This window comes from Lithobates pipiens, unplaced genomic scaffold (genome assembly GCF_037356315.1).
Source record: "Lithobates pipiens isolate NorthernLeopardFrog02 unplaced genomic scaffold, aLitPip1_a1.2 Scaffold_27, whole genome shotgun sequence".
Lineage (NCBI taxonomy): Eukaryota > Metazoa > Chordata > Amphibia > Anura > Ranidae > Lithobates > Lithobates pipiens.
This window is the reverse complement of record NW_027507788.1, coordinates 89,168,681-89,240,769: the sequence shown is the minus strand read 5'-3', so window position 1 is coordinate 89,240,769 and position 72,089 is coordinate 89,168,681. Positions and strand designations below refer to the sequence as shown.

The window sequence follows — 72,089 nt, the reverse complement described above, 5'->3', positions numbered from 1 at the left end:
GTCTCAAATAGAGAAGAGCTATGTAGGTGGATATAGCGGTATGTACTGGGTACAGAGCACACAGACAGCACGCACAAGCTCCTAACACTACTGACTGCAAGCTCTATTATAAAAGATAGATCACTAGCTATATAGGTGAGGTGAATATAGCGGTGTATACTGCGGTCAGGGCACGCAGACAACAACCACTACACAACAGCAAGATCGAAAATCGTCTGAAAACGATCGGTGTGTACTGTGTTGAAGGTACACAGAACACCCACTAACTCCTGCAGATGCCTTTATTATAGAACACCAGAGATAAAGGGGTATATACAGATGTATACTGTACTGTGCTGGAGGCACACACAACTTCCAATAACTCCTGCAGATGACAAGTGGGCTCAAATAGAGAACAGCTATGTAGGTGGATATAGCGGTATGTACTGGGTACAGAGCACGCAGACAGCACGCACAAGCTCCTAACACTACTGACTGCAAGCTCTATTATAAAAGATAGATCACTAGCTATATAGGTGAGGTGAATATAGCGGTGTATACTGCCGTCAGGGCACGCAGACAACAACCACTACAAAACAGCAAGATCGAAAATCGGCCGAAAACGATCGGTGTGTACTGTGTTGAAGGTACACAGAACACCCACTGCTTCAGACGCCAACACACTACACAAGGCCGCCGCGCTGGCGGCCTTATATAGTGTGGGGCGTGCACTACATAGACTGAGCTATGATTGGCCACAGGCATCCTGCCTGTGGCCAATCATGTCTCTCCTCGCTGCTGGCGCTGCGATTGGCCAAGCATGCGGGGTCACAGTGCATGCTTGGCCAATCATGAGCCAACAATGCACTGCGCCATCGCATTTTGGCGCGAACGGACCAAAATGTTCGGACTTCGCCGAACGGACGAACAGCCGATGTTCGAGTCGAACGTATGTTCGACTCAAACACGAAGCTCATCCCTACAAGAGATGGTTAGAGACTGAGGACAGGACACAAGAGATGGGTAGAGACTGAGGATGGGACACAAGAGATGGTTAGAGACTGAGAATATGACACAGTAGATGTCAGAGGCTGCAGATATGATATAGGAGGTGTCAGAGGCTGCGGGTATGGTACAGGAGATGGTTAGAGACTGAGGACATCATACTAAAGATGGTCAGAGGCTGCAGACATAGTACAAGACATGGCCAAAGACTGCTGACAGAAATCAATGCAGCTTCATCAGTGTCTTATCAAATGCAGTCTCACTGTGCCCATCAATGCAGCCTCGCCGTGCCCATCAATGCAGCCTCGCCGTGCCCATCAATGCAGCTTTGCTGTGCCCATCATTGCAGCCTCTCTGTGCCCATCATTGCAGCCTCTCTGTGCCCATCATTGCAGCCTCTCTGTGCCCATCAATGCAGCCTCGCTGTGCCAAACCAATCCAGCCTCGCGGTGCCCACCAATGTAGTTTCTCTGTGCCCGTGAATGCAGCCTCACTGTGCCTACCAATTGCAGCCTCTCTTTGCCCACCAATTTTAGCCTCTCTGTGCCCATCAATTGCAGCCTCACTGTGCCTGCCCACCAATGCAGCCTCACCGTGCCCACCAATGCATCCTCACCTTGCCGATCAATGCAGCCTTACTGTGCCCATCATTGTAGCCTCACTGTGCCCATGAAAGCAGTCTCACTGTGCCCACCCATGCAGCCTCATTGTGCCCACCCATGCAGCCTTCCTGTGCCCACCAGTGCAGCTTTGCTGTGCCCACCAATGCAACTTCACTTCATTGCAGCCTCACTGTGCCCACCAATGCAGCCTCTGTCCCCACCAATGCAGCCTCGATGTTCCTACCAATGCAGCTTCTCTGTGCCCACCAATGCAGCCTCACTTTGACCACCAATTGCAGCCTCTGTGTTCACCAATTGCAGACTCTCTGCCCACACCAATTGCAGCCTCTCTGCCCACCAATTGCAGCCTCACTTTGACCACCAATTGCAGTCTCTGTGTCCACCAATTGCAGCCTATCTGCTCACTATTTTCTGGATAACACAGCACTCTCCTCCCTCTGTGTTCCGGGGTCGTATATCACGGAGCTGAGTCTGTGTGCAAGATCCCACCCCCTAGACTGTCTCGTGTGATAGTAGATTGAATCAGTGTTCCACCTATCACCCGAGCCAGTCTAGGGGGCGGGACCTTGCACACAGACTTAGCTCTATGATATACGAGCGCTAGAGCACACCTGTGTCCTCGATCCCAAGTCGGCTTGCCTGTGTCTATTGACACAGACAGTCAAATCCTGTGGTGAGGAAGCAGTGGAACCGAGCTGACAGCAGCGGGAATCAATGGCTCCTGCTGCTCTCAGCCAAGCCTGTAAGAGCTAGGAGAAGAGAGCTACTGCACACAGGCACTGCGCTGGATTGAGTGAGGGCTTTAGTAAGTATAAGGGGGGGTGAGGGAGTGATACTTTAACCTAAACATTTTTTACCTTAGTGCAAGTAATATGCTACAGAAATAATCAGTGAAAGGGCAGAAGTAGCCCACTTACACCCCTTTCACACCAGGGCGTTTTGCAGGCGCTATAGCGTTAGAAATAGCGCCTGCAATCTGCCCTAAAGAAGCTCGGGGCTTTCACACTACAGCGGTGCGCTGGCAGGACATCAGAAAAAAGTCCTGCCAGCATCTTCTTTGGAGCGGTGAAGGAGCGGTGTGTTTACCGCTCCTCCACCGCTGCTCCCCATTGAAATCAATGGGGCAGCGCTGCAATACCGCAGGGAAAACGCTGCTATTGCGGTGTATTGCCGGCAGTTTTAACCCTTTCGTGGCTGCTAGCGGGGGGTAGATGCGCCCCGCTATCGGCCGAAATGCGGTAAAACGCCGCTAAAAATAGTTTTACCGCCGACGCAATGGGCGGTGTGGTGTGAAAGGGGTCTTAATGCTTTCATAATTTGGAACAGTAGGTATGAGCTTCTAAAAAGATGGCAGGGATGTTTTCTTACATTTAACTACTTGCAAGGCTAAAAGCGGCTTAAAAGGACTCCACTGCAAAAATGAAAGTTTAAATTACAGACATATCTGTACATTAGGTAAATACTTACCTGCTATGTCAACTCCTAATTACTGAGGCCTGTAGTGAAGTGAGGGTTGTCAGGAGGGCCCACTAAGCCCAGCCGGGGTCACATGAAAATAATCAAAAGTTTCTACAGAGACCTTGGGGGAGGATTCCTCATGGGTGTTCTTATAGTCCCGTTTGTTGGTTCTAAAGCCCCATACACACTATCAGATTTTCTGCTGATTTTTGTCTTCAGATTTACCAAAACCATGTAGTACAAGGGCCTGCCTGATTGCATACACATTGAAACTCCTAAGGTTTGACCTCATATTATATGGTTTTGGTAAATCTGAAGGAAAAAATCAGCAGAAAATCTGATAGTGTGTATGGGGCTTAACTTTCAAAACGGCTAGCACCTATAATTGACACCAGCATTATGGTCCTGTCTCCAACCCTGTGTAAACTTCATTCACGGTAGCCTGTGCTGCTACGACCATGTGTATGTTATCACTAACCATTGTATTTCTCTAAAATATAGCGTATATTTTTGGTGGAAATTTAGTTCTACTTCAAAAGCGTGGTGTAAAAATACACTTACATGTAATAATAATAAATTGTTCAATACATCGCTACTTCAAAGATGAGCACTAGCAAAGATCAGAAATACCTGCTAGGACCTATGGCCTTCATATACCAAGATGTAATGTTCACAGCACACAGCAGTGGTATTTTAGTTTGGCTTCTAAGTATGGGTGCATCAAAGGTCACTGAAGGCTCTGAAAAGGCTTGACAAGCTACTAAACAGGCCATTCAGCCCAGGAGTCAATCATACAAAACTTATGTTCACTGATATGCCGAGAACTGCCAGACAGTCATATCGCTCAGTGATCAGCTCTGACTGCCTAGAGGCGATTCAGTTCGCATTGTGCGCTATATAAGTATTTCATTCATTCATTCATTCACTGTCTTCAAACAAGAAGAAACCCATTCAATACCTTCTTATTCAACACCTATGGAAGACTTATGCTGGATTAAAGGGATTGTAAAGTGATTATTTTTTTTAAAATAACAAGCATGTCATACCTCCATTGTGCAGCTGGTTTTGCACAGAGTGGCCCCAAACCTGCTCTTCTGGGGTCCCTCGGCAGCTGTCTTGGCTTCCTCCTGCAGATGCTTCTCATGTTCATGCGAGCTCCCTCGCATGGTGAGAAGCACCTGCGGGCGCGCTCCCGTGATACAGCCGGCGGCTATAGCCGCTAACTGTATCACACGGGCCCCGCCCCCCGGCGCTCCGCGTCAGTGGATGTGATTGACAGCAGCGCGAGCCAATGGCTGCGCTGCTTTCCATCCATCCACTCCAGCCAATCAGCGGCCAGGCTGAACGGTGGAAAGGACGGCGGGGGTGAGCGCGGGATTTTCGAGGGGTGAGGTAAGTAAAACGGGGGGCTGGGGGCGCAGGCACTGTCAGATGTTTTTTCACCTTAATGCATAGAATGCAAAAACTTTATTCCAAACTGATTATGCAACTGATTATAAAGGTGTGAGCTGGAGTTTGGCTTCAATTTGTTAGTGTGTGTAAATATGCTAATACATTTAACACTACCCTCCCTCGGAGACAGACAATGCTGCTTTCTGCTATGCCTCCTGTTCTCATTCCTCCAGAGTGGTGCCTTGCCAATACAGGAGGCTTCTTACTGGCCAGATCACCAGGTGAAAACAGGGGGAAAAAAGTCAAAGAACTAATGCAGCCACCACATCTAATGATTGGTTAGCTGCAATATATTCCATTTTTGGGATTGGGTTCAATACCGTTTTAACACACATGGTAGATCCACAGAATGATCACCAAACCAAAATGTAAGAGTCCTAATTACTCTAAAGCTGAATTCCAGGTATGGTATATATTTTTTCAAATGTATATTGATCCAGATTGGATTGTTGCTCTTCCTCAGGGACAACTAGATGGGCCTTCATGTTTAAAATGGAAGAATGTAATGAGAAACATGTATAAAATATAACAAACTTGTATACATCAAGCCTACAATCTGCCTGTAGCTGGAATACCACTTACAGAGAAAGTAGATAGATGATACATATTATACAGTGAGGGCAAAAAGTATTTGATCCCCTGCTGATTTTGTACGTTTGCCCACTGACAAAGAAATGATCAGTCTATAATTTTAATGACAGGCTTATTCTAACAGTGAGAGACAAAATAACAACTAAAATATCCAGAAAAATGCATTTCAAAAAAGTTATAAATTGATTTGCATGTTAATGAGTGAAATAAGTATGGGAGGAGCGATGTGCTGACGTCACCGCACGTCACGGCGTGCTTTGTATCTTTTGCCGGCCGGCTTAAACAAAATGTATTGATATATTTTTTAGCTTACCTGTGTTAGTAGACTTTTAAAAAAAAAAACATTTGTTTTTACGCATGGTGAACCTTTTCTATTTTTTTCATATGGGCTCAATACTTGCTATATTTGCTATATTTGTGGTCACACGTTGAAGTCCCGACTTCCATAGAGCCTATAGTTGTGCCTGGCTAGAGTGGTTATCGGAGGCATTGGGAGGACCTAAAGGCCCGGTCCGGATACAGGCCACAAGCTATTACAGCTCGTTCAGTTACCATTGGAGGTGCGAGGAGGACCCAAAGGCCCTGGCCTGGTATAGGCCACAAGCTTCCATAGCTTGTCCAGCTGGTAAGCCTCCAGTTCATATGGTGGTGGATTCAAAGTGCTTCATAATACGGAAGATTGTTCACAGGGTGTCTCTATAGTCAAGTTCTCTGTTTGAAAAGAACCCTTTATGCAAAGACTTTATTTAACGATGCTGCAAGGATTTTTATGTTAATTTTTCCTCACAGGTTTATCGCTATTGAATATTTGTTCACCATTTAATAACTTGTGATATTGGACTATTTTTCACTCAATATTTTTAAATATACGTGTGTTCACTGGACCATATACACTTATATTGTTTTCTTTGCAGGTCAATTTCAAGCATTACTACTATATGTGTTTATTTGACTGGCACATGTTTATTCACTCTATTGTGTATATTTCCCATTTTTGTAGCGCAGCTCTTTTTTCTCTTTAAATAAGTATTTGACCCCTTCGCAAAACATGACTTAGTACTTGGTGGCAAAACCCTTGTTGGCAATCACAGAGTTCAGAACTTTGCTGTAGTTGGCCACCAGGTTTGCACACATCTCAGGAGGGATTTTGTCCCACTCCTTTTTTCAGATCCTCTCCAAGTCATTAAGGTTTTGAGGCTGACCTTTGGCAAATCGAACCTTCAGCTCCCTCCACATATTTTCTATGGGATTAAGTTCTGGAGACAGGCTAGGCCACTCCAGGACCTTCATGTGCTTCTTTTTGAGCCAGTCCTTTGTTGCCTTGGCCGTGTGTTTTGGATCATTGTCATACTGGAACACCCATTTTAAATGTAGTAGGGAAGAAGGTTTTCACCCAAGATTTGGCCCTGTCCATCATCTATTTGATGTGGTGAAGCTGTTCTGTCCCCTTAGCAGAAAAACACGCAAAAAGCATAATGTTTGACAGCGGGGATGGTGGGACTCTGTTCTTGGGGTCATAGGCAGCATTCCTCCTCCTCCTCCAAATACAGCGAGTTGAGTTGATACCAAATAGCTCTATTTTGGTCTTATGACCACAACACTTTCACCCAGTTCTTCTCTGAATCATTCAGATGTTCATTAGTAAACTTCAGGACGGGCCTGTACATGTGCTCTCTTGAGCAGGGGGACCTTGCAAGTGCTTTTTTAGGATTTAGGATTTTAGTCCTTCACGGCGTAGTGTGTTACCAATTGTTTTCTTGGTGACTATGGTCCCAGCTGCCTTCAGATCATTGACAAGATTCTTCCATGTAGTTCTGGGCTGATTCCTCATCGTTCTCATGATCATTGAAACTCCACAAGGTGAGATCTTGCATGGAGCCCAGGCCGAGGGAGATTGACAGTTATTTTGTGTTTCTTCCATTTGCAAATAATTGCACCAACTGTTGTCTCCCTCTCACCAAGCTGTCTGGCGATGGTCTTGTAGACCATTCCAGCCTTGTGTAGGTCTACAATCTTGTCCCTGACATCCTAGGACAGCTCTTTGATCTTGGCCATGGTGGAAAGATTGGAATCTGATTGAATAATTACTTCTGTGGACAGATGTCTTTTAAACAGGTAACAAGCTGAGATTAGGAACATTCCTTTTAAGAGAGTGCTCCTAATCTCAGTTTGTTACTTGTATAGAATACGCCTGGAAGACAGAAATTTTGCTGATTGATAGAGGATCAAATACGTATTTCACTCATTAAAATGCATAACTTTTTTGAAATGCGTTTTTCTGGATTTTTTTTGTTGTTATTCTGTCTCTCACTGTTAAAATAAACCTACCATTAAAATGATAGACTGATCATTTCTTTGTCAGTGGGCAAACATACAAAATCAGCAGGGGATCAAATACTTTTTTTCCCTCGCTGTATGTTGAAAAATACATATGTTTAGTTACAAGGCAGTACATCCTATTAAGGTGTTTGGACACTGGGTGTGAATTATAATTACAATTATAGTATCCCAACCCCTTTTTTTGTTATATGTTGAAAAATAGCCTGCAAGTACCACTCTGTGCATCTCCATGGCAGCAGAAGGGGAATGCACATCAGGACCCACAGAGATCCCAAAGGTGCTGTAAAAATGGTAACGCAAATAAAAAAGAAAGGGGGAGGGAGATGCCAAAAAAGAAGAAATCCAGAAGAAAATAAAAAAATCACATTGTGCACTTAGGCATTATAATTGTAATGTCTGTGGGCAAGTGGTTTGCTATGTATGACAGTAACATGTAGATCCGAGGGGGACATGCAAGGAAAACAAAAAACAGTATTTTAGCTTGCACATGATTGGATGATAAAATTAACAGCGCTTCCCCTCATTTCAGATCTACCCCTCAGATTCACAGCGACTGCACTTCAAAGTGCATTTTGCACTTGTAGTGCAAAGTGGATTTGCCTTCCATAAATAACCCCCATAGTTACATAGTAGGTTAGACTGAAAAAAAGACACAAGTCCATCAAATGTGTGTGATTATATGTCGGTATTACATTGTATATCCCTGTATGTTGCAGTCGTTCAGGTGCTTATGTAATTTTCTATGTTTTTTTAACCACTTGAGATCCGCGCTATAGCCAAATGACGGCTACAGCGCGGATCTCCTTTTCCGGGACTACGTCTATTGACGTAGTCCCGTGTACGAGCGGCCTGCGCGCCCCCTGAGGGGCGCGCGCTCTGTGATCGGCGAGTCCATGAGACTTGCCTGATCACCGATCCGTGCAAGGGGTTGATCCCGACCCCTTATCACGTGATCAGCTGTCAGCCAATGACAGCTGATCAGGTGACATAACGGAGCCGGTAATCGGCTAGTATTCCTCCTCGCGCTGACAGCGCGAGGAGAAAAAAAAAAGCCGATCACCGGCGGCCGTGATCGGGACATCAGTCCCGATCACGGCCAGCAATGCAAGCGCCCACCTGCCCCCTGCCAGTGCCCACCTGCCCCCTGCAGTGCCACCCTAATAAAAAGTAAGTGCCCCCCATCAGTGCCACCCAGCAGTGCCCATAGTGCCACCCACAGTGCCCACAGTGCCACCCAGCAGTGCCACCCACAGTGCCCACAATCTGCCTCAAAGGTGCTGCACCCCAGTGCCGCCCATCAGTGCCCATCAGTGCCGCCCATCAGTGCCCAGCAGTGCCACCTATCAGAGCCACCTATCAGTGCCCATCAGTCCCATCTATCAGTGGTACCTATCAGTGCCCATCCGTGCCACCCATCCGTGCCATCTTATCTGTGCCCATCTTTGCCCATCAGTGCCGACTTATCTGTGCCCATCGGTGCCGCCTTATCTGTGCCTATTAGTGCCGCCTTAACTATGCCTATCAGTGCCCACCAGTGCAGCCTATCAGTGCCCACCAATGCAGCCTATCAGTGCCCACCAATGCAGCCCATCAGTGCCCACCAATGCAGCCTATCAGTGCCGCCTAATCAGCGCACTTCAATGAAGGAGAAAAATGACCCGTTTGCAAAATTTTATAACAAACTATTAAAACATGATTTATTTATTTATTTATTTTTGCATCTTTTTTTGTTTGTTAAGCAAAAAATAAAACTCCGAGCTGTAACTAAATACCACCAAAAGAAAGCTCTATTTGTGGGAAAAAAATGATAAAAATTTCATTTGGGTACAGTGTTGTATGCCCGCGCAATTGTCATTCAAAGTGCATCAGCGCTGAAAGCTGAAAATTGGTCTGGGACTGAGGGGGGTTTAAGTGCCCAGTAAGCAAGTGGTTAAACTACTGATGCTCCTCGCTGAGACCACTGCCTGTGGAAGGAAATTACACATCCTTGCCGCGCTTACAGTAAAGAACCCTCTACGTAGTTTAAGGTTAAACCTCTTTTCTTCTAATTTTAATGAGTGGCCATATGTCTTGTTAAACTCCCTTCTGCGAAAATGTTTTATCCCTATTGTGGGGTCACCAGTATGGTATTTATAAATTTAAATTATATCCCCTCTCAAGCGTCTCTTCTCCAGAAAGAATAAGTTCAGTGCTCGCAACCTTTCCTCATAACTACAGACCCTTTATTAGCTGTGTTGCCCTTCTTTGTACTCGCTCCATCTCCAGTACATCCTTCCTGAGGACTGGTGCCCAGAACTGGACAGAATACTCCCTAGTCCCTTGTTCTTTTCCGAAAAGGTACGACACCGCATGGTACAGGTTTGGTGTATGTGAAAACATGCGTGCCACTAAAAAATGAATGGCACCGTCACTAGTCTGCTAAAGGGAAGAGTGTCGCTTTGTGTGTCAGAGAAAGCATGCCATTTTTTGTGGGTTCCTGATATGCAACCATATTGGCACATATAAAGCACAACACTAATCTACTGATCACTAAGGTGGCATTCACAACTAGAAGTTCTGAAAATTTAAGGGAATGCGCTGCAAAATGCGCAACTTGCTCGCATCATTTTTTAATGGTTTCCTAAATGCGGGTGGCAGTCATGTGAAAAACGCAACAAAACACAGAATTGCAAAACTCACTTGCCTCAGTGCCATAAAACGTACTTTGGCACATTTGTCATTAGTAAGGAAGCCCATTCAAGAGATGCATCCTGTCGCTCAGGTGTGACCGGGTCTAATGGAAGTATTTGAGCTGCAGAATACCGACAGGTCCTCCCCCATCGCTCAGGTGCCCAGAACTGGACAGAATACTCTGGGTGTAGCCGGATCAAAGTCTTGTAGAGCAGGAGAATTATAATTTTATCTCTGGAATTAATCCCCTTTTTAATGCATGCCAATATTCTGTTTGCTTTGTTAGCAGCAGCTTGGCATTGCATGCCATTGCTGAACCTATCATCTACTAGGACCATCTACTTTTCCATCTTAGATTCCCCTAGAGGTTCTCCCTCCAGTGTATAGATTGCATATTTCTGCCACCCAAATGCATTTTTTTACATTTTTCTACATTAAACCTCATTTGCCATGTAGTTGCCCACCCCATTAATTTGTTCAGATCTTTTTGCAAGGTTTCCACATCCTGCAGAGAAGTTATTGCCCTGTTTAGCTTAGTATTATCTGCAAATACAGAGATTGAACTGTTTACCCCATCCTCAAGGTCATTTATGAACAAATTAAATAGGATTGGTCCCAACACGGAACCCTGGGGAACCCCACTATCCACCCCTGACCATTCCGAGTATTCCCCATTTATCACCACCCTCTGAAATCGCCCTTGTAGCCAGTTTTCAATCCATGTACTCACCCTATGGTCCATGCCAACGGACCTTATTTTTTTTGTTTAATAAATGTTTATTGAAAGAAAAAAGAAAAACAGAAAGGCAGGGAATACAAACGACATAAAGGAATGAACCTGAACATGACTATGACCTGACAATAAAGATTCTGAAGGTAGAGTCTAGGGCATTAATGACTGGAAGGAACATTCATAGACCCAAAAGAGCATTATCAAACCATTTGCATACTCCTTTCATCACTTTGTTTGAATAAATTGCTCTCAGCAATGCCATTGATAGCCCAAACGAAAACCTTTATGTTTTCGGTCAAGTGGGGGAAAGTGTGCTTGGTTCCCAGTAGAAAATGTAGAAAAGAAGGAGGGGAAAGGAAAAGAGATAGAGGGGTAGGGAGGGGAGGGGGGGTTGGCATGCATGGCGCACAGTCAAGAGTATGTCACCGAACAACAGTCTCATGTGAGGAGCAACCTCAGGGGTTAGATTTTAAGATAATGATGGCAGATAATAATAGCGTAATCAACAAATATGCCTTAAGTAGAGTCGAGTCTCAGTGGGGTTGTGCAATTATCTCCTTGTAAGTTGAGGTGTGCTTGAATTCCGTCCACGAGGACCAGGTTAGAGTATGTCGTTGATAAGTGTTCTTGATGCAGTGGGTGATTTCTTCCATGAGATGGACCTCAGAGATTTTTTGAAGCCACTTTTTCACGGTTGGAGTTTCCGACTGGCCCCAGTGGGTTGGTATGAGTGCTTTAGCCGCATTGAGCAAGTGGGGAACTATGGAACGTTTATACCTTCCAACTGGTTCCATGGTGGCATGGAAAAGAATGGTCCATGGGTCTGAAGGGAGAGAGACATCGGATATTTGATGGATTAGTCGGATAATGCTAGACCAGAAGGAGCGGATATATGGACACGACCACCACACATGCGCGTGTGTTGCTTTGCTCCCACAATTCCTCCAACACAACAGAGAACTGGCGGGGAACATCTGACGAAGTTTTGCAGGTGTGTAATGCCATCTGGTTAGAAATTTGTAATTGACCTCAGCCATCTTTGATGCGATTGAGGAGATATGAGTCAACCGCAGGACTTTATCTTTTTTGACCCTGTGGGAGACAGGATTCCAGGTCTGACTCCCACCTGGCGAGGAAGTGGGATGAGTGTCTCCTTGGAGTTTGATGAGCGCTTTATAGAACCACGAGACACTGTGTTCTGGCGAGTCCTGCTGGTGTAGTATCTCCTCGATATTGTTTAGGTCCTGTATCCCCCTTAGCAGTTTAGGCAGCGTTCTGAGAAAACCCTGCAGTTGAGTGTATCTCCATTGGTGTAGGAACGTAAGTGGCTTGGGGCCCAAAATTTCTGCCAAAGACTTAGGAGTATTAGCTCGGAGTACATGATGCAGAAGCAGGGGTCTTCCTGGCGACCATGTCTTGAATCCGGGGTCTAACAGACCAGGTAGAAAGTAGTTGTGGTCGAGAAGTGGTAACAGGGGGGAAGCATAAGTCCAAGAGAATTTCATATGCAAAGCGTCCCATATGTCTAGTGTGGAGGCTGTCACTGAGGAGGTGGTTGGGGCGAGGCGCCTGTGAGAGCGCGGCAGCCAAGGTGTAACAGTGAGATCTGTTTTGCTGAGGGCGTGTTCAAGGCTCACCCAAAGTTTGGAGTTGGCTGAATATTTCCAGTCAGAGATTCTAGACAAAATGACAGCATGGTAGTAAGCCTTAAAATTTGGCAGGGCCAGTCCCCCAGAGAGCTTGGAGCGAAAGAGTACGTCTCTAGCTACTCTGGGATGGCTGTTCTGCCAAATGAAGCGAGAGACCATGGCCTGTAGTAAAAAGAAAAACCCTATAGGCACATCCAGTGGGATCATTTGAAAGAAAAAGAGAACTCTGGGGAGAATGTTCATTTTAACTATATTCACTTTACCCAACCAGGAGTGCGGTAGTGTACTCCACCTTTGTAGGTCTGTGCGAATGTTGTTCAATAATGGGATATAGTTATGCCTAAAGAGCGATTGGATGTTGGGCGTAAGGTGTATCCCTAAGTACTTCATGGTGTGGTGGACCCATCTAAAGGGGAAAAGGGGTTTTAAACTGTCCACTTCTCCTGCAGGCAGATTGATATTCAGGATTTCAGATTTAGAGAGATTCATTTTAAAGTTGGACAGTGTCTGGAAAGTGGAGAACGCCGACATTAAGTTAGGGAGTGAAACCCGGGGCTGTTGGACAAAGAATAGAATATCATCTGCGTAAGCCGCATATTTATGTTTTTTGTTGCCTACTCGAATACCATGTATGTTTATATTGCATCGTATGGTCGCCAGGAAGGGTTCCAGGGTAAGAGCGAACAGCAGGGGGGAAAGAGGGCAGCCCTGCCGGGTCCCGTTAAACAGTTGAAATGGGTCACTCAGGGTGCCATTTATGCGAATTTGTGCCGTGGGAGTGGAGTAAAGGGAGATAATGCGATAGTACATTTTGGGACCGAGTCTGAAGTGGCGGAGGGTCGGTTTTAGGTATTCCCAGTCCACCCTGTCAAACGCTTTTTCAGCATCTGTGGACACAAGTAGGGTGGACTGCGCAGACCTTTGTGCATATTGTATGAGAGATATCGCCCGGAGAGCGTTGTCCTTGGCTTCCATGTGTGGCATAAAACCCGTCTGGTCTGTAGAGACCCAGCCGGGAATAAGGGGAAGCAGTCTATTAGCCATTACCTTAGCATACAGTTTAATGTCCACTTTTAAAAGGGAAATTGGTCTGTAGCTGCCGCACTGAGTAGGATCTTTGCCCGCTTTAGGGATTACCGAAATGTGGGCTGTGAGGGATTCTGGGCGCAGTCCCGAGGTCTGTGAAATTGAGTTGGCGTAGGCCGTTAGATGGGGCAGAAGAGCGTCGCTAAATGTTTTGTAGTAGAGGATAGTGTAGCCGTCCAGTCCGGGTGATTTGTCTGTCGGCGTATGCTTTAGAGCCGTCTGAAATTCCTCAACTAAGAGTTCCGACTCAAGCTCTGTAAGAGCCGAATCCGAAAGTTTGGGAAATTTAGCATCCTTTAGGTATGCGCGCATGAGGCTACGTCTCTCTTTTATTGTCAGGGACGGAGTGTCGCATTGCACATTATACAGGTCTGCATTATACTCTCTTAAGGCTTTAGCGATGTGGGGGGTTGCGTGAACTAAGTTGCCGTTGGATAGCTTTATCTTGGGAATAAACTATCTAGTCTGCTTTTCTTTAAGGGATCTTGCTAACTGTCTGCTAGGTTTGTTCCCCCATTCATAGAATTTTTGCGAGTAGCGTTGAAATTTGTTGGTGGTGTCGATGTTAAGAAGAGTTTTTAGTTCTTCTCTTTTCAGCGTGAGTGTCTCTAGGTAGGAAGAGTGTAGGGTTAGTTTATGTTGTCTATCGAGATCTTCTATCTGGTGTAAGACCTGCTCAAGTTGTTGACCATGCTCCTTTTTTTTCCTTGCCCCTAGCTCAATGAATCGGCCTCTCATGGTGGCCTTGTGAGCTTCACATACAATAGCTGGAGAAGTCTCAGAAGGTTTGTATCTGTGAAATATTGCGAGATAAGGGAGGCTAGCAGAGCGACATCTGCTTGGTGAGTTAGGAGAGAGTCGTTCAGTTTCCAATTGCTGGAGAGATGGGCTAAAGTGGGCATGGTCATACACATCGACACAGGGGCGTGATCCGACAGGGTCGCAGTACCTATGTTTGCAGATTGTAATAAGGGGAGGTGGTGGTGGTCTAGGAATATATTGTCTATGCGGGAGTAGGACTGATGAGTCTTTGAGTAGTGGGAGAAGTCTTTTTCTTTTGGGTGGAGGATACACCAAACGTCTATCAATTGTCGCTCCATAAGTCTCTTTTTGACATGGGAAAGGTGTTTAAATGAGATATTAGAGCGACCGTGTGATGTAACCATGATGGGATCTAGGGGCATATTTATGTCTCCTGCTAGTATAAGTAAGCCCTCAGCGAAGTGCGATAGATCAGTAAGAATTTGGGAGAGGAATGTAGGTTGATTATGGTTCGGACAGTATACGTTTTTTCTAAGGTACATTGGGTGTTACCTAGAAAGCCTTTTAAAAAGAGGAAGCGGCCATGGTCATCTGCTTGCATAGCTGAAAGGCGAAAGGGTACGCTTCCACTAAAACCTATGGCCACTCCTTTAGCCTTATTCGTATCAGAGAGACTATAAAACCACTTGGGAAAATAAGGCGAGGTCAGTTTGACCCGCGTAGTGTGGGTTAAATGCGTTTCTTGGAGAAAGACAATGGAGGAGGCAAGAGCCCGTAATTCCCGTGTAATTTGATGGCGTTTAGCCACTACATTTAGACCCCTAACATATGAGAGGTCATTTTGAGCGTGGCCATTATGATAGTGGATCGTGACCCTTAGGCTTACCTAGCCATGCATGCCAACCTTGGGGGAGGAAGTGAGGTGGGAGAGAAGAGAAAGATTGCAGAGGGGGTGAAAGAGAAAGAAGAACAAACATAACAATAACGTCCAACTGGACACAAGGGGGAAATCGTGTCACGTCACGCAGAAATCTGCAGTGTTCCCCGCGGGGGGGAGGAGGAAGGGCCGCCATCCCGACCACCAAAAGGAAGACTGACAGGTAAACTCGAGGGCAACCCATGCTCCTCAACCCCAGAAGGAGAGTGGGGGGGGGGGCGTGCCGAGTAAAAGGCACATAGGAGCAATGCGCTCCACCAGCATTCAACTGTGCGTTAAGTAGAATATAGGAGAAAACCGTTATGTTCCAACGTTAAACAATGAACTGCAATAGAACAAATAGAACCAATATTCTCTTACGGTCGAGACACTTCACATTAAGCTAAACAATAAGCTACACATTAAGCTAAACATTAAGCCAAACACTTTGCAGACTTGCATAACCCTCCGAGGATCAGACCCGACGTGGGAACGCCTATTGGGACCCAGAGGGTAGTCTTTTCATGGTTCCGTCAGTGCTGAGAGGGTGAGATCTCCACTCGTTGGGTTTGCTGTCTTTTAAGCAGATCCTGATGCGGTGAGGCCTGCAATTAAAAGAGAAAAATAGCCGGAGAAGAGAGAGAACAACATTTAGGCACGGTCATCCGATGTTCATCTACGTTGTTGTGTAGAGCTTGGCGCAGAAGGGCGCTGCTTTTTAGAAGGGGACTGTTGCCATTAGGAGTCCTGAATACGAGAGAGCTTAGGAACCGGATCTTGCCAGCCCGGGAGTTCCATCGTCGGCACATTAAGGTCTTTCAGGAATTGTGCCAGATCCTCAGGGAACCGGAGGGTGTGGGAGCGGCCATTTTTGATGGTGATGAGACACGCCGGGAAACCCCATCTATAAGTTACTCCATTGGAGCGTAGATGTTCCAACAGTGGTTTGAGGGCTCGTCGTCAGTCTAAAGTATCCTTGGATAGATCAGTGAAAATAGTGAGAATCGCGCCGTCAAAATCTATGTTAGGGGTGTTCCGTAGCTTAACCATGATGGCGTTTTTGTCCGTAAAGTAGTGTAGACGGCATATAACGTCTCTAGGCTGCTCTGAGTTAAGGTTGCGGGGCCTGAGGGCTCGATGAACCCGGTCGAAGGGCAGAGGATCGGTAGGTGGCTTTCCCAAAATGGTGTTAAATATTCAGCGGATCGACGGTTCCAGATCGTTGTCACCGGTTGCTTCAGGCAGACCTCTAATACGCAAGTTGTTCCAACGGTTCCTATTCTCCAGATCCTCGAGCTTGTACAGGGAGGCGTGGTGAGCAAGAGCTAGTTGCGTGACAGAGTCTTGAAGTTCTCTGATGGCTGTTGCATGTGATTTCTGCCTCTGTTCTGTTTCCTCCACCCTGTCGAGGATGTGCGCCATATCTGCTCGCACACCTGTGATCTCCTTTTTTATTGATTTTTCAAGGCCGTGGAACATTCCGGCTAGTTCTTTTTTAAGGCTGCCTAGAAGCGATGACATTTCTGAGCCAGAGGGGGACCCGGGTTCCTCCATGAGGTCCGAGCAGCACGATGATGCAGGTGAGCTATCTCTACGAGAGGTTGCTAGGGAAGAGGGAGATGCGTTTCGTTTCGTGGACCTGGCGTGACTGCTCCCCGTGCTGGTTCTGTCAGCAGCCAGGTAGCGCTGAATGGACCCGGTGGTGGCTTGGTTAGTTCCTGCTGCTTTGGGTTTCTTGGCCAATGTAGAGCGGGTTGCGGGCGTTCTTGCTGGCATATTCAGAGCTTCGGAGCCGAATGCTGGGTGGAGCGTCTTTCAATTACATTCTCACAACATCATAAACATGCTGCATGATGGGGGTAACTGCATTACGGGGGCCTTGAGGTTGCGGACGACCTGTTGGGCTGCGTGCTAGGGCCCCCTGTACCTCTGCTTTTAGCTGAAAGGGCTTCCGGGGGGGTGTAGGCCGCAACGTGCCGATCGCAGTCCCGCAGAGCCGCTGAACCCTGAAAGATGCACCGCTGGGCCGGATCAGTAGAGGGGGGAGTTCAGGGCAGCTGTTACATGCAGGTGAAGCTAGGGATTGTCCACTGCGGGAGGTCAGGCCGTGCTCAGAGCACCTCCGTGGGCCACAGCCACAGGAAAGGCCGGGGATCCTTAGGCCTGACTAGGCCGCACCGGGCCGGCCGCAGTCTTTCTGGGTGATGTAAAAGCCCCAAATTGCCTCTAGGGTGACCCGGGCCAAGTGATGTGCGGCAGGGGGGGATGGATGGCGGTCCCTTACCTTCCCTGGTGGCACCTTGCAGCAGTTTCCAGGAGGCCTCGGGGAGTCAAGATGGCGGCGGCCGATGGAAGTCCCCACCGGAGCTCCGCGGGAGTCCGCTGGAAAGGTGCCTGGGAAATAAACCTCTGGGGAGATGCAGGGGACCTCGCTTGGTCCGAGAATGTGTCTCCTGTGGAGTTCTGATGCCGGTGAAGTGCGAATGGTGGCAGATTGCTCCGTGGATGTCAGGAGCTGTTAGCAAACACGTTGGCCGCCATTCGCATCAGGCCACGCCCCCCAACGGACCTTATTTTGTACAGTAAACTTTTATGGGGAACTGTGTCAAATGCTTTTGAAAAATCCAGATACAACACATCTATGGGCTTTCCTTTATCTAGATGGCAACTCTCCTCCTCATAGAAGGTTAATAGATTGGTTTGGCGAGAACGATTCTTCATGAATCCATGCTGATTACTGCTGATACCATTGTCATTACTAAAATCTTGTATATAATCCCTTATCATCCCCTCCAAGAGTTTACATACTATTGATGCTAGGCTAACTGGCCTGTAATTCCCGGGGATGTATTTTGGACCCTTTTTAAATATTGGTGCTACATTAGCTTTTCTTCAATCAGCTGGTAACATTTCAGTCAGTAAAAATTAGGAACAATGGTCTGGCTATTACTTGACTGAGTTCCCTAAGTACCCTCAGATGCAAGCCATCTGGTCCCAGTGATTCTGTCCTCTGTTAAACATGGAGGTGCTTCCTGCAATGTCTCATAAGTATAAACACTGCAGTTTTGGTTACTGAAGTCTAGACTAAATTCAATACCTTCTTCATCTCCCCATTCTTTGTAACCAGATGTCCGTCCTCATTCTTTATGGGGCCAATATGGTCTGTCCTCCCTTTTGACTGTTTACATACTTAACCACTTGCCGACCGCCTCACGCCGATGTACGTCATCAGAATGGCACGGGCAGGCATAAGCACATATATGTACGTCCTTTGCCTCCCGCGGGTCGGGGGCCCGATCGGGCCCCCGCCCGGTGCCTGCGGCGGTCGGTTTTCGTTCGGGAGCGATCCCGGACGAGGGGACGGCCATTCATTCATGGCCACCCCCTCGCGATCGCTCCCGACGAATGGAAATCCCCGGTGACATCACTTCCTCTCCTGTAATGTAAACACAGGAGAGGAAGTGATGTATTCTCTCCTCCGTGTCGGTATTTTTCGTTCCGACACGGAGGAGAGCGGATCAGTGAGTTGCACCAACACATCCCACACACAGTAGAACATGCCAGGCACACTCACACCCCCCCTTTACCCCCCGATCACCCCCCCAATTACCCCTGCCCCCCAGTCACAGTGACACCAATGTCATTTTTTTTTTTTTTTTTTTTTTTTTTTGCATTGGTGTCATTTGTGACTGTAATAACTGTTAGGGCAGTTAGGGTTAGCCCCCTTTAGTTCTAATGTACCCCCCTAACCCCCCCAATAAAGGTTTAACCCCGTGATCACCCCCCGTCGCCAGTGTCACTAAGGCTGGGTTCACATTGCAGCGGTTTATGAGAACGAATGTGATTCGCACCGCACTGCAGTGCAAATCACATCCGATCTCTGTGCGATTCGAGTTCAGCCATTCGCCGCACCCGCCGCACCCGCCACACCCGCCGCACCCGCCGCAAATTCGCACGGGACCCTTTTTTTGGCCCGCAGCAGAATCGGATCGCATGGGTGTTCACACCATGCGATCCGAGTTTGCAGATCGCACTGCGATATGCGAACTGATCTGGGGGTGTCAGTAACATTTCACTGACACTCCCAGCAGTTCGCATAGGGCAGTGTGAACTGCCGCCGGGAGGCATGCGATGCGGGAACCCGCCGCGGATTCGCGGCGTTTCCGCATCGCTCCAGTGTGAACCCAGCCTAATAAGCGATCATTTTTCTGATCGCCGTATTAGTGTCACAGGTGACGCTAGTTAGGCAGGTAGGTATTTAGGTTCGCCGCAGCTTTTTATAGCGCTAGGGACCCCCATATACTACCGCATAAAGCCCCCTGATTGCCCCCTAGTTAACCCTTTCACCAGTGATCACCATATAACTGTTACAGGTGACGCTGGTTGGTTAGTTATTTTTTTATAGTTTCAGGGCACCCGCCATTTATTACCTAATAAAGGTTTAACCCCCTGATCACCCGGCAGGTGTCATTTGTGACTAATAACTGTTAGGGCAGTTAGGGTTAGCCCCCTTTAGTTCTAAGGTACCCCCCTAACCCCCCCAATAAAGGTTTAACCCCGTGATCACCCCCCGTCGCCAGTGTCACTAAGGCTGGGTTCACATTGCAGCGGTTTATGAGAACGGATGTGATTCGCACCGCACTGCAGTGCAAATCACATCCGATCTCTGTGCGATTCGAGTTCAGCTATACAGATAGTATGGCTGAATTCGTGTCGCACCCGCCGCAAACTCGCACGGGACCCTTTTTTTGGTCCGCAGCAGAATCGGATCGCATGGGTGTTCACACCATGCGATCCAAGTTTGCAGATCGCACTGCGATATGCGAACTGATCTGGGGGTGTCATTAACATTTCACTGACACTCCCAGCAGTTCGCATAGGGCAGTGTGAACTGCCGCCGGGAGGCATGCGATGCGGGAACCCGCCGCGCATTCGTGGCGTTCCCGCATCGCTCCAGTGTGAACCCAGCCTAATAAGCGATCGTTTTTCTGATCGCTGTATTAGTGTCACAGGTGACGCTAGTTAGGCAGGTAGGTATTTAGGTTCGCCGCAGCTTTTTATAGCGCCAGGGACCCCCATATACTACCGCATAAAGCCCCCTGATTGCCCCCTAGTTAACCCTTTCACCAGTGATCACCATATAACTGTTACAGGTGACGCTGGTTGGTTAGTTATTTTTTTATAGTTTCAGGGCACCCGCCATTTATTACCTAGTCTCACTAGTGTACCCCTAAATTTAGGGGTGTCTACTTTCTAAAATGGGGTCATTTGGGGGGGGGGGGGTTTGTGCCATCTTGGCATTTTATGGCCTTCAAAACTGTAACGCCCTTAGAAAGCCTGAAGGCGGTGCTTGGTTTTTGGGGCCCCGTACGCGGCTAGGCTCCCAAAAAGTCCCACATATGTGGTATCCCCGTACTCAGGAGAAGCAGCAGAATTTATTTTGGGGTGTCATTTCACATATGCCCATGGCATGCGTGAGCAATATATCATTTAGTGACAACTTTGTGAAAAAAAAAAAAAGTTTGTAATTTTCCCGCAACTTGTGGCAAAATATAAAATATTCCATGGACTCAACATGCCTCTCAGCAAATAGCTTGGGGTGTCTACTTTCTAAAATGGGGTCATTTGTGGGGGTTTTGTGCCATCTTGGCATTTTATGGCCTTCAAAACTGTAATAGGTAGTGAGAAGTGAACTCAAAAAATTACGCCCTTAGAAAGCCTGAAGGCGGTGCTTGGTTTTCGGGGCCCCGTACGCGGCTAGGCTCCCAAAAAGTCCCACATATGTGGTATCCCCGTACTCAGGAGAAGCAGCAGAATTTATTTTGGGGTGTCATTTCACATATGCCCATGGCATGCATGAGCAATATATCATTTAGTGACAACTTTGTGAAAAAAAAAAAAAAAAAAAAAAAGTTTGTAATTTTCCCGCAACTTGTGGCAAAATATAAAATATTCCATGGACTCAACATGCCTCTCAGCAAATAGCTTGGGGTGTCTACTTTCTAAAATGGGGTCATTTGTGGGGGTTTTGTGCCATCTTGGCATTTTATGGCCTTCAAAACTGTAATAGGTAGTGAGGCGTGAAATCAAAAATTGACGCCCTTAGAAAGCCTGAAGGCGGTGCTTGGTTTTCGGGGCCCTGTACGCGGCTAGGCTCCCAAAAAGTCCCACATATGTGGTATCCCCGTACTCAGGAGAAGCAGCAGAATTTATTTTGGGGTGTCATTTCACATACGCCCATAGCATGTGTGAGCAATATATCATTTAGTGACAACTTTGTGTAAAAAAAAAAAAAAAATTTTTTTTTTGTCATTATTCAATCGCTTGAGGCAAAAAAATAAAATATTCAATGGGCTCAACATGCCTCTTATCAATTTCCTTAGGGGGTCTACTTTCCAAAATGGGGTCATTTGGGGGGGTTTTGTACTGCCCTGTCATTTTAGCACCTCAAGAAATGAGATAGGCAGTCGTAAACTAAAAGCTGCGTAAATTCCAGAAAACGTACCTTAGTTTGTAGATGTGACAACTTTTGCGCAAACCAATAAATATACAATTATTGACTTTTTTTTTACCAAAGACATGTGGCTGAATACATTTTGTCCTAAATGTATGACTAAAATTGAGTTTATTGGATTTTTCTAATAACAAAAAGTAGAAAATATCATTTTTTTTCAAAATTTGCGGTCTTTTTACGTTTATATCGCAAAAAATAAAAATCGCAGAGGCAATCAAATACCATCAAAAGAAAGCTCTATTTGTGGGAAGAAAAGGACGCAAATTTTGTTTGGGTACAACATTGCATGACCGCGCAATTACCAGTTAAAGCAGCGCAGTGCCAAAGTGTAAAAAGACCTCTGGTCATTTACCAGCAAAATGGTCCGGTCTGAAAGTGGTTAAAGAATTTCTTGGAATTTTTTTGCTCTCCGCTATGTCTTTCATGTTCTGTCTTAGCCACCCTAATTGCACCCTTACATTTCTAGTTGCATTCTTTATAAAGTCTTTGGCTAATGCCCTTATTTAATATGATCTTAAAGCAAACCCATCTCTCCTCCGTGTTCTTTGTTCCTGATTTTCTCACAATTCATGCCTTCTAACAAGGTTCCTAGTTTAGGGAAGTTGGCTCTTTTGAAACTCAGTGTCTTTCCCCGTTTCCTATTTGTGTGGTTTATACTGAAGTCAAGTGACCTGTGATCTCTGTTTCCTAAATTGCCCCATAGTTCCACATGCACGATCAGGTCTGTATTGTTGGTAATCAGTAGATCCAGTAATGCTTTATTTCTAGTTGGTGCGTCTACCATCTGAACCATGAAATTGTCCTGCAAGACATTTAGGAACTGGGGAGCCTTAGACGAATGCATGGTTCCCTCCACCCAGTCCATGTCTGGATAATGAAAATTATGAGAACACTTCCCATCCTTTCTGCTAATCCAACTTGTGATAGGGGATCCGTCTCCCCCTCTTCCCTTAGGTTAGGGGGGCCTATAGCATACTCCCAGTAATATTTTCCCCTTAGCTTCATCCCTTTGGAGCTCTACATAAGGATTCCACCTCATCCCTAGCTCCCTTAGTGATGTCTTAGTGATGTCATCTCTCACATTCACTTGTACATTATTCTTGATATATAGGTATACCCCTTCCCTTTATTGCCCTCTCTATCTATCCCTGTGATACATGGTATACCCTTGAATGGTTGCCAACCAATCATGAGAGCTGTTGAACCAGGTCTCTGAAGTTCCCACAAAATCCAAATCCTTGTACAACAGTATCTCTAGTTCACCCATCTTGTCCGCCAGGCTCCTGGCATTGGTGAACATGTAGTTTAGACCGGTCGCATACTATCCTCTTACTGGGTGTTCCGAAATTGCAACTAAGTCTTGTTACTATACTTACTTTGGGTTTATGTGCTTTAGGCTGGATTCACACCTATGCATTTGTTGTGCTATTTGCATTTTTCAGATTTGCACTACAGATTGTGCTTCATAGGAATCAATGTTAAATGGACTCTAGTGCAAATCTGCAAAAAGCACTAAAAGTGCATAGGTGTGAATCCAGCCTTAGTCAAACTACCACTAATGCCCCCAATACTACCCACTAAAAAATGTTTTCCTATTGTAAGTTTTTAATTTTAGAATAAAGCTTTGTTTATCTATATGTTGTTCAATATATGGTGCATAAAATGTCCCTTCCACCCACTTTCTTTTTGAACTTTTAAAAAATATATATCACAGCTTACTATTTCTTGAACGTGGTGGGTGGCTGCATACATTTTTTTTTTTAGGCTTAAGTTACAGAGATGAGACAAATCATTTATTACTGGCAGGGATGCCTACAATGAAAAGCTTTTATGTAAACCCTTTATCCCAAAAGGAAAAAAAAAGGTTTGCTGTACCCGATAAGGTTTTAGCTGGAGTATGGCTTCAATTTGCTAGTGTATCTAAATCTGGGACTACATTAACATATCCCTCCTGCAGACTGAGAGTGCTGGTGCTTCCAGAGCTCATACATCCAGAGTGGGGGCATTCTAATATAGGTGGTGTGTTATTGGCCAGATAACCAAGTGAAAAAGCTGAAAAAAGCCTAAGAGAAGAAAACGAATGCAGCCACCACATCTAATGATTGGTAAGCTGCAATATAATACATTTTTGGTTTTGAGTTTAGGCTCAATTCACAATTGTGCGACTTGTCATGTGCTTTTGGACATCAAATTCACATTACAAGCCGCACCCTATGTTTTCCAATGAGTACTGTCCATATGTGACTTTAGATGTGTTCATGTGCTAGTAACACGCATAAATCTGGAATCTTGCTGCACTCCTTGGGATCCTTATTGAAGCATTAAAATGACATCACAGAACAAAGTGGGATCCCCAGACTTCAGGCACCGGACTTTCTTTCCTTCAACACAACTATCACTGAAGAGGAATTGACAGCCACTATTAAGACCCTACTTAAACATAAATACTCTGGCCCAGACGGCCTCTCTTACAAATATTACAAATCATTCCTACCCATTCTCTTGCCACATATGTGTAAATAGTTTAATGCCTTTCTTCAACAAACCCCGATCCCCCTAGACATGCAGAGGTAATTTCTCACCTTGATACCCAAACCTGACAAAGACCCTTCCCTATGAGCTAGTTACAGGCCTATCGCACTCTTAAACTCAGATCTAAAAATGTTCACCAAGCTTCTCTCGATGCGGTTAAACCGGATACTAACATCTTTGATCCATAAGGATCAGGTGGGTTTTCTCCCCCTCCGCCAGGCAGGGGATAATACGAGACTGGTTATCAGTTAAATAGAAGTGGCAAACAGGGATGGCCTAGAATTGCTAGTCCTCGGGCTGGATGTGGAAAAGGCCTTTGACCGCCTTGGCTGGCCTTTCCTGTTTGCCACACTACAACACATGGGCTTTCAGTGCCCCTTTCTACGGCCATTCAGCACCTATATACAAATCCAACATCCCATGCCCGATTTTACTGTTACTATTTGCTCTGTGTGTTGAACCCCTGGCAGTGTCCCGCTGCAGAAACCCATATATTCGTGGGATTCCGGTGAAGGGCAGGGAATTTAAATTAGCACTTTTCGTGAATGACATTGTAATCACCCTGACCCAGCCTAGGACTTTGCTGCCTAACCTTCAAGCGGAACTTGATCTCTAGAGATCCCTCTCTGGCTATAAAATAAATGTGACTAAATTGGAAGCTTTCCCTATCAATATCCCGGCAGCAGAAGTGCAGCAACTGCAGCAGTGCTTCCACCACCACTTGAGGTCGACAGCCCTGAAATATCTGGGGGTCCAAATCACAGTGTCTTATGCTTCCCTATATGAAGAAAACTTCCCTCCCTTGTTCTGATCCATACGTGAACTTTTACAGAAATGGAAGGCTCATCATATTTCTCTCCCGGGAAGGGTGGCCTCTGTTAAGATGGCCATCCTCCCCAAACTCCTCTACCTCTTCCAGAAATTGCCTATTCCAATTCCATATACAAACCTGCAAAGACTCCAGGCGGACTTGGTGCACTTTGTCTGGAACTATAAGAGGCATAGAATACCCCACTCGGTCCTGACAGCCTCACGTTCTGATGGAGGGTTAGTGTTTCCTGACCTGGTTAAATACTACCAAGCAGCTCAGCTGTGTACACTAACTTCCCGGTTTACCCACCAATCATACAACAAATGGACAGAGATAGAGAAGACATGGCTTGCACCAACACCCCCGAATAGTCTGCTCTGGAATGCGGATGTGGATCCAAGTAGGCTTTTGGGACCTATGCTTCATCTTCGGTCACTCTGGTGTAGATTGTCTCGAACGCATAATCTGAGCTCAGAAAAATCTCTATTGACTTCCTTTCTCTATAACCCCAGAATGCCTGCTGGTCTCACACACCAGATATCTGCACCCTGGGCGCAAAGGAACTTATTACACTCTGGTCACGCTCACGCAAGATGCTTTCATTCACTTAACGCCCCAAAAAAATTTACTTACCTCGCCAGGTGTTCTATGGGTATTTGCAAAGAAGACATTACACCCAATCTTTTGCCCCAAGTCTCCAATTTTCCAAGCCAATCCCCTTTGAGAGCTTGGTATTAGAGGGATCGGCACGCCAAGGTCTAATTTCAGACATATATCGGCTGCTAAACTCTTAGTCTATCCCTACTAGGAGTAAGCATGCATACATGCTTCACTAGTAAAAAAAACATTGGGGGAGGAGATCCCCAAGGCGACATGGCAGACAATCTGGTCCCAGGCAGCCAAAAGCTCTTTCTGCATGCTTTATAAAGAAAATGCCTACAAAATTATCTATTTTTGGTACCTGACACCAGATGTTCTCTATGCTATTTACCCTTCCAGCTCCGATAGGTGTTGGCACCGTCAGGGAGCCAAGGGGACCCTATATCCCTTTTATTGGACCTGCCCTAAGCTAGTACCTTATTGGACAGAAACACAGCTTTTATTGACCCTTTTAGGAGTACAGGTGCCCATGACCCCAAAACTATTCCTTTTGGGAGTATTACCCCTACAGATCCCTAAGCATTCCAAAAAAAAAAAAATTGCTCAGACACGTCCAGACGGATGTGAGATGCCTGGTGGCCCTACATTGGAAGCGGCGGCGCCCACCCTCCCAGGCAGATCTGTATGCCAGAATAAAAGACATAGAACTGATGGAGAAAATTACAGCTAGATCACAAGATAGATTGGACATGCTTGATAAAGTCTGGGAGGCTTGGCACAGGTGAGAGGATCCACCTTGAGCTGGTGGTTCAGCATCCCTATCCCCCCCTCCTCCTCTATTCCCCCTAATTTCCCTCTTTTCTGCTGCTTTCTTACTTTCCTCCTCTTCTTAATGGGTTATGCTGTGGTCTATAAACAGACCCCATTTGTTAAGTTACAGTTATTCTAAGGAACCAGCAACGACCTCTAGTGGTCCATTTTTCTGTCCACTGCTTCTTGATATACACCGGTCCTACTGCTGTTACGTGGAAATTTGTGTACTACACCTTTATACCTGTTTACTTGTTCTCATGATCAATAAAAATTCTTTGGAAAAAACAAACAAAAAAAAAAAGCGACATCACAGGTATAACAGGTACCATTAAAATTGTGCCACCTTTTAATGTTCCCGTCATAGCTGTGATTAGGGGTGCAACGGCGTAATGACTCTCTCCCCTCTGTGTACTGATCTGTACAGTGGAGGGGAGAGATCGGATGGCAGCCACGCTGTGGGCTGGATCTGTAGTGCCCACAGCGCTGCTCTGTGACAATTGCAGTCACAGCCATCCCTCCATACTCTGCAAAACCCTGCCAATACTCTGATACCCAGCCATACTCTGCAATACTCGGTGATACCCAGCCATGCTCAGCCAATATTACAGTGGGGGAGATTGTGGATATTACAGTGGGGACTATATGGTGGTGGAATTTTTCACAGGTTATTGCAAATGCAATCATTTGCTGACCAGAAAAATTATCTGATCCTTGACTCTGATCCGAGGAACGATCTGATCTGTGAGTTTTTTGAGCCGTTGCACCCCTACCTGCGATGTAATTTTAATGGTTCAATAAAGATATCAAGGAGTGCAGCAAGAGTCCAGATTTGTGCATGTTACTGAATCTCAAAAAATGAGCTGTACAGCACCCCTGGATTCCAGTCCACAACGTGCGAGTCAGTCACTCACCTAGGGCAGCATTCATTTGGTTATACTGTTCATGCGCTACTTTGGTTCAACTTTCATATGACTTGAGGGCCCTAGACTTCAATGTTAACCCTCAAAAGGTGCATGTGAATGTTTTACATGCGGCAGTTGTATAACAGTTGTCCATTATGATTGATCAGTCACATTCAAGTCGCACCCATCCAAAGTTGTGTCCAAGTAGCACTCCAAAGTCGCTCGACATTTGAGTCGTACAGGTGTGAATGGAGTGGCTTTAACTTTAATCGTAAAACGAAAAAAAAAAAAAAGTGACATCATTGCTATACTAAAGACATATTTGTTAAAGGATGGTATTCATACTTCTTTCCTGCCGCTTGTATTACTGAATGATGCCCAGATCCTAAAACTGTCAACAAAGTCTGCTGAGAAATCAACACTTCTGGGAGTGTTGATGTCCATGGTTTGCCGCAGCTCTCTTTGGTTCTTCTCGCTCACCTCCATGTCAGTACCGGAGACGTTGCTGATGTAGAGGTCAGCCGAAGGAACCGGCCAAAGCTTCAGGGGACCAAAGAGATCAACACTGCCAAATTGTTGTTTTCCTAGCAGACTTCAGGGGACCATCTTTCAGCAACATTTTACAGTTGGGTGGCAGGAAAATATGTACTGTTCTTTTAAAGGTAGGTCTTCTCTTATAGTGGTATGTCTTCTACTATAATGACAGGCTTACTTTAAAGGAAAAAAAAATAAAATCAGAAAAAACGGACAGTTGTTTATCCAACAATCACAATTTTCATTTTACAATGTTCTTACACCTTTACAACATAATAAATTAAAATAAAAAAATCGGTTCTATGGTACGTTTGCCATTTGATCTAAGTTGTTCATAGGGGAAAATAGAAAAAAAAAAGGGCATAAAACAAAAAGAACCAAAATAGATGGTTATCCCGAAATACAAGCAGGATCATTCAGTCCACGTGTATTTGCAGCATTGCAGGAAGTAACCAGTGCTGTGTGGCAGTTTTTATCCTCCTGTGTTCATTCTGAGAGGGAGGATTTGGATTCCGGTACGACCAATCATCTTCCACCACCATTACCGCCTCCTCCTCCATTTCCTCCTTGGTTGCCAGCATCCGACGCTCCAGACATCATCAAAAATAGAACAACAGGGATTATGTACATCCACTGAAAATACAAGACCACATGTTACTGGATACGACAGACTTCCAAAGGAAGAAGATACAAAGAGGTAATAAATTTGTTAGGCGATGGGCGTCATTGTTCAAAGGATCTATTCATTGTAACAGAATGAAAAATGTTGCCTCTAGCAAAACATATATTCCAGATGTCTGCAGGTTCTGGGTAAAACTAAGAATTTGATAGGCTGCTAGGGGCAACAAAGATTCATTGGATTAGGACATTTATAAAGCGAGGTCCTAGGTTTCAAGTAGGAAATAAAAATCAAGCAGGAAGTAGATCAATATTTCACCAGTTTTCAACTATGGGGAACATTTATGAAAACTTTTGCTTGTGGTCGTTAATTTGCAGCTTCTTTTAATTTAAAAACACAAATTTAGGGAAAATCTATTTATATACACATACTGCATCATACATTAGTATGAAAATGGACATATCTGTGCTTACAATGTGCTTCTTGGCACTACTAAGTTCTGTGACAGCTCTGTGGTTGAATGTCACCATTATATAAAAAAAGTGATTGCAGTTGTGACAACAGATAAAGTTCGCGAGTTGCTATTGGGCTGAAAGGTCATGCAAAAACTGTCACTTTTGTCCAAAAAAATAAATAAAAAACGTACACCGGAATTGCCAATTTAAGACAATTGTGTTAATAAATGTTCCCCAATGACTTATGTTTTTGCAACTCCAAAAGTCCAGGACGATGCAGCATACATCCTCTGCGCATTATTTACGGTTAAAAAAAAGCTCCAATAGGATTCATCTACCACACTGCCATATTTTTCATACCTTTGGGGCAGTATTGGTAAAGAAAAAAATTCCCCCTCATAATCTAAAATCACTGCTGCATAGCCTGCCCCAAAATAATAATAAAATATATATATATATATATAACACATACACACAGTATCTCACAAAAGTGAGTACACCCCTCACATTTTTGTAAATATTTTATTCTATTTTTTCATGTGACAACACTGAAGAAATGACACTTTGCTACAATGTAAAGTAGTGAGTGTACAGCTTATATAACAGTGTACATTTGCTGTCCTCTCAAAATAACACACAGCCATTAATGTCTAAACCACTGGCAACAAACGTGAGCACGACCCCAAGTGAAAAAGTCCAAATTGGGCCCAAAGCATCAATATTTTGTGTGGCCGCCATTATTTTCCAGAACTGCCTTAACCCTCTTGGGCATGGAGTTCACCAGAGCTTCACAGGTTGTTACTGTCCTGACATCACTGAGCTGGTGGAGGTTAGAGACCTTGCGCTCCTCCACCTTCTGTTTGAGGATGCCCCACAGATGCTCAATAGGGTTTAGGTCTGGAGACATGTTTGGCCAGTCCATCACCTTTACCCTCATATTCTTTAGCAAGGCAGTGGTCGTCTTGGAGGTGTGTTTGGGGGGTCATTATGTTGGAATACTGCCCTGTGGCCCAGTCTCTAAAAGGAGGGGGATCATGCTCGGCCTCAGTATGTCACAGTACATGTTGGCATTCATGGTTTCCTCAATGAACTGTAGCTCCCCAGTGTTGGCAGCACTTAAGCAGACCCAGACCACGACACTCCCACCACCATGCTTGGGTGTAGGCAAGACACACTTGTCTTTGTACTCCTCATCTGGTTGCTGCCACACACAATTGACACCATCTGAACCAAATACATTTATCTTGGTCTCATCAGACCACAGGACATTCCAGTAGTCCATGTCTTTAGTCTGCTTGTCTTCAGCAAACTGTTTGCAGTTTTTCTTGTGTATAATATTTAGAAGAGGCTTCCTTCTGGAATGACAGCCATGCAGACCAATTTGATTCAGTGTGCGGCATATGGTCTGAGCACTGACAGGCTGACACCCCACCCCTTCAATCTCTGGAGCAATGCTGGCAGCCCTCCTATTTCCCAAAGACAACCTCTGGTTATGACGCCGAGCACGTGCACTCAACTTCTTTGGTCGACCACGCAAGGCCTGTTCTGAGTGGAACCTGTCCTGTTAAACCTCTGTATGGTCTTGGCCACCATGCTGCAGCTCAGTTTCTGGGTCTTGGCAATCTTCTTATAGCCTAGGCCATCATTATGTAGAAACACGCTAAATCTATAATGTTGACAAATATGAACCATAAATGAGTATGCATACATACTAGTAAAGTATGTATGCATACCTACTAGTAAAACCAATCACATATCTATATTGGCCCCTGGACGACGTTAGTCTTTTACGAAACGCATAGGGTGGAGAGACGCTCCGACATTACCTCGTGTTTGATCATCCAGAAGGACAGGTATGTCCTGCCGGCACTTCGGATTTTAGGCGTTGTACTTTGATGTTACATTGTAAGTGTGATTCTGTTTTTATAAGGCTTTCAAATAAATCCTAAGGTATTTTACAGTATTGGAGCATTTATTTCTTTCTTTCATGGAATGGCCACCCACCCACAGTCTTGATTACCCACGGGGCGATCCGGAGGTTAGCGAGGATAACTAACAAGCTGTGTGTGTTTTGGAAATTGTCAGTACCAGATTCCATGCTTTCCCTGATCCTCTGTAACGGGGAGGGGGAACGATGACATCTGGTAAGCAGTGATTTCATCCTTAGTGGTGGTGGATTCAACACAGCCTGTTTGCTTACCAGCGATTGAAAATACACTCCATTTGCGGATGGACTCTATTTCTAAGGCTCACATGAGTGTATGCTACAACTGTTAAGTTTGTTACACAGAGACTATCTTTGATGCAGTTGGACTTTTCTACTAATATTTTTTATGCAACTATAATTATGTTTATTGATGTAATTTCAGAAAGCCATCACTGTATATGGTTGTTTTATCACATTCAATTTTTATTAATTTAAATTGTTACGCACATAGATATGTGATTGGTTTTACTAGGTGGGGTGTTCTATGTATACACACTAATTTATGGTTCACATTTGTCAACATAGATTTAGCATGATTCTATATTTTTCTTATATTTCTTTACTGTTTGTGTTACACAGGAGAATTGCTGCTTTTATTTCATACCAGATTTAATCCTTAGGTAGATATTTACATCTTAGAGCAGTTTTTTACATCATTATGTAGAGCAACAATTCTTATTTTCAGATCCTCAGAGTTCTTTGCTATGAGGTGCCATGTTGAATTTCCAGTGAGCAACATGAGAGAGTGAGAGCGATAACACCAAATTTAACACACCTGTGACCTTGTAACACTAATGAGTTACATAACACTGGGGAGGGAAAATTGCTAATTGGGCCCAATTTGGACATTTTCACTTATGGGTGTACTCACTTTTCTTGCCAGCGGTTTATACATTAATGGCTGTATAACAGTGTAAATTTGCTGTCCCCTCAAAATAACTCAACACACAAGCTGTACACTCACTACTTTACATTGTAGCAAAGTGTCATTTCTTCAGTGTTGTCACATGAAAAGATATAATAAAATATTTACAAAAATGTGAGGGGTGTACTCACTTTTGCAAGATACTGTGCGCGCGCGTGTGTGTGTGTGTGTGTGTGTGTGTGTGTGTGTGTGTGTGTGTGTGTGTGTGTGTGTGTGTGTATATACACACACACACACACACACACACACATATATATATACACATACTATATTGTTAAAAGTATTGGGACGCCTGCCTTTATACGCACATTTACTTTAATGGCATCCCAGTCTTAGTTTGTAGGGTTAATATTGAGTTGGCCCACCCTTTGCAGTTAAAACAGCTTCAACTCTTCCGGGAAGGCTGTCCACATGGTTTATGAATGCGTCTGTGGGAAAGTTTCACCATTCGTTCAGAAGTGTATTTGTGAGGTCAGGCACGGATGTAGTCGAGAAGGCCTGGCTCGCAGCCTCTGCTCCAATTCATCCCAAAGGTGTTCTATTGGGTTGAGGTCAGGACCTGTGCAGGCCAGACAAATTCCTCCACCCCAAACTCACTCATCCATGTTTTTATGGACCTCGATTTGTGAACAGTCATGTTGGAACAACAAGGGGCCACCCCCCCCCACCCCATTCCCACAACGTTTGGAGCATGAAATTGTCCGAAATGTCTTGGCATGCTGATGCATTGGAACCAAGGGGCCAGGCCCAACCCCATAAAAAACAACCCCACACCATAATCCCCGCTGCACCAAATGATTTGGAGGTGTGGCCCAATACTTTTGGCAATATATGTGGATGAGTGAGTTTGGGGTGGAGGAACTTGGCTGGCCTGCACAGAGTCCTGACCTCATCTCGATAAAACACCTTTGGGATGAATATGAGTGGAGATTGCAAGTCAGGCCTTCTCATCCACATCAGTGCCTGACCTCACAAATGCGCTTCTGGACGTATGGTCAAACATTCCCATAGACACACTCCTAAACCTTGTGGACAGCCTTCCCAAAAAAACTGATATACATAAGGAGAAAGAGCACACAGCTGCCCTAGTGTAATATCAAAACAAAAAGTTGCACTCACAAGCGGAGATAGATAATCGTGATTACACCAACATGTATGCCTGTTCCCCCGGCCTGTAGGGGTGACTGAGCACCAGGATCCAAAGAGCAGTGATGGATGTTTGTATGATTCTTGCTGCAGCTTCCCGGTGGACGGCACGAGGAGCTGTGCATCCTCGGACAGGCGGTTGCTATGACAAAATGTTTTAGAGGCACCTTTCAAAACATGTCATAGCAACTGCCCGTCCGAGGAGACTATTCACCTGTCGCTATTTCCCATCGCGGCTGTGACTGATGCTGCAGCAAGGATCATACAAACATCCATCACCACTCATCAGGTCCTGGAGCTCAGTCACCCCTACAGGAAGGGAGAGCAGGTATGCATGTTGGTGTAATTGCAATTATCTATCTCCGCTTGCAAGTACAACTTTGTTTTTACTCAATGATTTTAACTGAATAAACAATATCACATTAGGGAACTAGTGAGCTCACTTTGTCCTTATATGTGTTACAGATTTCAGTCCACCACCCAGTGGAGATACAAGGCAGCTGGGATTTTGATCTGGTCAGTTAAGTAGCAGGGGAGGTTGTTAATTGAATTAACACAACAGCAGCTGAAACTGATTACCAACGATGAGACAACCTCCAAAAACAGGAACGGTTTCACAGGCGTTTACAGGTGGAAGCCACTGCCATTTTTCCTCCCTACTCATCTTTTCTGATGGTTTTACACTAGTTTTGCAATTGGCTAGGATCAGTGTCACTATTGGTAGCATGAGAAGATACCTGGACCCTATAGAGGTTGCAGAGGCAGTCTAACTCCTCCAGGATAGCACATCAACACGTGCCATTGCTAGGTTTGCTGTGTCTCCCAGCACAGTCTCAGGAGATTGATGAGACAGGCAGTAAGAGAATTGGACAGGGCCGTAGAAGGTCCTTAACCCATCAGCAGGCCTGGTATCTACTCATTTGTGCAAGGAGGAACTGGATGGGCACTGCCAGAGCCCTTCAAAATGACCTCCAGCAGGCCACTGATGTGAATGTCTACAATCAGAAACAGACTTCATGAGGGTGGCCTGAAGGGCCCGATGTCCCCTAGTGCGCCCTGTGCTCACCAGAATTGGCAGATCCACCACTGGTGCCATGTGCTTTTCACAGATGAGAGCAGGTTCACCATGAGCATATGTGACAGACGTGAAAGGGTCTGGAGAAGCCGTGGAGAATGTTATGCTGCCTGTAACATCGTTCAGCAAGACCGGTTTGGTGGTGGGTCAGTGTTGGTCTCGGGAGGAATATCCACGGAGGGACGCACAGACATCTACAGGCCAGACAATGGCACCCGACTACCATTAGATATCAGGATGAAATTCTTGGCCTCATTGTCAGACCCTATGCTGGTGCAGTGGGTCCTGGGTTCCTCTTTGGTGAAAGACAACGACTGTCCTCATGTGGCTAGAGTATGCAGCCAGTTCCATTGATTGTTCCTTTGATTGTCGGGGGGGATTCAGCCCTCTGTAGGTTGAAAATTGACATTTCCACCAAACAATGTGGCACCCCACTGAGATGCGTTTGCAAAGCGTTCCTTTATTTTTTTTGAGCAGTATATATCTTTAGTGAACTAATGTACCGGATAATGGTAATTAAGCATGACCTATGTTGGTCAGGTAACTAGATCCTGTAGAAATCTGTATAGAGTACAGGTTTACTGCAGAGTTCTTCCTTAAAGTGAATCTCTAGGCTAAACATATTTCTAATTTTGGATAATATAAGGGGGGGGGGGGGGGGGCAGATCCTCTGTCAAACCAGCTGCTAATGAAACCTGTCAAAAGGTCTCCAAAGTTGCAATTCTTGCAAAAACTCCTTGATTTAAAAAAAAAAAAATAAAAAATAAAAAAAAAGATTGTTAGGACTTTTGAACACTGCCAATGGTTTCCTATAGTACTTTGTCTTCCTATGTCGCCTCTCTGGCCAAAGCCTTCTGACTGAACCAAAAACGGAGCTTCACCAGTAAGCAAAGAGCCGTCAAACCCTCCCCCCTACCTAGCCTGTATAAAAAGATCTATATACTAGTTTTTAAATCTACTGTGGTCCAGTCATGTGATCCTACAGCTCTCTGTAAGGGAGCTCTTGACAAATACTCTGAATTTCAGAAGCTATGATGTCATCCATAGGCTCCCATAGCCCAGCCATCAATGACGCTCCCTCCTCTCCCTGCAGCAGCCACTCATCGACACAGCGGAACTAGAGCTGTGGGATTACATAACCAGACTGAAGCAGATTAAAAATCCGTAGGTGTGAAGTTTTTATATATATATATATATATAATTTTTAAGAATAAAGTGGGTAAGTGGTCAGCACTAGGGTGGTAGGTTGGAATCTACTACCTACCATCTACTACCTGCCTGGAGTGTTCATGCTCTCCCTGTGCCTGTGTGGTACTCTGGTTTCCTCCCACACTCCAAACACATGCTGGTGGGTTAATTAGTTCCTGTCTAAATTGGCCCTAGTATGTATGTATGTATGTATGTATGTATGAGAGTTAGGGACCTTAGATTGTAAGCTCCTTGAGGAGCACAATATATGTAAAGCACTGCATAAATTGTCAGCGATATACAAGTGCCTGACCACAGGATATCGACATGCTGTTTTTCTCCTCATCTACACATTACTTTGAATAAATAGATTGGTTTTACAACATACTACACTATAAGTGGTTTTTGATTCCTGTGTCATCTGTCCGTCTTTGCAGATCCATTCACTTTTCTGGTGGTGATTTGATTAGGCTATTAGAGGAAGTGAATTAGAATGGAAGATCCATTCTAACCGATTTGGCCCCGAATATTGATCTTTACTGCGCTTTTGACCTCTCGATGTAGTGGTCATGGCCATCCGGTAAGCGGCTGTGTGTGGTCACCGATGGTAGACACTTTCCAGCTTGTTTTGACAACATTCACCACCTTTTGGGTCCTTATGAAAACAATGAATGACCTTTTGGTGTTGCCACTTTAACCCACTTGGGAATGAATGAGATTGCACCTTTTTAAGCTTTTCAAAAATTAGCACTGCACCTTTATTACTCTGGGACTACATAAGTGCCTGTAATAAATAAAGGAGCTATAGTTAGACTTTTCTTCCACTTAATGGTAGGGCAGGAATGCTCCAAAAAATTTCTGTGTTGGGTTGAAGAGATTAGTTCATTTACAACCCTCCCAGCTTACAATTTAAGAACGAAACCATTTATGAGCAATTGTTTCTGATTTGTCTGATGTCTGTTTAAATTTTGCAGTTTGGTCATACAAAGACAGCATACCAACAAAAGAGGAGAAAAAGAATGGACCATGGAGATGGCTTTAAAAAAGGCAAACTTGGAATGTTTTGATGAAGCAAAAATAAATAAATAAAATAGAGAATTTTGAAGACAGGTTTACATAAAACATCCACAACATAGCAAACTTTTTTTTTATGACACTTAACATTTTCTTTTCACTAGGGTAAAACTTCAGGTATTCTGAGGGCCAAATCTCCGCTCTCTCTGAATGTGAATCAACAAGACCATCACTGGTTATTTTCTACTCAACTACCACAGTGCAAAGAGAAGATGAAAAGGTGGAAAGAGCCCGTCACCACAATTTGAAAGAGAAGCAAGAAACAGAGAAAACTAGGCACATTATGGTCTGAAGCAAAGTACATGCCCACGCCTATGCAGACTCAACTTGGAGCTAAAGAAACAGGCATGTTGAAGCATTGAGCATTGATCGGTCTCTGGTCTTATAAAGCACCGTAGAAAGGCAGAAACCTCTGAGATCTGAGATTCTGGTAATGACTGTAACTGGTTACCCAAAACTCTCTCAAGACCAGCTGGATATCATTTGGATTTGGCTGGATCCTAAAATATTATTTAAAAAGTAATGTATAAAATAAAAAGAAGGTTACTATTCCTGATCTCTCCTGAAAACTGCATTTGCCTGGTTGATACGCTTGACCCTCTGGCTTGAAAATTTTGAGTTGCTGACCTGTAGCAAGTATACAAATGAGGACTTTTTTCGGATTATTTCTTGGTCAGTGTATTGTAACGCTCTGAAGCCAAAAGGTTCAGTTTAGGAGGCAGAACTAGCGTACTTAAAGAGGAGCTCCAACCTCTGGTACAGGCGTCGGCATTGTAAGGGAAACTGGTAGTGAAGCCTTCCAGCTTCACAGCCAGTTTCCTACTGCACCTTGTGAATGGTCCTCCAGTCTTCTGGGACATGTGTGTCCCAGAAGGCTGCAGGGGAAAGGAGGGGGTCGAACTTGCTCTTAGAACCCCATGGCAATCTAAGCCACAAATTAGAGCGGGTAACTGTCAAAGCCAGGTAACAGCCCCCCCAAAAAAGTGCCAAATGTGGCAGTGGAGGGTGCAAACAAGCAGAGCTTTCACTTTTAGGTGGAGCTCTGCTTTTAGAGGGCAGCAATTGTAACCCTGAATGTGTTATTTAGAGCCCAGCATCTCAAAGCAGAACTATACACCCCTCCACTCCAGTGATGTGGGGTGAAGAAGCTTTATGCCAGCCACGGTCATCTTTCATCAGCTGGTTCCTGCTGAATTAGAAATTAAAAATACATAATAATCGAACTGTGCCAGGAGGAAAACTACTCGCCAAACAGTGACTACATCAAGTCAATGTTTGGGTTTCAAGCCACGTGTACTGCAGCTACCTGAATAGCAGAATTATTGATTTTCTCTTTTTCAGACAGGGTGTCTATGGCTAGAATAAGAGGAAGATTTCCTAATTTTATAGGAATATGATCTCATTTCCTGTTGCAGATACACCACAAGAAGTGAAAGCGAAACCTCCATAAACAGGACGCAAGAAAAAAATAAATAAAAAATTATGTACAGAGGTTTCTAACCTTCTCTACTTTACCTTTTTGCCCTCTTCCCCTGACCTAACCTAAAACACCCTCCTCTCTTCCGATGCATAATATCCTCAAACCAATGGCCATGGATCCAATGTTGGTTTGCACCCAGTGCTGAAAGTCTTTAATGTTCTGGCTGCGCCTGTGCATTACAGACCTAGAGAGACTACTATTGGACCATCCTTATAAAAATATATGGGCCACCAATTTACAGGCCGGGACAGGGCAGTGAACACTTGCACCTCCAGATGTAAACAAACCATGACTTTTATATCAATTTGTGGAACTTCACCTTCTACTTTATGTACCCCCCTTCTTCTAGGACAGGGACCTCCAGCTGTTGCAAAACTAGAAGTCCCATCATGCCTCTGCGTGTCATGCTTGTGGTTGTCAGAGTCTCACTATGCCTCATGGGAATTGTAGTTCTGAAACAGCTGGAGGTCCGCTAACTGCATATCCCTGTTCTAGAAGATTTTCCTGTTCCCTGTCGTGTAGCCCACAAGGCTACACAGCCAGCTTCCCACAGTAAACATATCGTCACTAGGGACTAGAAGACTTACAAAAATCTAGCCCGGTCAAGGACAGTGCTGGATCCCTGGACAGGCAAGTGTCCTTTTATTAAAAGTCAGCAACTACATGATTTCCAGCTGCTGATTTTTATAATTTTTTTTTTAAACAGGATGAAGAATTACTTCAATTGTGCATCTCTGGAGGGGGAGGGTGGGTTAGGTTAGGGGAAGGGGCAAAAAAGGAAAATGCACGGTTTTAAAGTGCACCTATTTTTATTAAAGTCTGCATGTGCATGCTGGTTATACTCATTGTGTGGTTAATCCTCCACATTGTGTAAAAAGGCTGTTTGATCCAGTCTTATCTGATGCGCCCCCTTCCACAGTCCCCAATCTATCTCCTGATACTACAGAGCATCGGGGCAGTCTGCACATGCTCAGTTTGGTGTGTATTGTTAGCGAGTAGGAATGGGCTTGGGTGTGTTTGGGATCTCATCAGCCCGATCCTGCCAGGAAGCCGACACTGCACACCGCTAATCACAGGCAGTCCGACATTTCGCAGCTGCACAGATCGGGAAATGTCTCACTGCCTGTGATTAGCAGTGTCGGCTTTCTGGCGGGATCCTGAACACTCCCTAACCCAGCTCTACTAGTTTTTTTTTTTCTTGGGAGAGTGCATGTGATCAGCACAGGGGCAAGCAGAGGGTCCAGACAGAGGGTCAGGGGTCCTGCATCCTCATAGGTAAATGGAATAAAAACTGCTTCTACACGCTTTAACCAGTGCTTGGCTTGACACTGATAAAAGTCACAAGACTGCTATATACCACTGATGATAAACGGTATTAACAGTTTCATTTACTAAAATTAATGTATTTTCACGTTTTGTGTACTGTGGGAGACCAGATATAGTGAATGCAGGGTCCTGGGTTTAGTAACACTTTAACCACTTGCCAACTGCCATCCACTTATCTATTGTGGCAAGGCAGCTCTGCTGTGCATGAGATACAGTGGGCATGGACTCGATTTCCCGCCGGCCACCCACGATCGCAGTACACAGAGGCTGAACAGGGATCTACCCATGTACCCAAGGTGGGTCCCCATTCTGACAGGTGACGACGTTGAGATCTGCTGTTCCTAGAGATCAGGAACAGCGATCTCTGTGTTGTCCTAGTAATCCCATCCCCCACAGAGCTAGAACACACCCCAGGAACACAGTTAACCCTTTGATCGTATCCCAGTGTTAACCCCTTCCCTGCCAGTGTTATTTATACATTGAACAGTGCATTTTTTTCAGTACTGATCACTATATCACTGGTCCCCAAAAAGTGTCATTTGGGGTCAGATTTGTCCACCGCAATAAAAATTAAATAAAAAAATACATGCAGATCGCATATTATATAACCTGTTTCCCCGAAAATAAGACCTAGCATATTTATCGGTGATGGCTGCAATATAAGCCCTACAGTCCTTGTAGGTCATATTTTCAGGGAAACGGTGTGTGTGAGGAGGAAGCACTGCTTTAATCACTCCTCCGCTTTGGAGTAGGTACATAGTTATGACAGGTACCTGCTTTCAATTGTGCCAAGGCAAAGTGAGCAGGAGAGGCACGGTGCCCACAAGTTAAGTGATAGAAAGAAGTGATGCTTTCGGTGGCCACATCATTGGATCCTGGGACAGGTGAGGGTGTCCATTAAAAAAGTCAGCAGCTACACTTTTTGTAGCTGCTGACTTTTAATAAACAAAAAAAACAAAAACAAAATACAAGGTATAGGCATCAGGTAGGAACAGGGGGTTGTTAAGTCAGGTCAGGTCAGGGAGCAAAAAATGATAAATACACTTTGTTTTATGGAGCACTTATCCTTCATCATATACAAGCAATGTGTCATATCTCATCTATTTCTGTGTATATTCTCAGTCCCTCTGTCTACTAGCACATAAAAGAAATCTCTTTACAAAATGTTTATTTGCAGCAGATACGAGCAGAGTGGATTGTTTCCTGTGCAGTAAAATACATAAGATTTCTGGAATTCTTCCAAAATAATTAGTGACAGCTCCTCTATTTGCCACCTGAAAAAGGTGCAGTTCAGTAATAAAGTAATAAACTTTTAGGTTTTGTAAATGAGGCAATGTCTTTGTCCAAGACATCTCTGACTTTAGCAGAATTGGGTGTAGATTACACACCTATCGCCTTTGAAAGATCTTTGTCAAAACATAAAGCCATGGGCTGGGCCAGTTAATGGTTAATAGAAAATTGGCTATAAAATAAATATTTATACAGGATGGCAGAACCTCCTCTCATTATAAACCGATCACACAGCGAGTGCCCGTCCACACTCGTGCGCTGAAAATTCGCAACAAATTAGGCGTGGATGCTGCCCCGCATCAAAATTACACCCTTTTCATGTTTATCGCTGCGGGTGTGTATGTTAACGCCAGCCCAAAGTCGGTTCGCAAAATGCAATGCGATTTGATTAGGCTGTACCAGTCTAAAAAAAAGAAAAAAAAATTAAAAATAAAAGAAGACTGCTGTGTTAATGCTAGCGAGAGATGGCATCATACATGTCATTTTAAGCCTTTTACTCACACTTTTAAATTATTATTATTTTTTTAACTGTACGCCTACAGTTCAACTTTAAAATTTAGACCTACCTTTTTATTTCTTAAAGTGGTTGTATACTCAGTTTTTTAACTTTTACCTACAGGAAAGCCTATAATAAGGCTTACCTGTAGGTAAAAAAAAAAAAAAAAATATCTCCTAAACCTGTACGGTTTAGGAGATATTCCCCTCGGTATGCGCCGCTGACTGCAGCGGCGCATGCGCACAAGGGGATTCTCGGCCTGAAAATCCGGCAGTGGCCAGCCGGAATGAAATCTCCCGCGCGCATGCGCGGGAGTGACGATATCGCGGCTCCGGCCACTCACAGCGCCGGAGCCGCGATACCCGGAAGAATCGGGCCAGATGTCGGGGCCTCGTTCTAAGGTAAGTATTTCATAATGAGCTAGTATGCGGTGCATACTAGCTCATTATGCCTTTTGCTTTGCAGGTTTAAAAAAATAAAAATAAAATGTGCGGGTTTACTACCGCTTTAAGGCTCCTGTAAGATAGTTTCATTATCTATTGATCCAACCAGAATGTCCAATATTTTTCCACTTATTTAAACAGAGTGACAACACTGGCGCCTCTGCTGACCTTGTCCTCTGTTCCTTTTTGGAGGCAAAAACCATTTATCCTACTCTATGGACTGTATAGCTAAATATGTAGTTTCATATGAACTTTAAGTATAGAGCTTTAATATGTGTAAATCTAGCCTGTATCTTTTTTCTACTGTAAAGCACCTGGTGATCCTTCTAGTTAATCCTGGTTTCTCTTTCAAGCGGTTACTAAAGAAACTGAACTTTGATTTTCCAACAGTGCTACAAGAGCTGCAATTTCCGACATTAAATAATCACGAAAGATCAACATGACAGGCTCTGCTGCTTGTGTACCATTGACTAGCAGCTTTACATCGCCATCTAATGGCAAGCTACGTTTACAGCACACCTGAAACCAAAACCCAAAACAGCTTGAACTGCAGTCTCAACCAGGAGCCATGTTCTTGAAGAATACGTAACACAACATTTGATATTCCTGACACGCGACTGGTGCATTGTTTTGTTTTACAAGGTGAGGGTTCACATATACTTTAAATCATACTACTTCAGTACATACCTTAGCTACAACCTTTTCACTGTCATCTCCCAACATCCCACTGTTTTCTGTGACAGTCAGTGTAAAACAGCTGTACTGCCCTTTCCAAAATGCTAATTTATTTGATGCTTAAAAAGCTAAAGTTCACCTTTTAACAAAAAATAATAAGTGCACATTTTTTTGCAGGTAAGAAAAATATGCAATTATTTTTTGTTTCTGGAGCTTCTAAAGCATTGTGCCAGTGATCAGCAGATTGCTGATGCCATGCAGGTCTCCTGCAGACCTATCTGTGTTCCCGTGATCTCTTTGTACTGCACAGTTGGAGCGCGCTATGTATTGTTCATGCACCCTGCATCTCCCATTCTCAAAGGGAGATGCTTCTCTATGGGGGGGGGGTCACAATGGTAGTCCAGTCACCTCACTTTCATTAAGAGTCCCATAACTCTTGCACTCTTAGGCCGCGTACACACGGGCGGATTGTCTGGCCAACTAAGTTCATCAGACAATCCGACAGACAGTCCGTTCAAAATTTGCATGAACGGACTTGACCACACACGATGAGCAGACAGTCCGCTGAAAGCGTGTGCGATGACGTGTACAGCACGTACGACGGGACTAGAAAAACGATGTCCTATACACTGCAATGCAACCTTCGGCCGTGTAAATCCTTTCTGAGCATGCGCCATACTTAGTCCGTCCAACTTGCCTACACACGAGCGGACTGTCCGCTGAAACCAAGTTTGGACGGACAAAACCAAGTTTGAACGGACTGTCTTACGGAAATTCCGTAAGACTTTGTTCGTCAGATTGTCCGCTGAAAAAGTCCGCTGAAGCCCACACACGAGCGGATTGTCCGCTGAAACACGGTTCAGCGGACTAAGTTGGACAGACAATCCGCCCGTGTGTACGCGGCCTTAAACTCCTTTAAGGCTCTCTGAGATTGGAGGCAATATATTCTGCAAACAGATTATGCATGGCCAGAAAATCAGCGATGTTCATGTAGAGATCAACTCCCAGAAAAGTGCGACTTTTGCAGGGGTATGGAAATACAGAACAGCGCACGAAGAGGCAAACTATAAAAAGGATACTGTGCTTATAGCAAGAGCCTCTATCTCCAATTATTTTGTTTCTGTGTTAGAACTTCATGATTCCGGTTGCACTTTAAGGCTGGGTTCACACTAGAGATCGCATCGGATCACAGCAGGAGTCCTGTTCGTCTACATTCACCTTTTCAGCTCCGATTTCAGCCCAAATTTTGGGCTGAATTTGGACCTGAAACAGACCAAAAAGTAGCACAGGACTCCTGTGCAATTCGCACCAGAGATGTGTGAACCCATGCCATAGAGAGCTGGTCACACGCAACCTAAAGTTAAAAAAAAAAAAAAAAAGGTTCTCCCTTGCAGTAGGGCTGTGTCCACACTATAAAGGGTTAATTGCTCATTTATTGTCTAGGGTAGAAATAAAAAGGGAGATGCATCTAGCTGGATCCTCCTCACACAAGATCGGTCCCTATAGCTCTTGCATCCCTGCACTCTCCATAGACCTGCTCTGGACATGAGGACTTCGAGAACAGTCAATTGCTGGATTGTGGGGGAATGCAGGATCAGGTGGCTTTCTCCTCTCCCCTGGGCAATAACAGCACAGCTTAACTGCAATTTTTTTTTTTTTTTTGCTTTAAACTACCATGCTTCCTCTAGTGCCGCAGAGTGGCTACCTCCCACCCAGGAACAGAAAATTTGCTATTCACAGAATTACAAAAATAAATAAATCCTAGCAAAAAAGAAAAATAATGCAAATACCTGATCTAAGGACGGGTAAGCTACAATCGCCCCATGCTTGCCTCTAGAACTTCTCATCCCCTGGACTCCCCAACTGTATCTGTCCAGTTATCTCCTACTCTTTCCATCATTAGAATATTTATTAAAACCTCTCTTCAAGAAACCAATTCCGCATCTACCCATCAACTGGGCTTCTACTTTCTCCATCATCCGATCCCCAAATTATTACTTTATTGCGGTAATGTCTAACCTTGGCAGCCCAGATGTTTTAGAACTATATTTCCCACGATGCTCATGCACTCTGCAGTGTAGTTGAGCATCATGGGAAAATTAGTTCCACAACATCTGGGATGCCGATGTTTTCCATAACTACGGCTTATTGTATCACTTGCTCCTCCCTTTTAAAGCTCCTCCTAAGAGCAGGACCCCTTCTAAACCTTTTTACTTTATTTTTATTGTAACCATATTGTCTCCCTTTGTATTGAAAGGCATAAGCACCCTTGGCACAATCTTGAAAGATAACCACACTAGTATAAATTGATTATTTATACCACTGCATCTATCATACTTCTAATATTTAAATACTTCAGACCAGCACACTGCATTTGCTTTCCATACAAAAGTGGAATTTCAGTGACTGAGGACCAAAACATCCATCCTAATCATCACCTAGTCATTTATGTTTTTTTCACACCACCTGTGTTAACCCCATCAGAAACTATACTATTTATTGCACAGAATACACAGATGCCAACAGAATGATTGGTTTATTCAGTGAAAATCTTTAGCAAGGGAAATATAGGCCACTGCTGACCTAGCTTAGGTTTGAGGAAGGGGGGGGGGCGTAGCCCCGAAACGCATCAGGTTTTACCCCTTGATGTGTTCCAGCCCGTGTCTTTACTAGTATACACTGTGTGGTTTTATAGCTCATTGGGAGTTGGACTTTGTGGGTACCCATTTTTTACTATTTCGATAACCTCTTGCTGATCAGCCGCCATCATACTGCAGCAGGCCGGCACGATCCGCGAACCGCTGTAGCTATAGGTCGGTCCCTTTAAGTGGGATAGCAGGAGTGCGTACGCTGCAATGGGGGGGCGAGGTTGACGATGCTTGTGACCGGCGGGCGCGAGCACGAAATGCAGAAAAGGAGACGTGATCCCTGTTCTGTGAGGAGACAGATTGTGAGTTCCTAATGGCTAGGAATTACGATATGCAATTTCCTCTAGGTCAGTCCCCTCCCCCTACAGTTAGAAACACAAGTAACCCCTCAATCGCCCCCTAGTGCTAACCCCTTCCCTGCCAGCGACATTTTTACAGTAATCGGTGCATTTGTATAGCATTGATAGCTGTATAAATGGCAATGGTCCCAAAAATCGCAGATCACCGCCATTACTAGTAAAGGAAAAAAATAAAGAAAAATGCCATAAATCTATCTCCCATTTTGTAGATGCTATAACTTTTGTGCAAACCAATCAATATACACTTATTGTGATTTTATTACCAAAAATATGCAGAAGAATACATATTGGCCTAAACTGAAAAAAAAAAAAAAAAAAAAAAAAAAAAAAAAAAAAAAAGGATATTATAGCAAAAAGTACAAAATATTTTTTTTTTCTTCAAAATTGATGCTTTTTTTGTTTATAGTGCAAAAAATTAAAACCGCAGAGATGATCAAATACCACTAAAAGAAAGCTCTATTTGTGGAGAAAAAAAAAAAAAAAAAAAAGGATGTAAATTTTGTTTGGATACAAAGTCGCGCAACTGCGCAATTGTCAGTTAAAGTGACCCAGTGTCTAATCGAAAATGGCCTGGTCATTCAGCAGCCAAATCTTCTGGGGCGGAAGTGGTTAGATGTCATTGTGTGTGCACGTGTCTTCCATTTTGCTACTAGTTGCCCGGTTCATAAAGCTTTGAGTTACTGACCTGCAACAAACCTGTAGTAATTTCAACAGGAACGCTGATCTGCATGCTAGAGCCAGGTCAATGACTTGGAAAGAATAAAAGCCATTTGATCAGTGATGGCGAACCTTAGCACCCCAGATGTTTTGGAACTACACTTTCCATGATTCTCAACTACACTGAAGAGAGCATAAGCAGCATGGGAAATGTAGTTCCAAAACATCTGGGGTGCCAAGGTTCACCATTACTGCTATAGAGCCACACATGTGGGCGTATACACAGTTTTAAATGACAGCCCACTCACTAGATCAGGGGTCTCAAACTGGTGGCCCTCCAGCCGTTGCCAAACTACAAGTCCCATCATACCTCTGCCTGTGAGAGTCATGCTTGTAACTGTCAGCCTTGCAATGCCTCATGGGACTTGTAGTTTTGCAATAGCTGGAGGGCTGCCAGTTTGAGACCCCTGAACTAGATTAACACAATGGGGATGGGATATTACATGTAGCTTGATGGAGGCTTCACCTCCCTTTTATTCTAAGACACATGCTGGAGGGGCATGACACAGCCTGTGACTGGCAGAAATCCACCCGAACCATGTTACTCCCAAAAAATAAAGATTTAATTTCAAATATATATTTGTAGGACAATTTAAAAACAGTTCGATACTACATTTTTAATTTCTAACCTGTAAAAGCAAGGCTTTTTTTTTTTATGTTGAACATGTGACTAGCAGCAGTGGGCAGAGGACTAGAAGCTCCTCCTGCTTTATGTCAGCAGACAGACTTGGAAAGAGCTAGCTCTTGTGACAGCTGTATATAGATTAGGAAAAGGGTACTTAATTCTTTTTTTAATAATTACAGTACCATCATCCACACACAGAAATAGAGGGGACAATGTAAATAAAGTGTGTGTTTAGTATTACTTTAGGGGCTCATGCCCATGGCCGCAGAGGGCTGCACACCATTAAGGTCCCTTTCACACGATCGGCCTGCTCGAAACCACCTGTCCGTTTTTAAGGCAGATCTGAGCAGGCTACCCATTGACTTCTATGGGCAGGGGGATGTCAGTAAGTGGAGATGTGTCCGCTGACACCCGCCTGCCATCTGATCAGACAAGATCTGCTCAAAGAAGAAGATAGATGGCGATACATTTGCCATCTGTCCAGCGGATCGGATTGAAAACACACCGGCTGTCCATTTTCATGCGCTCTCCCCATAGAGAACAGCGGCGCTCTGCAGTGAGCAGAGATGTACCTGCCATCCGCCTGCTCAGTGGGGATCAATGGGTCAATCCAGAGGATCCACCGCGTGTGAAAAGGGCCTAAGAGTATTTCTGCACCCAGGAGTCTTAAGTGCTCTCATACAGTGGTGACCATTAACCTTTACAAGCCAGATGCCGTAGCTATAGGCAGGTAACCACATATCCGAATGGTTACACACTTTTAGGGACAGATAACCTTTCCTGGATGCAAACAGTCTGCTTTAAGGACCAATATTGCATCGCTGTTTGAGTGTAACCAAATTGGATGTACTGTTACAGAAGTTCACCTGTGGCATCTGCCAGCCTTTCACTGATTTGTACAGGCTGCTGGCCCCAGCTGTACTCGAGCAGTGACTCACAGGTGCAGAAATAGGCTCCTTCCTTGACGATGTATAGCCCATGAACCTTAACAAGGCAGCAACCACATTTTAACTTAAACATCTTATGCTGAAGGACCCAGAACAGTGACAGGCAGCTTCAGTTTTTGTTCAAGGTTGACTGCCCTGTCAATCATAGGCCAAAGCCTTGAAAAAAAACTAAAAAGTGCTGAACTCATGATGCTACAAAATCCCTACAATTTCCCAGCATGACCCACCTTCTTGTCCCAGTGATGATGCAGCAAGTGCAAAAAAAGCTCCCTGCTATGACATCATACATCCGAGGAAAAGCACATGAACTGCCCACAGAAGCTGGAGACATATGCTCAATTACTTAATGTTGGCCCTTGTTAATGTTTAGTCATCATTTGTATTTGTTTAGTCTCAGAGCTCAGAGAAAATAAAGTGCAAGTAGAGAGAGTAGCGTTAGAGAAGAAGTAGAGCTTATGTCAAGTAAATTACTTCAATTCCTTAGGCCTGCTGTGCCGGCTCCCGGAGGTTTCATTGAATTGGTTAACATTAGCAACATTGCCCCTCCTAGAATTATATGCCACTGTGAGGATGAAGAGATAAAAACAGACATCACTAATAACCCTAGACACATGACATGTGAAGGAGGCTAAAGCATAGATCTCGTACACTAAAGCACCTAAAGAGAGCATTTGGCTGGCAGAAAGATATAAACGTTGTATTGCATCAAAGGGCTCAATACAATACAGATGGCTCAGGGAATACTTAGCCTTTTCTTTTGCTGTGGAAATGAATGGTTTATTACAAAAGAAATGTGTAAGAGACTGTCAACCATATGTGCATAATCATTGTAAATTATGTATTATATATATAAAAAAAAAAAAAAAAAAAAAAAAAAAAAAAAAAAGGGGAAGAGTAGTGTCCGATTTATCCGTAGTTGCCAAAAGATTCTCAGGGCTTGTTTATACTATATGCAGTTGAACAGGTTTTAAAATACAGTAAGAATGCATATGCAAGGAAAAATTCAGGTAATTCAAACAAGACTAGTTTACACAATTGCAGTGCTTCATGTGCATTTAAAGCATGGTCCTTTTTTCGCACTGGAGCGCAAATAAATGTATTGCAAATGCATTTGATTGCAACTCGGTAAAAGAAAAAAATAAATGAAAAACACACACCAAAAACCTCAAACATTACAAAAACTTATGTAAAACGCTTATGCAGGACTGTATAACGAATGCGAGGATTGTGGTGTAAACAAGCTCCAGCTGCCATTTTTCTAGCGTAGATTGAAAAACGATCTTAGAGCAGAACTGAAAGAGACACAAATTGCATGCAGGCTTTTTATTACAGAAAAGGAATGTATACTGAGCTGCACGTTCTTAGATCAGTGTACATTCTCAACACACCTTGGTTCAGGAATAAAAACTCCTGTGTGCATGTGCAGGAGTGTCAGCCAATCAAGATGGATGGAGACACATCACCTGCAAAAATCCAAGGGGGAGAGGGAGACGATGTCAGATATTGAAGGGGGGGGGAGGAGGCTTCATGGATATTTGCAGACCTTTGCTCTGCTTTAAAATGTAAAGCTCCAGGAAAAAATAAAAAATGAAAGGAATGGGAATCTGTGCTGAGAGCGCATTTAGGCAGCCTGCTGACCTCTACAAGCCTGGAACAAGTATGCATATAATCTTCATGCATGTTCCAGGTCAGTGTCTCAAACTGAAGTTAAAGACAGCCAGGCAACTAGAACTCTTTAGAAAGAGTCCAGCAATAGTACAACCTACATGCTCTATACTTCATATTTACATTCAAGCACTGCTGTAATGCTCCACGCTACCTTTTGTTGGTAATCTGCTGATCTGGGAATGCATTTTGCTGCAATGAAAGATAGGTATTCCTAAATGCACCACCCACTAAAGGCCTCTAATCTCTTATATGCAGAAATCCTAATGTATGAATGTGTCAGAACAAAGTTTAAAAAGGGGCTACATGCATGAAAAAGCAGATCTAGCAATTTCAAATGTCAGGAGCTTTTTAAAAAGGAGTTGAAAAGGCAGAAGGTTTTTATATCTTGATGCATTAAGATAAAAAAAAAAAATAAATAACTGTAGCAGCCCCCCCAGCAACCCCCTAATTACTTAGCCAAATCCCATCTCTCTCCAGAGACTCTCCTCCCGATTGGCTTAAACACAGCAGCAGCGCCATTGGCTACCGTGGCTGTCAAAAATCAGCTAGCCAATCAGGGGAAAGAAGGGGCGGGGCTCCGTGTCTGAATGGATACACGGAGCTGTGACTCTGCTCTGGTGCCCCCATAGCAAGCTCCTTGCTGTGGGAGCCCTTGACAAATCACTTTAAAATCTCACAGCAGTTGTTTGCAAAGGACTCACATGAAGAAGATCAACAAAGCCCCACCCAAGGTACGTCATATGACATCCTGGACTTCGAGATATCTCTTTTGGCTGGCAATTCCCCGCCCCATAAAAACTATCATAGCAGCAGTTCAGCCCCAACGCCCTCCAATGCTTCTACCGCCTTACCCGGAATCCACATTATTGTGTCATGTCTGGCCTGGCAGAAGTAAACATTGACAAGGACTCGTCTGGAAAGTCAGGTTGTTTATTTTTTCTTTTGATTTCAGTCATTCCTGCCTGGAGAAGAGATGGGGTCTTAGAGACCCCCAATCTCTCCGTACAGAGGACCTGTCATGCACTATTCCTATTACAAGGGATGTTTACATTCCTTGTAATAGGAATAAAAAAAAAAGTAATAAAAAAATAAAAATTAAAAATAAACGTTGCACAAATGCCGTGACATATAAAGTTGAAACGGCCCCCCATTTTGTTCCCTAGGGTCTCTGTTTAAAAAAAAAAAAAAAAAAAAAGAAAATAGAAAGTTTGGGGGTTCCGAGTAATTTATTTTTTTCCTTTTTGAAAAAGATTTTTACATGTAGGAGTAAAGTGCCAGAATTGGCCCGGATGGGAAGTGGTTAAGCAATATTTCAGTCTTTAGTGCAACTGCAATGTTAAAAAAAAAAAAAAAAAAAAAAATCACCAGCTCAGTGATAGTTTTACTTGTCGCCTGAAAACATTCTTTCTAATGGCAGCCAAGGACAACCCCTCCACTATTCATTCCCTACAGTCTTTATACAATTGTTTTGTCTGATAAAAAGATGAACTGTAATTTCTTATGATATGCAATTACTGATCAACAGTTTTTTTTTTTAACTCACACTGGGGGAATGAAAAGCTCAAATGTGAGACCATATACAACATGAGCAAAGCACTCACTTTCTCCAGATCATAGTTTTGTGAGCCCCAATGTGCGTATCCAATGAAATCAAACAAGCTTATTTTAATTTGTATAAAGAGTGCAAATTGTGCAAATCAGCCAATTATTCTTTTGGCTATAGCAAAGCAAAATCTAACAGATGAACTGTAATTGGTTACTATGGATCTCAGTGCTTTTTCCATCATACCTGCCCTTCTCACTGCCTTTTTTCAGGCTAGTAATGTATATCATGTATATTTATGAAGAACAAAAATACTTACATATTTAGCAAAAAAAGATTTCTGTTCTTGTGGATTTTTTGCTTTCTGGGCTTGTTCCATTTCCATGCGCTCTATGAAAGCTGCAGTTTCAGGTCTGAAAATAAATAATAACAAATTTATAATCTAACAGAGCAAATAAAACTACAGAAAATAAAACACAACAGACCAATTGGAGATGGGAACTTACACTGCTGCTGGAACAGGCTGGTGTATATAGACAGTGGTATTAAACTGCTCCAGATCCACATCCTCCACTTCTGCACCATTGCAGGACCCTGGAAAGGTGACTATGGAAACGCCTACAATATTCCCAGAAATATCTGTGTGAACTGTGATTTGATCTGAGAGATGAGATTCAACCATGGAGCACTGCAATGAAATGAAAAAAAAAAACTGCCACCATGACATAGGCTGGTAAAGTGGCCTTGTCCCTTTAAGAGCTTTGGGCGGAAGTGACGTTTTGATGTTGCTTCCGCCCTGCAATGGTATGTAGATGGGGGGGACCCCCATCTTCCCCTCACTTATCGCCACACCTAACGGAGAAGGACCCGAACGTCACCACCGGTGTTTCAGAAGATTAGTCGACCCGTCAGAATGTGTAACGAAAGTGACGTTTAGTTGCCGCCATCTTGCTACACCTCGCACTCCTCTACAGTAAGGATATACTGAGAAGGATGAAAGCGGACATCTTGTTACACCCACCCAAGTTTTGCATTTTACACTTATTTTTAAGAGGAAAGTGAGTTTATATAGTGAAAGACCAAGTTAGACTTACCGGTAACTTGTTTTCCAGAAGTCTTTCAGGACAGCACCTGAGAGATAGCGACTCCACCCTCCTCGTTAGGAAACACCTTCTTCCTCCAGACTTTAAAGGGAGGCGCCTCCCTACCACACATCAGTTGTAGAAGAGAACCTCCGGCCCCGGCTGGAACACATAAACACATACGTTAGTCACAGCGTAGCATAATATAATACCATAGGGCGGGATGCTTGCTGTCCTGAAAGACTTCTGGAAAACAAGTTACCGGTAAGTCTAACTTGGTCTTTCCCAAGGCGTCTTTCAGGACAGCACCTGAGAGGATAACAGAGACTTACCCCTTAGGGCGGGACAACAGCTTGCAGGACCTTTCTGCCAAACGCCTGATCGCTGGCAGAAGTGAGATCCAGTCTATAATGTTTCACAAATGTGTGAAAACTCGACCATGTCGCCGCCTTGCAGATCTGCTCCGGGGTGGCACCAGCTCTCTCTGCCCACGTAGACGCCAGAGCCCTGGTTGAGTGTGCACAAATTTCTGCTGGAGGAGATAACCCTGCCTGGGAATATGCCTCCGAGATAGCTAATTTCAGCCATCTAGCTAAAGTAACTTTAGAAGCTTGAAAACCCTTTTTTCTTCCTGAGAAGAGTACAAACAGTGAATCTGAACGCCTGAAGGACTCCGTCCTTTCTAAATAACTCAGCAGAGTCCTCCTGACGTCCAAAGTATGGAAAAAAGTCTCCTTATTTCCTTTGGGGTTAACACAAAAGGTTGGCAGTACTATGTCCTGTATACGGTTCTGCACTGAAGCTACCTTCGGTAAGAACTTTGCGTCTGTTCTAAGAATAACTCTGTCAGGAAAAATGGAAAGATATGGTTCTTTAACTGACAGAGCATTTAGCTCACTGATCCTGCGTGCAGAGACAATGGCAATCAGAAAAACGGTTTTTAATGTGAGAAACCTAAGGGAAGCCTCCACAAGAGGCTCAAAAGGCCCTTTTGTTAGAGACTGTAGGACTACCGACAAATCCCATCTAGGAAAAACCTTAACAGGAGCTGGCCTAGATCTTTTAAGTGCTCTAAAGAATCTGATCACCAGCGGATCTGAGGCCACAGATTTTTCTAAGAACACTGTCAGGGCTGCTACCTGCACCTTCAGGGTACTAACTGCCAGTCCCTTGTCTGCTCCATCCTGTAAAAACTCCAAGATGGAGACAAGGCTCCCTGTCACCTGGGCGGCTGACAAACACCAAGTTTTATAACGCTTCCAGACCTTAGAATAAATGGCCCTCGTAACCCTTTTCCTACTTGCTAAAAGGGTCGAGATTAAACGGTTGGAAAACCCCTTGCTCCTAAGGAGCTGCCTTTCAGAAACCAGGCCGTGAGGGCCAGGCTGGCCACTCCTGGATGGTTCACTGGGCCCTGCAACAACAGATCGTGTCTGAGGGGCAGACGCCAACAAGGCTTGATTGCCAGGCCTAGAACTGTCGAAAACCAAGCCCTTTTTGGCCAAAAGGGCGTGATTAGAATAACTGGCACCTTCTCCCTCTGAATTTTTCTTAAAATTAACGGGATTAACTGAAATGGGGGGAAAGCATAACAAAGACGAAATTCCCATGGATAAGCTAGCGCATCTGTGCCCAGCGAGCCATCGCGACTGTCCAGGGAAAAGAACTGGGGAACCTGGGCGTTCACCCTTGAGGCGAACAGGTCTACCTCTGGTAAACCCCCATTTTCCGGCAATCATTGTGAATACCTCCGGGTTTAGAGACCATTCCGCTTCCCGAATAGCGTTTCTGCTTAGGAAGTCCGCTACCCTGTTTAGATCCCCTTTTAGGTGGACTGCTGATAGGGATAACAAATGTTTTTCCGCCCACCGAAGAATCTCCATGGCCAGTACCTGAAGCGACCTGCTTCTTGTACCCCCCTGTCTGTTTAAATAAGCCACTGCCGTGGCATTGTCTGTTAGGACCTGGACGTGATGGGACTGAAGCTCCTGAACAAACAATTCCAGAGCTAAGGCAATCGCCTTGAGCTCTCTCCAGTTTGAGGACCTTACTGTCTCCTCTTTGGCCCAGGACCCCTGAGTGAAACGTGTTCCTAGATGGGCTCCCCACCCCTAGGAACTGGCGTCGTTTGTTAGTCTTTTCCCGACTGGAAAAGCCCAGACTAACCCTTCCGATAAGACATCCTGTCTTTTCCACCACCATAGGGCCCTTTTTACCTGGGTTGACACTCTCACCTCTGCCTCTAGGGATGCCACTGTGTGATCCCAAGATCTTAGAAGGAAAGCCTGCAGACATCTGAAATGCATTCTTGCCCACTGGACTGCTGGCATTGCTGAAGTCAGAACCCCCAAAGCTGACATAACCTGTCTTACTGTCAGATTTTGGCTGGTCTGTAATAAAGACACTGCACCGGAAATCCTGTCCCTTTTGTCTAAGGGAAGGAAGATCTTTTGCTCCGCCGAATTTATCAGAAACCCTAAAAACCGAATCTCCTGAGATGGGTTTAGGGACGACTTTTGGAGGTTCAAAATCCAACCCAACGCCTCCAGATGGCTGCGAGCTTTGCCTAGATTGGTCTGCAATTCCTCGCTGGATGGGGCGAAAAACAGCAGATCGTCTAAATAAGGAATAACTGCGATTCCCTGGAGACGCAGTGGCGCTAAAGCTTCTGCCATTATTTTGGTAAAAATTCGTGGGAGATGATGACAGGCCGAAGGGTAGGGCCCTGAACTGGAGATGATGAACCACACCCCCCAACCTCACCGCCAGCCTGAGAAACTTCTGAGACTGGGGAGAGATCGGAACATGTAGGTATGCGTATTTTAAATCTACTGACGCCATAAAACATCCTGGCGTCAACAGATTTCTGACCGAAAAAATTGAGTCCATTTTGAACTTCCTGTACCTTATGGACTCGTTTAAAGGTTTTAGGTTGAGAATCAACCGAAATCTCCCTGTCGGTTTCTTTACTAGGAAAACATGGGAATAAAACCCCTCCTGCTGTTCTTGCAGGGGTACCTGTACTACTACGCCCTGTTGCACCAGTTCCTCTAGAGAGGACTTCATGGCCAGGGCCCTTACTGGGTCCCGCGGGGTGTTGGTAATCAGGAACCTTTTTGGGGGGTCGTTGACAAACTCGAGTGAGTAACCCTGCGCGAGAATGGTCAGGATAAACTGATTTGAAGTTATCCCTGACCACTGCGGAAGAAATTCTTGTAGTCTTCCGCCCACCCGCAGAGACGAGTCATTGCGATTTTTCAGCCTGTGTAGGAGGACGGAAGAGAATTCCGCCTCTACCCTTCGGCTTCGGGGCGGACCAACTTTTCCTTCTCCCCTGCAACTTGCTGTCCTGATCCTGAGTTTTTTGAGGTCGAAAAAGACGTTTTGGTACCTGCTTTTTCTTTTTGACCGGAAAGGATCTCTTTTTATCGGCTGTCCTGTCAAGAATATTATCGAGGTCAGAGCCGAAGAGCAAGTCTCCTGAAAAGGGTAACCCACACAGCTTATTCTTTATTCTTTCTGCTCTTCTTGCAGCATTAGTTAGAGCTGTTGACCTGGCTGATATCTTAATTGCCTCAGCTGAGGCATCTGCAACATAAGCCACTGCCGTAATCAGGGTAGGAAAAGAATCTAAAATTTCCTGCTTAGGGGAATCTGCGGCTATATGTGACTTTAACTGGTTAATCCAGTATTCTAAGTTTCTGGCTACACACGTTGTGGCCATTGCTGGTTTTAAATTGCTCATAACTGATTGCCATGATCTCTTGAGCAAAAGATCCATGCGTTTGTCCATCGGATCTTTCAAAACTCCCATGTCCTCAAAGGACAGATCCGTGGACCTTGAAACCTGGGAAAAGGCGGCATCCAGTCTGGGCACCTTGTTCCATACTGCTGCAGGGTCCTCCTCGAAAGGAAAACGCCTTTTGTGGGCTTTGGAGAAAAAGGGCTTTTTCTCTGGATCCTGCCATTCTTTCCTAATGGCCTCAGAGATGACCGGATGAACTGGGAATGTTCGGCCCTTAGGCTCATCCAACCCAGCATACATGCGGTCATGGAGTGATAATTCCTTTTTCTCCTCACTTAAACCAAGCGTAGCATGAATGGCTTTAAGGAGCCCATCGACCTCTTCAAGGGACAGTTTGAATTTAGAGGGGGCTACCTCAGAATCCTCCAACTCCTCTTCCGAATCTTTAACGGAAAGAGCAGTGGACTGCTTTTTCCTATCTGAAGGGTCTTCAGGCAGAGATTCTAACACCGGGATTGAGAGAGACCCCTGGGAAGACTCTGAAGTGGAAGGCTGACTAGCAGCCGGGTTTGCTAGTGAGTCACGAAAATTCTGGATCGTGGCGTACAGCTCCTTCTTTACAGAGGCCACCAGATCCTCACATACAGAGGCAGATTCCTCCTTAACTAAAGAAGTAATGCAGGGACTGCATAAGGTTTTCTTCCAATTTTCTCCCAGCTTGGCCCTGCAAGAAGGACATATTTTCTTTGGGTCAGAGCTCTTAGCCTATGAAGAAAAAGACAAAAAAAGGGAAAAAAAACCAGGGAACCCTTAGTGAGACCCAGTCTCAGCTTTGATAGGGATCACCACACAGGTGCACTGAGAAGAAACCAGTCAGCTTCTAGTGCCCAGACAGGCCCCTTGCCACCAGGGGGGAAAAAAGGAGAGAGAGCGAGACCAAACGCCAGGAAATAGGAAAAGAAAGGCAGACTTTAACTGCTGCCTCTTACCTGGGCTTTGCTGGTGCCTGTGCCTGTCCCCACCGCTGCAGACGCTGAATCTTCCATAACAGGTGTGCAGAGATCCACTTGTGGCTAAACGCCGCCTCCGGAGTCACGCCGTGCAGCTGCACCGGACCGGAAGCGGAAATAGGCACCAGCACCTGTCCTCCCTCCTCCCCCCTGCGTCCACGCCGGAAACGACGTTTCAGCTGACCCGATGACCCGCTCTGTCACTTCCGGCGCGACCGCCGAAAAAAAACATGGCGGCGGCACACGCGCGCCGCCGCGCCTACGAACGTGCGGGCCACCGAATCTTCGGCTCTCTCCGAGCACAAGAGGGGAAGAGGAGCCCGCTTGCTACCGCTGACGAGGCGTGGGTAGGTCGGGAGGACAGCGGGTCTCTTAAAGGAGGAAAAAAAGGGAAAGAAGCCTAGTCCCTCAGGAACACCTAAGAGAAACAGACTCCCTCCCAAAAGGTGTTCCCTCCGGGCCGGAGGAAACACAAAAACTGATGTGTGGTAGGGAGGCGCCTCCCTTTAAAGTCTGGAGGAAGAAGGTGTTTCCTAACGAGGAGGGTGGAGTCGCTATCTCTCAGGTGCTGTCCTGAAAGACACCTTGGGAAATACAGGATTTAGAACTCCGTCTGAACGTTTAGATGTTTAATTTTAAAAGCAGCAAACTTCTGTCAGATTAGCAAACCTATCAGATAATCAGGCTTGACACCGCTTTTAAAATTCAACATCTAACCAGTCAGACTGAGTTCTAACTACTGTATTTTACTATATAAACTCACTGTACTGTTAAAAATAAGTGTAAAATGCAAAATTCCGGTGGGTTTAACATGTCAACTTTCTCCCCTTCTCACTGTATCCTTACTGAGAAGGAGTAGCAAGATGGCGGCGACGAAACGTCACTTCCGTTACACATTCTGACGGGTCGTTAAATCTGACGAAACACCAGCGGCTCCCGTAAGAGGCGGCGAGCACCTGGAGAGCAGTGGGGCCCCTCTTCCACCGCAGATAAAAGTGAATGCGGTGAATCTGCTACAGAGATCACTTTTATCTGAAAGCGGACCACACGCTGAAGAAAAGGATACCAAGGTTATGGCAGCTACCTGCTGCCATAACAACGATATCCCTCTTCAAGCAGCCGCCATATGATGGTGGGTGGTCCATAAGTGGTTAACAAAAAAGAGGTCTAGCATATTGGGGACATTTGGAATGGTAGTCCTTCAAATTTGGGAACCCTGGATTGAGTAATCTTATCCATCGTTACATCAGACTAGAATTGTTCACTCATTACTGAAGCTTGGGGTGGTCCCGAATCCATGTTACCCCAAACCCTCTTTTCCCCTTCCCTCCCCCTCTTTACTTTGATTTGGGTTGCACTAAGGACAAGAAGCCCACTCTATGGCTTCAATATATCTTTATTATCCTACTTGGTCTTCCTATTAATCTTTAAAAATTATTATGGCTTTTTTGGGCACCTTGCTATGTTTCGCACTAAGGGAGGTTTATTTTCTTAACCCCTGCATGGGCGAAACGGGCGCTCATTTTGTTGGGTTTTCAAAATCTAAGAAAAATTGTCCCTCAATTCTCCCCATGTCCCTGAGCGCAAGCCACTTGGTCAATAATGTTTTTGTCTTCCTCATTCCACTGATATCTGCTGCACTTTCCCGCACGGCACAGCCTTTTTAGCCAAATTGTTTATATATACAAAGAAGAGAATCCAAAGCGGGCATCACAGCCCTTTTCATTTCTATAAATACACTGTGCTTAGGGCAGCCTCCAGTGGAGTATGGCTTTTTCATAAGAATGAATGGGTCACTCATGTGCACTAAGACAACAACCTGGAACCAATTTTTTATTTTTTTTTATAAAAAGGCTGTGCACGGCGGCATAGTGAAAAATCACTGGATCGGAGAAGAAGAAAAGTATTTGACCAGGAGATTTGCACTCAGGGGGGTGAGCAGATTAAAGAATCACTGTTCCAAAGGTTGTCCAAGCTTACTGAAAGAAAACCTATAAATCAAATACAGAGGCTTTCGTTGACTTACATCTGAGAATATTATTGGTCTGTCTCTGTTTTCATGTCCCTGAACTGGAACAAGCCTACAAAATTAAAAAGTCCAAACCCATGATCTGCATACTTGTTTCACATTCTTGCCCCAAACTGTTGAAATCAGTTAATCTAATCCTTCAGTACAGATTTCATTGAAATTTGACATAGTAACAAAAACAAGAACTTACTGCCCGGACAAATGATGTAACATATTCTGTGGATTCTTCAGAAAGTCCCAGCTTATAAGGGATCCGTATCCTATAGAGTCCATTCAGGTTTGCAATATCCTGGGAATAAATTTATAATGTTTACTTACATGTGTGTGATCACAAAAAAAACTGACCTGCTGGATTCTGATAAACTATTCCATTCTGAGGTGTGCTAAAAGCTAAATAGTGGCACGCATCCTAAAATATCACTGTGCCTAGACACTGCTGTTTTGTAGTCTAATAGCTGTACATCTGCAGTGTGAGAGCTAAGGTACTGCTGCCTCTGACTGCTAGTCTCAGGAGATTTAGAGTGAGATTGGATGAGATAACTATTGTGCTGCTTGTTGTTCTCTTTGCTAGAGAGAAAGCTATATCCGAGGCCCGACAATGCCAGTATATCCCTGTTCAGCGCTTTCTACATTCCTCCTGCTGCTTCTTGATCATGTTCTTCATAGGTCATCAGGGAGCAACACTGATATGAGGAAGCAAAGCCCTGCTCCTCTACCAAGATGGCCACTTCAACACAGTGCAGAATCATGTATGTTAAGTTAGTAATGGGGAAAAGAGAAGCAGCAGGGAGTGTATAAGCAATACTAGGGACTAGTTCTGGCTCTTTTTGGGTGCGACTTCCATAATAAAAAAGTCTTCTTCAGTTCTTGGAGTTTATGAAAACGAATTGCACTGGTTGCTATCGCAAACATTTTTTTAAGGCACTTTGAAACATACATCCCATTGAATTGTAAACACCTACCCTTAATCTGTTCCTCTCATCCTCAGTCAGCTGCTTCTGTAAAATAGAAACACTCTGGTCTATGGAAGGGCTCAAGATCAGCGACCCTCTCTTCTTGAAGTGGATACTGTCATCTAGATCAAAACAAAGGCCCGGGTTATACATTTTATTCTTCAGATCCCTCACATATAAGAAGAGTTATTAAAACGCAAAGACAATAAGGTAATATCAAAGCTGAATACGATTTAAAAAGATTCCATATCGGTTAATTATTTTGTTTTCTTGAAGTGACAAATGTGAGCACCCATAGGTCCCTGTACGAGGTTTTAGTACCCTCTGCTTTGCACAAATGGCAGGCTGTTTCAATTAGGCAAAACACTGACATTTTGTTGTCAGAACTTGCCTCTATACCATGTCTTAACATTTGCTACTGACCCAGCATTTCGATAGGCTGCCTTACTAGCCAGTAGGAATAATTGACAGGTGAGTGGGTAGGGACAAGTTTAGCACCATGATGAAGTGCCAAAGCTTTGCCCAACCAGAATGGTCCAGCATTTTGAACAAGCAGAGGGTACTGAAAGTTGCTGCAGGTACCTGTTGGTGTCGGCACTTCATACTCATCAATGGTATTCCGTGGTCTTAAATGAAAAACTATTAGGTACCTATACTCAAGTGTAATACAACAGACAGCGTATAATAATATTTCTGCTGGCAAGTGTTACAAAAGGGCTAAAACACTTAATGGATATAAATCAACTCTAGTTCCAGCATTGCATCGGCCACTGAAACCTTAGGAGTGCACTTAATTTTGCACTGTTGTGACCCAGAATCAGCTCACAGCGGGCTAAAGCCTCTGGAAGGATTCTGACCATATTCTCGGGATCCACCCAGATGCCCGATTGGCATATGGTTCAGCCTCTGAGCCAGCGGCTGCTGTCCACTCTCCAGTGGTGACTAACAGTCACTGCTCTCTGCTGCAGGAAAACTGAGAACAAGAGCGATCAGTGGCCATGTGATTGATCAGTTTTTGGGTTTAGAGTCAGGTGCAGCATCAAACCAATACTGCTACATGGAGGAGAGTATAGATGTTTGTTATTTGGATTTCCATACTTTTCCTTTAAACATTTGTTCATGCTATCTCTGCCAAATCTAATCTCCAATTCTCCCCTCCTGTACAGATTACATGACCAAATGCCAAGTTTTGGGTCATCAAGGAAGCACGGATCAGCTTTTCCACCACAAAAGTATTTTAATATTTTTGCTTAACTTTATAAAACCCAGCAAAACCGTATATGTATATTATATATAAGAAAGAAAAAGAAAAAAAAAAAAAAAAAACGACATTTGCATGCATTACACAACCCCCAGCGCATGACCGTGTAAAGCAACATCTTCTGATCACTGTCTGTAGGTGGTTTTACACAACAGCTGTGGGTTGGGGAAAGTTTTTACAAAGGCTCTTGATGCTGTAAAGCCCCCTTCTACCCTTGGGCATGGGCCCTAATCTGGGTCAACAGTACTGCATCTACCCCGGGTCCAGTCCACCATCACATACCCCTAAATGTTCTGCCATATAAAGGCTACTATTTTTTAGAAATCACATAGCAGTGATGTTTTGCATTCACTGTAGATGCAGCCATTGTTTAATAGCATTCTTCTATAAGGAATATGTTATCCATCAACAACCACACAGGAGGCAACCTGGCTCCAGCAGTATGTCCAGTCCCAATCTGGAGATAGTGTGGGGAGAGTATTGCAGACAGTCGTGATCACCTGCTTACCAAGTTCAAATGAATGTTCCAATTCGATGTTTGTTCCACAATTTTCAGATTCTCTTCCTTCTCCAATCTGGAAAGAATGAAATTGGATATGAGTCCCAACAAAACACAACTACTGACTCTCCCCCATACAGAAGGAGAATTCAGGATTTTTGGAATGTAGCCTTTGGGTTTCAATAATGGCCAACATCATCTTACCCTTTTAAAGTGAGAGTAAACTCCCATGGACGATTTGTACCTATAGCTAAGCCTATAGTAAGGCTTACTTATAGGTACAGTAAATACCTCCTAAACGTGGGCCGTACAGGAGAGACGTACTTGTAAAGCCGCAGGTGACTTCACAGGCCCATGCCCTCTGAAGGAGCAGCATACCGTGCTTGTAGCTGCTGATTTAATTTTTTTGTTGCTCTGTAGCCCATTTGCTGATGCACGAGGGACCTGGCACCTGCAAATTTATGGGGTTTGCTGCACAAAGACCACTAACAGGGACACTGGAAACTTTCCCAGTCCTTGCACGTGCGCATTTCTGCAGTGCATACGCAAGTGTACTAGGGATCGACCAATAAAGGATTTTTCAGTGCCAATATGATACCAATATTTTAGCCACCTCTCAGGCCGATATTATGTGCCGCTATTCTGTCCATTTAAATTTATTTTTTATTTTATTTTTTTAACACTGTCCTTTTCATTGCTGTCACAAGGAATATAAACATCCCTTGTGACAGTAATAGGCAGCAAAAGGTACTCTTTATGGAGGCACCCCCTCCATAAGATCAGTGCTTATGAATACTTTTTTTTTTTTTTAACTGCCACCTTTAAAATGTCAGTAATCCAGGAAGTGATGTCATGACATCGCTTGCAGGTTACTAGATCCAAGGCCCGAATGAAGCATAGGCTTTGTTTGGGTCTTCGGGCCAACCGGCTGACCTGCCTCCCAGGTCCAGTATAGAGCCCAGACACAGCTATATACCCCCCCCCCCCGGGTCCAGTATAGAGCCCAGACACAGCTATATACCCCCCCGTGTCCAGTATAGAGCCCAGACACAGCTATATACCCCCCCCCCCCCGTGTCCAGTATAGAGCCCAGACACAGCTATATACCCCCCCCCCCCCCGTGTCCAGTATAGAGCCCAGACACAGCTATAAATCTCCCCCCCGTGTCCAGTATAGAGCCCAGACACAGCTATATACCCCCCCCGGGTCCAGTATAGAGCCCAGACACAGCTATATACCCCCCCCCCCCCGGGTCCAGTATAGAGCCCAGACACAGCTATATACCCCCCCCCCCCCGGGTCCAGTATAGAGCCCAGACACAGCTATATACCCCCCCCCCCGGGTCCAGTATAGAGCCCAGACACAGCTATATACCCCCCCCCCCCGGGTCCAGTATAGAGCCCAGACACAGCTATATACCCCCCCCCCCCCGGGTCCAGTATAGAGCCCAGACACAGCTATATACCCCCCCCCCCCCCGGGTCCAGTATAGAGCCCAGACACAGCTATATACCCCCCCCCCCCCCCCGGGTCCAGTATAGAGCCCAGACACAGCTATATACCCCCCCCCCCCCCCGGGTCCAGTATAGAGCCCAGACACAGCTATACCCCCCCGGGTCCAGTATAGAGCCCAGACACAGCTATATACCCCCCCCCCCGGGTCCAGTATAGAGCCCAGGCACAGCTATATACCCCCCCCCCCGGGTCCAGTATAGAGCCCAGACACAGCTATATACCCCCCCCCCGGGTCCAGTATAGAGCCCAGACACAGCTATATACCCCCCCCCCGGGTCCAGTATAGAGCCCAGACACAGCTATATACCCCCCCCCCCCCCGGGTCCAGTATAGAGCCCAGACACAGCTATATACCCCCCCCCCCGGGTCCAGTATAGAGCCCAGACACAGCTATATACCCCCCCCCCCGGGTCCAGTATAGAGCCCAGACACAGCTATATACCCCCCCGGGTCCAGTATAGAGCCCAGACACAGCTATATACCCCCCCGGGTCCAGTATAGAGCCCAGACACAGCTATATACCCCCCCGGGTCCAGTATAGAGCCCAGACACAGCTATATACCCCCCGGGTCCAGTATAGAGCCCAGACACAGCTATATACCCCCCCGGGTCCAGTATAGAGCCCAGACACAGCTATATACCCCCCCGGGTCCAGTATAGAGCCCAGACACAGCTATATACCCCCCCCCCGGGTCCAGTATAGAGCCCAGACACAGCTATATACCCCCCCCCCCCCGGGTCCAGTATAGAGCCCAGACACAGCTATATACCCCCCCCCCCCGGGTCCAGTATAGAGCCCAGACACAGCTATATACCCCCCCCCCCCCGGGTCCAGTATAGAGCCCAGACACCGCTATATACCCCCCCCCCCCGGGTCCAGTATAGAGCCCAGACACCGCTATATACCCCCCTGGGTCCAGTATAGAGCCCAGACACCGCTATATACCCCCCTGGGTCCAGTATAGAGCCCAGACACCGCTATATACCCCCCGGGTCCAGTAAAGAGCCCAGACACCGCTATATACCCCCCGGGTCCAGTATAGAGCCCAGACACCGCTATATACCCCCCGGGTCCAGTATAGAGCCCAGACACCGCTATATACCCCCCGGGTCCAGTATAGAGCCCAGACACCGCTATATAACCCCCCGGTCCAGTATAGAGCCAAGACACCGCTATATACCCCCCAGGTCCAGTATAGAGCCCAGACACTGCTATATACCCCCCGGTTCCAGTATAGAGCCCAGACACCGCTACGTACCTCCCCGGGTCCAGTATAGAGCCCAGACACCGCTATGTACCCCCCGGGTCCAGTACGGAGCCCAGACACCGCTATATACCCCCGGGTCCAGTACGGAGCCCAGACACCGCTATATACCCCCGGGTCCAGTATAGAGCCCAGACACCGCTATATATCCCCGGGTCCAGTATAAAGCCCGGACACCTCTATATACCTCCCAGGTCCAATATAGAGCCCGGACACCGCTATATACCTCCCAGGTCCAGTATAGAGCCCGGACATTGCTATATACCTCCCAGGTCCAGTATAGAGCCCGGACATTGCTATATACCTCCCAGGTCCAGTATAGAGCCCGGACACCGCTATATACCTCCCAGGTCCAGTATAGAGCTAGCCAGTCATTGACAGCTCCTTACCTTTACTCTGCACACATTAGCCCGAGTACCAGCCGGGAGTAATAAAGAGACAATGAGAGACAGAAGCACACCGTGCCCAAACAACCGGGCCATTGCCCTTCCAGATAAAGACCATGTATTAATGTCACTTCGTCCCACCGCACAGGACGCCATGACAGTCGAAGACGGAAATTACATAACGCATGCGCATCCGTCGCCAAATGGACTGTACCAAATCAACACTGGGAGGGTCGAGATTTTCATCTTTTTTTTTTTTTCTCTTGCTACCATTCCTGTGTCGAAATCTTTCCTCAACGTAATTAATACCTTTACAAACTGGCAATTCGTGTTAATTGCTGGCATAGGTTAAGTCACAGAGCAAAGTACAGAATGGAGTATACCACGTGAATGGCATAGTAAACGAAGGGAGAACCTTGCGAGTCAAGCCTCGGTGCGACTGACCAATCAGAAAGTAAATAGCTGGGCTGGCTAGCTGGTGCGGCTGCATCTTAATCGACCTTCAACTACTCCTGTCTGGAACAGATTTTTTTTCGATAGCAATAACATTATTAAAAGGCAAAAAAGCAAAACAGTACAGAAATATCAAAGCTGAAAATGCTTTAATGAGACTCCATACTTGTTAGTGTAATTTGGTATGTGATAAATACAGACACCCAGGGGCCTCTGCGCGTACCTGCAGCAGTTTTAAAACAGAAGTAAATTCAGACAAATAATTTCTTATTCTGTCTCCTTCCTCTAACAAAAATGCAAAATTTTTCCTTATTTTTACCATTTTACTTCTTTCTGGGCTTCGGGCCTAGGCTGGGCCCCAGTGCCTCCTGGGATTGCTACGTCACAGCGACCCCAGGGGGTATTGGGTTACTAAGCGCCGTATAGACTTGTGTGGGTGTAACAAAATGTCCGCTGCTGCCTTTTTGTTTTGTCAGAATAAGAAACCTATTGGAACACATTGCGCATGCACAGTAAGCAACTTTTGTGGGTAACATCACTTCCGTTATAAAATCTGATGGAACAAAACCAGTGACCCATAAGATTAGGTAAAGGAAGTGATGTTCCATCATTCACTACAGTAGTCAGAAAGCAGCAGCAGCTATTTTTTTACACCCACCCAAGTCTTGCCCTTTTTACACTTATTTTTACCAGTAAACTGAGTCTATATAGTGACAGTATTTTGTAATCTGTCAGACTGTTTTGATGTTGAATTTTAAAAGACGCTGTGTTTTGTCAGATTAGCAAACCTGTGAGATCAGCAGGCTTGTCGCCAGGGCCTTCTTTAAGGCAGGGCAAAAGGGGCAGCTGCCCTGGGCCCTGTCATTGTTGTGGGGCCCAAAGAAGCTGCCTCATACTTGCCAACTATCCCAGTTTAAATTCCATTGTGCCTTGAACTTTTAGTCCTGTGCTGTGTCCCGATATCTCAGTGTGAAGTGCTGGTACTAATTCTGCCCAGCTCTGCCTTATTGTTGTGTACAGATGACTCACATGCAGACCCTGTGTTTACATGTAAATAACTGGCATTCATATGTAAACAGCGGCAGCAATACTAATAAATAGCTGCGGCCGGCGGCATTGAAATGTAAATAAAGGTGGCATTCATATGTGTATCATGCTCCCCTGCAGTGAGGAGATGATGTACTGTAACCTCTAGCAACCAATTAGTGATCAGTATTACTATACAGTAATTTCTAGCAACCAATTAACAAGCAGAAATCATTTGCTGTAACCCCTAGCAACTATTCAGTGAGCTATGTGTGCTGCAACCAGTCATTAAGCAGTAATAATATGCTGTAGCCACTGGCAACCAATTGCAATTGCTGCCTGATCTGATACAGTAAATGATTTTAAGTCTAGCTGCTATTGTATGTCTCAGAGCAGGTAGAAATTGCATGGGGAAGCCCCAAGAAAATTTTTGCCCAGGGTCCAATCAATATTAAATACGGCCCTGCTTGTTGCTGCTTTTAAAATTTACCATCAAAACAGTGTCACAGATTTCCAAATACTGTATTTCACGATATAAGTTCAGTTTACTGGTAAACATAAGTGTGAAATACAAGACTTGGGCAGGTGTAAAAAGATGTCCGCTGCTGCCTTCTGACTGCAGGCATACAGAATCCCATCACCCAGACAGGGGCCTCCACCTTCATACAGATAAAAGGGCACTCAGGAGGGGAACCACCATCCTCCTATTATTACATATATACTATATGGATTTGTTATTTCTGTCCATGCAGTCCTGAGATTTACACAGCTCTGTCATGCAGCACACAGAACCCTCATCACATAGACAGGGATCACCGCTTACAGGCTCATTCACAAGAGTGTTTGGGAGGGGAACCATCCTCTTCTATTATATATATTATCATTGGGGTTTCTGTCCATCAGAGCATAGCAGAGTGCATGAGCATCATGGGAAATGTAGTTCCAAAACATCTGGGGTGCCAAGGTTCGCCAATCACCGTTATAGAGTCTACAAGCTATGGTGCCAATCATTGAAAATTGATCCCACCTGATGTACTGATGGCCTATCTCATCTTTTGAGACCCTAACAGACCAGGAAAGTACAAATACCCCCCAAATGACCCCTTTTTGGAATGTAGACTGTCCAAGATATTTAGTAAGAGGCATGGAGAGTTTTTTCACAATTTAATTTTTTTCTCACAATTCTTTGCAAATTTAAGATTTTTTTTTTACAAAATTGTCATATTAACAGGTTATTTCTATCACATCCAAGGAAAACAAGTGTATAGGTGCTGTAACCTTTCCACATAAAAGCTCCACCTGGTAGACCTTGAGGCTGCTGACACCTCCAATGTACCAGAATAAGGAAAGGGATGGTCGGCACTCAGGATGACATCCAAAATATTATTCCTTTATTCAATACATGTACAGAGCTGTAAAACAGCCTACGCGTTTTGGACGTTAGTCCTTAGCCATGACCAAGGACTAACATCCGAAATGGGTAGGCTGTTTTACAGCTCTTTACTTTTATTTAATAAAGGAATATTATTTTGGATGTCATCCTGAGTGCCGACCATCCCTTTTCTATTTCTCTCAGATGACATGTGCATACCACGAATGACACCCCAAAAGATATTCTACTACTCCTCCTGAGTATGGCAATACCACATGTAGGAGACTTTTACACAACCTGGTTACATACAGAGGTCCAACATGCAGGGAGCACCATCAGGTGTACTAGGGACATAATTTACACATCTAATTTCCTGACAACCTATCACACTTCTGAAGGCCCTGGAGCATCAGGACAATGGAAACACCCACAAAATGACCCCATTTTGGAAAGAAACCCCAACGTATGTTCTATGAGGTCTGATGAGTTTTTTGAACGTGTAATTTTTTTCCCACACGTTTTTCGAAAATTTGGAAAGAAAATGAAAACACATTTTACTTCGCATTTATTTACACATTTTTATGGCACTGATGGGCGCTGATGAGGATCCGCTGGTTAGGGAGGCACTAATGAGCACTTTATTGGCACTGATAGGGCACTGTAGAGCACAGATGTGCCCTGATGAGGCACTGCTGGGTACTGATGTGGCACTGCTGGACACAAATGTGGCTTGGCTGGGTACTGATGTGGACCTGCTGGGGCACTGTAGAGCACTGCTTGGCACATGTGACATGGCTGGGTACTGATGTGGCACAGATGTGCACTGCTGGGGCACTGTAGAGCCCTGCTGGGCACAAATGTGGCACGGCTGAGTACTGATGTGGTACTGATGGGGCACAGATGGGCACTGCTTGGGTACTGATGTGGCACTGTTGGTTACTGATATGGCACAGATGGGCACTAATGAAGCACTGCTGGGACACAGATGGCTCTGATGGGGCACAAATGGGCACTGATGTGGCACAGAGGGGTACTGATGTGGCACTGCTTGTGTACTGATATGGCACTGCTGGGTACTGATGTGGCACTGCTGGACACTTGGAATACATGCAAAAGTCAAGCAGCCTCACGCTGCAGCTTCTCCCTCCTCTGCTCACATGATTGGTGTGAGGAGAGAAGAGAATCGGACATGACACCGGTTCGTTGACAGTGATTGCTCTGGATCCACTGGGTAAAGCAATCACATGGTAATGAGCCCCTGGTATTGGCCCTTTACCCCGATCCGTGAAACACTGAGTGAGCATGGACACACCTCTTTTGGGGTTACGGTGGCTTATTCTTGGGGATATAGGGAGGGATAGTATTGGGTTTACAGGAAGGGTTATTCTTGAGGATATAGGGAGGGATATTATTAGGGTTACAGGGAGGGTTATTCTTGAGGATATAGGGAGGGATAGTATTGGGGTTACAGCGAGGATTAGGATTACATGGATGGTTAGTGTTAAAGAGAGCAAATATATAGTAAACAGCAGACTTTTTTTTCCATCCAAGTTGATAAGGATAGCCTAGAAAATACCTGAAAAGTATATGAGTGCTCCACCTCCTGGCTGAAAATGAGAATACAAAACAATCATATTCTTGTGCAAAAAAATATATTATTCAAAAGTACATACAGACATACAACACATTCCTTTTGGTTTAAATTTTATTCCATCAGTATTTAATTTGCACGGCAGATTTCTTCCTGGGGACACAAAGCAGTTAGCAGTCGAGGCAGCTATCTTGGCACCACCAACGCAAGGAACATCTTTGGAGTGTGGGAGGAAAAAACCTGTATGCAGCTCCCCCCAGCCCCCCTAAATACTTACCTGAGCTTGATCTCGATTCATCGGTGCTGTGCCTGAGAGCAGCAGCTCGCTCTCTCTCCTCAATGGACAAAGAGGCAGCAGTGGGAGCCAATCATAGCCAGTGGGTAGACAGCAGGGGGCGGGGCCAATCCGTGCTCTGTGCTTCAATGAACTGCATAGCAATTGGCTTGCTATGGGGTGCACTTGGCAAGGGAGGGGGGGGAGCCAAGAGCGCCGTCAGGCATCCCAAGAAGGGTTTGCTAACCTAATTCCTCTGAGGAAGCTTGGTTACAAAGCAAAACATGTAAGCATTAAGAGACATCACTACGTTTTGTGTGATGTGAACGCTGGCATTTTTACTCTTACAGCACTATATTTCCTTCATCCTATGGCTCCACTAAGCGCTATATTTCTTTCATCCTGAGGCTCCACTAAGGTCTGTGCACTGGTGACTGGAGAACATTCTAAGACTGGCGTTTCTATATATAATGTTACCATGTGACAGAAACTGCTGGCAACGATCCAAGCTTTGTGAGTATATAAACCAGATGTGTTTGGAGAAATCTCAAGTTGATACTTATGTGGCAATCTACATGCGATGTGGCTGTCTATTAGAGCTGCACGATTCTGGCTAAAATGAGAATCACAATTTTTTTGCTTCGAAGATCACGATTTTCGTGGCGTATCATCTTTCACATTAAAACAAAAAAAATGTGCTAACTTTACTGTTTCTTTTTTTTTATTTATTGAAGTGTATTTTTTCCCAAAAAATGCATTTGAAAGACTGCTGGGCAAATACAATGTGACATAAAATATTGCAGCAATTGCCATTTTATTCCCTAGGGTCTCTGATTATTTTATAAATATATATATATATATAAATGTTTGGGGGTTCCAAGTAATTTTCTAGCAAAAAATATTGATTTTACCTTAAAGCGGAGGTCCACCCTAAAATGGACCTTCCGCTCATCGGAATCCTCCCCCCCTCCGGCGCCACAATTGGCACCTTTCAGGGGGGAGGGGGGTGCAGTTACCTGGATAATCCAGGTAACTGCACCCACTTCCGGGATAGCTCTCTGCGGAAAGGGGCGTAGATTACGCCCCTTTCCGCAAGTGCCCGCCCCCTTCCGCAAGTGCCCCGCTGCCTGCTCGGAAACACACAGATCCCAGAGGCAGCGGGGACCGTCCTTATTGCGCAGCGCAACTCGCGCATGCGCAGTAGGGAACCGGGAAATGAAGCCGAAAGGCTCCATTTCCTGATTCCCATACCCAAGATGGTGGCGGCAGCACCTGAGTGACGATCTACAGATCGGCTTCGGGTGCCGACATCGCGGGCGCGCTGGACAGGTAAGTGTCACTATTTTAAAAGTCAGCAGCTGCAGTATTTGTAGCTGCTGGCTTTTAAAAAAAAAAAAAAACGCGGAGTCCCGGTGGACTCCCGCTTTAACAAAGAAGTGTCAGAAAAAGATTTAGACTTTTAGTGGTTAAACTTCCTGCATTTACACATGGTTGAAAGCTTGGCAGACTGCCCAGATTATTTGTTTACACAACAAGTTCTTTCCCTTTGATCTAAGAAGTAAGGTTAAGTTACAATATTTCAAGTTCTACACTTGGCAGATTGCCCAGGATGCTTTCTTTGACAGCTGAGTGAGCAGATAATCTCTCCACTTGTTTATATGAAAGAATCGTCTACTCTCAGCGGGAGAGATCGTCAGAGGGGGTGAATCGAGATCGTGTTTTTTTAACAATTAATCGTGCAGCTCTACTGTCTATATAAGAAACAGAAAGTATCAAAGAAGTAAAAGAAACAAAGCATGAAACAAGATGTCAAACGGTGAGCTGTATCTGATGAATTTGAAAGACTGCCTATTTAGAGCCATAGCCATTTGTTTCCTTGATAATTGCCTGACTGATACATCTGGTATTGAAGACAAGCCTCTATGAAGTCCTATCAGTGGTCCTTTCATATACTTGGACTAGACATTTCTTTTACATAGTCACATTAATCCTAAGTGAAAACTAATAGGATATTTGTAGTAATAATTTGTTACGTTACTGGAGTGAATCAACACATCAATGGAATTTTGAATACGATTATTATTATTATTTTTTTATATTTCATGATATCATTAAATTTTTTAGTACCATGCATGGTTTCTAACTTTTCCAATAGAGTGATGTGTATGGACTGAATGGATGGTGTGGATGAGTATATATGTAAGACACCGGTGTCTCATTAGGACCTTGTCTTAATTTTAATGGTTTGTATTGGAGGGGTAATTCATATTTATATATTTTTTGTACTATTAATCTGTGGTGTGGATAGTTATCAATAAAACCTTCTGGTATACCCCTCTAGTGTGGGATTGGACTTTATGAGTCATTTTCTTAGAGACAAAACTTGACCAGAGCAAAGCATCGTGGGATGTGTAGTTTAAGATAGCTTCAATTTCAGCAGGACTGATCTGAACTAGCACTACCAGATTGCTGAGGAGAGGACAACAGAATGCTGGGAGAGGATATAAAAAGGGTGGATGTGGCCGAGATCGCTCTCTTGGGACGCTGGCTTGGATCTGCTAGCAGGGGCTCTGTGTCAGTGAGAGCTGCTGCTGAATCGTGGCCTGTACACAAAGTAGCTTCACAGTAGCATCCAAAGGGACACCTGGGAACAGCATTGCTTCCCATCTACAGCGGACCAGAGGCTGTTCTCGTTCTTCCAGTGAAGCCTGCACTTCAGATCCGGGTAGACCACGGCGGGTTGTGACGGAGGTCAGGCGCCATTCCCAGAGCCAGGATCCAGAGGGTGCTCCTGAAGGAGTCATCCTTATCATCTGCACCATTACCAGCAATCTCTGTGTCACCAGTGGTGAGCGGGCATTTGCCCATTTAGTTCTTTAAGACACTGCATATAGACATCACTTACTCAGCCCCACTTCCTTGTACTTGTGGTACTACTGAAGCCAGTTCATTCTCTTCACTGAACACTGTATG

General features: G+C 44.9%; 1 protein-coding gene across 2 annotated transcripts; it reads right to left on the bottom strand.

Annotated features, from left to right (window-relative positions):
* Positions 1-28,170: 28,170 nt before the first annotated feature.
* On the bottom strand, positions 28,171-64,587 carry EMC10 (ER membrane protein complex subunit 10). Of its 2 annotated transcripts, XM_077457195.1 has the most exons (8): positions 64,404-64,587; positions 61,245-61,311; positions 59,485-59,597; positions 58,713-58,811; positions 51,163-51,344; positions 50,976-51,069; positions 47,917-48,007; positions 28,171-28,603 (listed from the first exon to the last, which is right to left on the bottom strand). In XM_077457195.1, the coding sequence occupies exons 1-7, from the start codon at positions 64,554-64,556 to the stop codon at positions 47,918-47,920; spliced, it is 798 nt and encodes a 265-aa protein (XP_077313321.1). In that variant the 5' UTR covers positions 64,557-64,587; the 3' UTR covers positions 28,171-28,603; position 47,917. The 2 variants fall into 2 exon arrangements, with proteins under 2 accessions (XP_077313321.1, XP_077313320.1); XM_077457194.1 differs by lacking the exon at positions 47,917-48,007 and having other exon boundaries at positions 64,404-64,586.
* Positions 64,588-72,089: the final 7,502 nt, after the last annotated feature.

Coding starts and splice junctions, on each gene's coding strand:
- EMC10 (XM_077457194.1), bottom strand. CDS start 64,556: ATGGCGTCCTGTGCGGTGGGACGAAGTGACATTAATACATGGTCTTTA. Junction 61,312..64,403: donor CTAATGTGTGCAGAGTAAAG/GTAAGGAGCTGT, acceptor CATTCTTTCCAG/ATTGGAGAAGGAAGAGAATC. Junction 28,604..50,975: donor AATCTTTTTTTGCTAAATAT/GTAAGTATTTTT, acceptor TTGTATTTTCAG/TGGATGTACATAATCCCTGT.